This window comes from Eucalyptus grandis, chromosome 4 (assembly GCF_016545825.1).
Source record: "Eucalyptus grandis isolate ANBG69807.140 chromosome 4, ASM1654582v1, whole genome shotgun sequence".
Lineage (NCBI taxonomy): Eukaryota > Viridiplantae > Streptophyta > Magnoliopsida > Myrtales > Myrtaceae > Eucalyptus > Eucalyptus grandis.
This window is the reverse complement of record NC_052615.1, coordinates 24,352,279-24,413,226: the sequence shown is the minus strand read 5'-3', so window position 1 is coordinate 24,413,226 and position 60,948 is coordinate 24,352,279. Positions and strand designations below refer to the sequence as shown.

Sequence of the window (60,948 nt, the reverse complement as noted above, 5' to 3'; positions counted from 1 at the left end):
AATTATTCCAACAATAGCCGCACACATAACAATTCAAAATCTGTTCAGCTTCACTCTTTCCAATAGACTGCACTTCCCAATTAACAAATTCGAACAAAACACTAATACATCTAATGAACCCTTGACTCAGTACAACTAAGACTTGTTTAGAAGCTTTCCGCAGTTCTCTCTTTTTAAAAGAACTGAGTAATTGGTTTTCTCTTTTATATCTAATGAACCCTTGAATCCTGCATCATACTGCGACTGGATGTGAAGAGACCAACAGAACTATGCAAAAGCAGAGGAAGAAAGAGGGAACCACAACACTGAAAATATTCCAAGCAGATCCCTTTTTTTTCTTCATATCTATGCGAAAGGGAATATGATTAGATGTTGGGAAGCAACCCTCAACAATATAAAAAGAAATTGTCCAACTTTAATGTGACCATCATGTCTGAAACTTATCTTTAAATTTTCTTCTCCGAGATTAAAGAAAATCAAGAAAATAAAATCCATTCATCTGTTATTCTTGCAATTCCTCCACGACCATAATATGCTACAAGTTATCTATATGATGTTGGCTTTGATTAGGCTCCCCCGGCTCAGCATAGCACAGGTAGCAGCTGAGTCTGTGCAGCAGATGACAATATCCTACTGCTATTTTTGGCTACAAGACCCTTCAACCATTCGAATATTTTCAAAGATAATCAATCAAGGCAATATATATATACAATAATTTTAGCTGTTAAGTATAACATTTGTTTCACAAGTGACATGTACATAACTACAATATCATGCAGTATATTGTAGATGTAGATATCCAATACCAACGTATTAAACTATTGCAAATATTAAACCTCCTGGATTGACTTCTGGAACAGCATAACTGCCATGGTCACAAGCGATGCATAAACTGAATTTGGTAACTTTTGCACCAATTTACCAATTACTGGAACACCCTCAGTAGTTTTCTTTGTTGCCATTGCAACAGTCGGTGCCACAACCAATGTAAGAATCAATCCCTGACTGACGACTATAAATGTGTCAGATGTTAGCCGCTGGATGAACCTCACAAATTCTTCATGATCAATTTCTCCATCCAGGTTGACATCGGCTTCCTGTGCACGAGGCAATGAATATGCTTTCATTAATTTCAAGCACAATCACCATCAGATGTATGCATCAGTTAATTTGTACAAATATTCATTCCACAATTTTCTCCTCCTCCCAAACCAATGTATCATTGAGGATCCTTTCAACAATTCTAAATAAAACACATTTGAGACATCTACAGAGAGAAATACATTCTAGTTTGAGTTAGTCAGACATCTTGAGTTCAACTAATGATCCCAAATATCCTATAACCATTGAAAAGCAACAAGTTCTATCTCTTACACAATGTGATCATCCATATCTTCCATGTCAACATCAACTCAGATGATCTATAAATCAGCCATGAATGTGATTGGATGGACCACTGATTACTATAATCATTTGCACAGCCTAACACACCTTCTTGGAAGTTCAGAGTCAGCATCTGAATGGCATACCAAAACTTGACAGACCACACCAACAAGTACCTAATAGAAATATAAAGCGGTAGTACAACACTTCTTCAAAGAAATCCATACTCTAAAGTCCAAAATCCCCACATGGCAAGCGCCGTGGAAGGAGGCTTGCATTGCAAACAAGAAGAAGAACAAAATGTAGACGAATAAACTCCATTACACAGCATAATGCACTTTGGGCGTACCATTAAGAGTACAAGAGAATTACCTCTATCATCATTCGAACTTGGTCTTTTGAGGGTGGATCAAAATGAGGACCAGGCAGATGCTTATTTATATCACTACAAGAGAGAGAAAAAAAAACTTCATCCTACTTGCCGGGCAAATAAGTATAAAGAGGCGTTCGCCAGAGATTCTTACTTGAACACAAGCAGAACAGCAATATATAGATCTTCAAAATTCAGGTTAGCTCTTTCAAGATTGTTTGTCACGCGATCGAAAACCTTATCGGTAATCTTCCTGATTTGCTTTTCCCTCCATTCCTTGCCTGAACAGTATGTCAAAACTGTCAAGCGCATCTAAAAAGTTCACTAACAAATGCTTTATCTTGGGTACCATGTTGCGAAATCGAAACACCACAAACGCACTCGCGCCTAAGATGCACCAAAAATGCGATTTTTAAGCATACATATAATCTGACAAGCAATATAAAGGACGCATTCAGATCCCCCAACACCAACAATTACTTTTCTCGCAATAGAAAACGGAGAACTCCACTAGAACTCAACCAACACCATATACAGGATCAACAGCAGAACGCCCCGCATCAGACAGCAACCAGGGCGCCGCTAGACGAAAACCCAACAGTTATCCACCATACCCAGCCACGAATTCAGTCACCGCGAGACACGAACCGAGACTCTCGCGAGCCGAAAGGACCCGAGAGCCATCGGCAGCACGGATAGAACAGTAGTGACCTCCAGGCTCTCGATCCAAAACATTCACGCAGCAGATAAAAAAGGCGACGACTTGTTCGCGACCCATCGAGCGGTACGTACGTAGCACCACAACCCACATCTCGATTCGACACCAAGATGCATCGCCACGCCACAAGTCTCGGGAGATCCCCCCGAATCGTCCTGTTCGGAGAGGCCCGATAGCCGGGAACGACGACGAATCGGACAGCGAGCGAGCAAGAGAGAGAAAGAGAGGAAGGGGGAGAGAGATGGCGGGTGGGTTTACCTTGGAGCTTGTCGAAAATCTGCCCCATGGCGTCGTCGTCGTCGTCGCGAGGTGCGAAGCTCGAAGTCGAATCTCTCTGTGTCTCTCTCTCTCTCTCTAGAAATGACAAGGTGGGAGGTCGATACGACGTAAGGGAGAGGGGATCCTCTGCGCGCGGCTCCAACGCCGAGGGGAGATGCGCCGGGCCCGCGTGCCGACGTGGAGCGCTCCGATTGGTCAGGGTGTCCCTCTGTTGCGATGAGTTCTACGGGTTCCCGAAATATCCCCCGCGGGGGCGGCCGACACGTGTCGCCCTCGTTGTCCGGAGCTGAAGAGCGGGTGGGCCCCCACTCATCTGGGGGTTCCGCTGTTCGGAGGAAGCCACGTGTGCGGTTTGTAGGATTTCTTGTCAGTTCTCGTGAGCACGAGCTTCTTCGATCCACTCAAAATTTATATGAGGATAATGGCACAAATAATTTTAATATGCAATGTGAATTTTGAGTTTTAATTTATTTGATATAATTCCTCAAAATATTTGTATATATTCATTGAAAATGATCTAGAAGATTTTTCTTCCTTCTATTTGCCAAATTTGATGGCACCAGTGCCACATTTCTTTTTGACGAATTCGAAGATGCTTGTTATTTTAGTGCAGCTTTTTATAGTTGGTAATCCAGGTTTTGGGTAGGAGCTTAGCCAACTTTTCTCTTGGGATTTGTCTGGGAACATGATGCTTGATCATTCTACATAGAGATACAAACAAGAAATACATTTGAGCATTGATGATTTAGCTTGTTCTGACCAGAAACTAAAGATCAAATGCTCCAAATGGGACCACTGCTCGTAGCGGCAAAGATGGCTTTGGGTTCTCTCCCCCTCACGAAAGGGGAGAAGTTCGAACCCCAGCGTTGTTATTAGGGATTCTTAAGTGTGATGCTGTGGTGGTAGGTCCACTAGCGTCACCAGGGTTTAAGTCGTGGTTGTCGGCTGGCTGATTCAGCCAGGTCAAAAAAAAAAAAAAAAAAGCTCCAAATGGGACTGAAATGGTTCTTGTGAAAATATTCAATATTATTATTCTATTAATTCAAATTCAAGGATAACATATAATTCATGAATTAAATTGAACGTATATCAAAATTTTAAGGATCATATTGAACAATTTAAAAATTTCAAGACTATATTAAATTAATTAAAAGTTTTGGGGATTACATTATGTTGAATCAAAATTCATAATATTTGCATCATTTTCTCAATTTGTAAATATCCTCGTTATAATTCCCCAATCTTTTTGGGAGTAATGTTTTACTTACATCGCATCCAAAAAATTCTATTTATCCATAAACGTCTTTGTGGTGATAGATCTTCCTTAGTTTGATGCACTCATTTGATTTGAAACGAATTTATTTGGACTGTTCGGCCCTTCTCTCCTAAGCAATCAAGAATACCTTCTAGTTACTAGAGACATTGGCACAAATCGAAATTAAATCTCCGATTCATGGACATTCTTGTTGCAGTTATACTGCCGACCGGTACCAACACTGCAGGATAGATTGGCAGAGGGAATAGAAATTGCGGTCAAGAGGCACCCGTAAACTACAAGTCTAGGCATTGTCGAACTGAAGAGTGAAGTTGCCTCGATTGCTAAACTACAAACGTAGGCACATCATGATGCTCTTGGGAAACTGCTTAGACCGAAATGGGAGGCTTCTTATATATGAGTACATGCCTAACAAGAGCGTAGATGAAGTTCTCTTTGGTTAGCCCCATAGGCATAGACCATAGGCTTCGACATTCATTATGGGGTTTAATTTCATGTTTCGAGCAACATCGTGCGAGTTCAGTTGCAAAATGAAGGTACTTGCCAATAAGAGTAAGTTTATAATAATATAGGTCATGTTAACCGTTACCAGGGGAAGCATATTGGATAATCAAATGTTTGATTTTTAAAGCATTGGCATTGAAACTATAAACTTTCTTTGAATGTTGACTTTATAATAAGTTCTCTAACCTATCAAATAAATGCTAACACACATGTATAGATGTAGATTTAGAAATAATTTTCGCATGGATTTTTTTTTTCATTCGTTTATTAATATCAGGAAAATTCAAATAAAGATTTAAAATGAGGCTATTTTTTCGAAAGAGTCCAAAGTTGATATCATTTCAAATGAATCTTGAAGTAACCAATTCAATTTCATATAAAACTTCCAACTTACCGAGCGGTCAAATCTTTGAGAGTCGGAGAGCATGTACATTTCACTTGTCACTTTCTTGTGCATAGCACATGAGATGCACATTCTGAAGGGCCAACATAGATTTGGCCCGCCGACAAACTTGGGACCTTAATGACACTAGGTTGGCTATTTGGGGTTCTTGTTAAAATATTATCTATTCTTAGCTCTCTTTTTAGAAAACAACCACACCCTATACCCTTAATCAAAAAATTTCCGTAACATTAACTAGTGCTTCAAAAGACTTTCAGGGACTTTAGACCGATGATAAGCCCTGAATAGTGAGATTTTCAGATTGACACGTGACAGCAATCAAGAAACAGGCACCAGCCTATGCAATTTACATATAAAGATGTGTCCCTATTATCCATATACAGTGACTGCAAGACAGGTAGCTACAACAGCGATATGGTTTTCTAAACAACTAAAAGCACATTGTATGAGCTAATGTTTCATAACGTTAAGAGTTAACACAATAAATTACAAGGAATCTCCCCGTATAAATCTCTGCGAGTCCAGTTCACTCCTTACTTTCTTCTGTGTTGTCAGAAACTGGAATTTCTTCGGTGGCTTTCTCTCCCAACTCATCGTTTGCATCAGCAGAAGGTGGAGGTGGGTTCTTTTCTGACGAGTCATCAGGCACAGGCACAGTTCCATCAGCAAGCATCTCGTCATTTGCATCGGCAGAAGATGCAGGTGGGTTCTTTTCAGACGAGTTGTCGGGCACAGGCACAGTTCGATCGGCAAGTGACTCGTTTGCATCAGCAGAGTATGGAGGTGGGTTCTCTTCTGACGAGTCTCCAGGCCTAGGTACAGCCTTATCAGCAGCCGACTCACCGTTTGCACAGGTAGAAGATGGAGGTGGGTTATTTTCTGACAAGTCTTCAGGCACAGGCACAGTTCCATCAGCAGCCGACTCATCGTCTTCATTAGCAGAAGATGGAGGTGGGTTCTTTTCTGATGAGTCGTCAGGCAAAGTTCCAACATCCTGAAAATGATCCAACCTTTCTGATGCAATTTTAGGAGCAGTCCCACCGACATCAATTCCATCACCAACTTTATCTTCAAGAATTTCCATCTTCTCCAAAGACAAATCCTCCACCTTTTCTTCGCCATCCACCTGGAAAGATGCATTCTCGGGTTCCAGCAACGATGCAGCAACCTGTGACTGACCTCCAGTCTGAACATTTTCCTGCACAACCCCAGTAAGCTGAGAAGAACCCCTTCCATCATCAGTTTCACACATTTCCATTCTCACCTCAGAAGGGTCCTCAACATTATCTTCATTCTCCTCAGACTGATCGATTGTGGAAACATTTTCTGGTACAAGACTAGCAGACTGAAATTCATCCACACGGGGCACCTCTTCAAGCACAGTCCCACAAGCCGCATCCTTCCCATCACCAACTTCAGTATCTAGTTTCACCTCAGCAGGATCCTTCCCATCACCAACTTCAGTATCTAGTTTCATCTCAGCAGGGTCCTCAACTTTCTCTTCACTCTTCCCCAGGAGAGGGGGCTGATCAATTGTGGAAACACCTTTAGGTTCAACACTAGCAGACTGAGATTCATCCACACTTGGCACCTCTTCAAGCATAGCCCCACCAACCAGAGAAGCATCATTCCCATCACCAACTTCAGTACCTAGTCTCACCTCGGCAGGGTCCTCAACTTTCTCTTGATTCTTCCCTAGGAAAGGGGACTGATCAATTGCAGAAACATCTTCAGGTTCAATACAAGCAGACTGAGATTCATCCACAATTGGCGCCTCTTCAAGCACAGCCCCACCAACTGGAGAAGTATCATTCCCATCACCAACCTCAGTACATAGTCTCTCCTCGGCAGGGTCTTCAACTTTCTCTTGATTCTTTCCTAGGAGAGAGGACTGATCAATTGCAGAAACATCTTCAGGTTCAATACAAGCAGACTGAGATTCATCCACAATTGGCACCTCTTCAAGCACAGCCCCACCAACTGGAGAAGTATTGTTCCCATCACCAACATCAGTACATAGTCTCTCCTCGGCAGGGTCCTCAACTTTCTCTCGATTCTTTCCTAGGAGAGAGGACTGATCAATTGTGGATACATCTTCAGGTTCAATACTAACAGACTGAGATTCATCCACGCTTGGCACCTCTTCAAGCACAGCCCCACCAACTGGAGAAACATCATTCCCATCACCAACTTCAGTATCTAGCCTCACCTCAGCAGGGTCCTCAACTTTCTCTTGATTCTTCTCTAGGAGAGAGGACTGATCAATTGTGGAAATATCTTCAGGTTCAATATTAGCAGACTGAGATTCATCCACACTAGGCTCCTCTTCAAGTACAGCCCTACCCATCGGAGAAGAATCCTTCCCATCACCAGCTTCGGTATCCAGTCTCACCTCAGCAGGTTCCTCGACTTTTTCTTCATTCTTCACTTGGAGAGGGGACTGATCAATAGTGGAAACATCTTCAGGTATGATACTAGCAGACTGAAATTCATCTACACTTGGCACCATTCCAAGCCCGGCCCCAACAGCCAGAGAGGCATCCATCCCATCACCAAACTCAGCATCATACTGTTCCTCATTTCTCTCCGATGAGATTCCAACCTTCTCCTCATCCTCTGTTGGCAAGGATGAAGAGTTATTTTCCTCTAATACATCTTCCAAAGTAACTGCCGCAACCTGAGAGGGGTCCCTGCTTTCTGATATATTCGCAAGCCCCTCCTCAATTGGAAGTGCAATGCCCCCATTGCCTTGTACAATTTCATTAACTTCCGCTTTCCCCTCCAAGGAATCCTCAACCTTCTCTTTGTTTTGCAATTGGAAAGACAGTGGTCCATCTCTCTCAGATGTATCCACAGGATCAACATCCATGCTCTCAGATGGATACTCATGCACAGAACCACCCAACTTAGCAGCATCAATTCCCTCACAAATTGCAGTTCCATGCTCTGCTGGTCTCTCCTCAGAGGAAGGCTGAACAGATTCTTCTTCTGTTGATTGCAAAGATAAACGTTCATTTCTTTCAGATGCATTCTCAAGCTCAACTATCTGAGAAGGGTCCATGCTTTTCAATGTCGTCATGCATGACTGTGTCCACCGGAGAATTATCTATTCCATCACAAATTGAAGTACCATGTCCTTCTGGTTTCTGCTCAAAGGACTCCTGAACCGTTTCTGTGACTATCATTTGTGAAGATAAAGGCTCAATTCTTTCAGATGTATATTCAGTCTCAACAAGCTCAGTAGGATCCATGTTAGATCCATTATCAGGCACAAACCCAGGCTGAGAAGGATCTCTCCCATTAATAATTTCATACCCGTCGGCTCTCTTCGTGGAGGAGTCCTTGACCAATTCTTCCTGAGAGCAGTCCATCCTTTCTGATAGGTTTACAGGCACATTCCCACCAACTTGAGGAGCATCAATGCCATCACAAATTTCATCTGATTTCTCCTCATAGTCATCCTGAATTTTTTCGACACTTGTCCTTTGCATTGGTAATGGTTTATTTCTGTCAGAAGAATCTTCAGGAAGAATCTCAGCAATCTGCGAAGTATCCTTGCCGTCACCAATATCAGTTTCATGTATTCCTGGTTTCATCTCAGACAACTCAAGGTATGTCACTGGGGAAGAATCGTGTCCTTCATATACCACTCTGGGCTCAAGCTGATTTACTTGACAAGATTCTATGCTTCTTGATGCTAGGTCAGGCACACTTTCACTCCCTTGTGAAGCATTTTCCCTATCATTGATGTCCTTGATACACCCTTGTACTTTCTCAAATGATGAACTCTCAACAGGACATTTGACCGGTGAATAGTTACTTTTTCCCTCATGTAGGTTTACAGGTACATTCCCATCAACACAAGGAGCATCAATTCCATCACACTCATCTGCTTTCTCCTCATAGTCATCCCGAATTTTTTCTATACTTGTCCTTTGCATTGGTAATGGTTCATTTCTGTCAGAAGCATCTTCAGGAAGCACCTCAGCAATCTGAGAAGTATCCTTGCCATCACCAATATCAGTTTCATGTACTCCTGGTTTCATCTCAGACGGCTCGATGTTTGTCACTGGGGAAGAAACGTGTCTTTCAGATACCACTTGGGGTTCAAGCTGATTTACTTGAGAAGATTCCATGCTTCCTGATGCAAGTTCAGGCACAATCTCACTCCCCTGTGATGCAATTTCCCCATCATTGATTTCCTTAATATCCCCTTGTACTTTCTTGTACAAGGCTGAACTCTCAACAGGACACTTGACCGGGGAATTGTCACTTTTCCCTTCATGTGTTATCATGGAAGATGAAGGCAGACATGCTTCTCCTAATTGATTCTCTGAACCATTCCCTAAAACCGGAGAAGCATCCACCTCAGCTTCAAGTTTTTCTCCACTCAGTGTTTCAACATCAATTGAAGACATGACATTTGAGTCCCCTATAGGTCCTTCACCTGTACAGATGTTTGAAGGGTTATGTGTTTCTTCTAATATACATGTTGGCAAAGCCCCATCAACTATAGACACATTGGTCTCATCCACAACACTATTGTTTTCCCCTTCTCTTTCTATATTCACAACTGAGCTGCTAATGTCAGTATCCATAGGGATTGAGCTTTCTGTACTTTCTTCATTGGTTTTTACAAGTATATCTGCATTTCTTGATGAATTACCTAATAAACTGTCAGCATTCTCAGAAACTTCCATTGTTTCAGAAGTCTGAGCTACGTCAACTTTTGCTTCCTGTGTAGAAACTCCACTGGTCATCAGATTCTCTGAGGGGGCTGCAGTTTTATCTTCTTTCATTACCGAAGCGAGCATCACATCCATGCTCCTTGGCATGCTTCCTGAGATAATTTCACTAACCTGAGGGACAGCATCACAAACAGCAGTCTCCTTGTCCCCAGTTGCTTCAAAGCCTTCAAGAGGACCCTTTTCAAATGCACTGATGCTCTGTCCTTCCTCTGTCATCAAAGATAGTGAAGGAAGAGCCTTTTCTTTTGAGATATTTTCTGAGCTAGCTCGAACAGCCTGGGAATTATTTATTTGGTCATCTCCAGCCAAATAACTTCCGAGGGGCACCAATTGAACTGAATGCTCTGAAAGCGAAGTTTTAACCACTTCATCATTATCACTGACAGCATCAATTTTCATTGACCTTCCAAAGCCCTCAAAGTTGCTGCCATGGGGCGAATTCAGATGCTCCTCTAATGGAGGCTCAGTTTTTTGCTCAGCAGCACTGTCCTGTAAGGCAGTAGAATCGGGTACAGCAGAATGGCCTTGACTCTCCAGGATTGCTGTCTCTACTTCACAACCACCAGAATCACTGCCAACTATTGTCTCTGAGGAGGGACCCATAGGATTGGCAACATCAAGAAAAGACTTCCCAGAGTCTCTACAAGAGATATCTGCTTCAGAGCCAAAACTATTCACACCAGTGACCGTCAGCTCTGCTTTGCCTAAAGAAGCCGAAGGCACCCCCATGCAGCATGCACGATCATCAACTGAAGCAGATGGCCTCTCAGAAAGATTTTCAGTCGATTCTATAGCATCTGCAGAAGCTTTCTCAATGGACTTGAATTTATTCTCATTGTCCGAAGCACAATCAGCTTGTCTCTGAAAAAGATTTTCAGTCGATTCTACTGCATCTGCAGCAGCTTTCTCAATGGATTTGACTTTATTTTCATCGTCAGAAGCACATTGTCTAGCATTGTCTTCTTCTCCAAGATTCAAATCTGCTTGTATAACTTCTGCAGCAACATCCTTCACAAAATCCTCTCCATCAGGCAGTGTTACACCAGTACCTGTTTCAACAGACCCAACAGTGGTGAGGGATGGACATTTATGGATACAAGAGCTTGAATCATGAGCCTCATTTGAAACAGAATCCACTCTCTTCATAGAGTTGCTGTCACTATCTGTAGTCACATTTTTTGATGAAATAGCTGACTCTGTTACACATTTGGAAGTTTGGTTTACAGCTACCTCAGCGGACATCTCACTTGCAGCTGATGGAAGTGCACTCACAACTACATTTTGTCCAATAATATTCATTTTGCTGGCTGCAATGTCAAATTTCTCAAAACCAGGAGGAATAGCAGGCATTTCATCCAAGCTTTCAGAGGTAACTTGCCCCTTGACAGGAGTGTCTAAAGAGCCAGTGGCTACCTTACTTTCAAGGGCACAGACTACAGGTTTTAAAACAATTGGCAACTTCTTCTCTTCTACTGCTCCAGTACCTTCTCGCTCATGCTGATTACTCTGAGTTTGAAGATCAACCCCAGGAGTATCCATTTCTGCAATTGATCCACCTGAACAAGTTGTGGCCATTACACTCTGTTCTTTGTTCACCTCAACAGACGCATCACCTGGACTTTGCAAGATTGAAGTAGACAAACTCTCTCCATGTGACCGTTCACCAATTTTAGTTTTGGACAAGCGGTTTTCAGACAAAATTTCCTTCATCATAGAAGCAACATAACGAACATCAGCATTGTTCTTTTGTCCAAAATTGAGGCCTGCAAAAGATCAAAAGTCCAAAATTGAGGCATATGTTATAAGTCTAGAAAGAGGAAAAAGGAGTGAGGTTGATTTTTACTCTGAGGTCTGGAGGAAGTGTCCTGGCCACCTGTTGAGGTGGCAGGTGATTTGAATTTAGAAGGAGAATCAGTTTGGCATGTTGACTTTGGATCCTTGGTAACATCTATCAGCTGCTGACCATCAGTATCTTGTTTGCCTATCATAAGAATTGCTTTACTTCCAAATGATTCTGCAAGTTTGACATGTGACTGAAAAAGAAAAGATTTTGTATGCTGACCTGATGAGACATCTGGAACCTGAGTTGAAACAGAAGCTGACTTCCTGCCCCTCCGTCTGGGTGTCTCAGCTCTGCCCTGGTTTTTACGAGTTTGCCTTGTACCTTGCACAGACCCAGGTGGGCAAGTTGAGACTGAAACAGAGCTATGAGCATTCTTCACGTCCTGAGAGTGCACAGTTCTACTGCTACTTTCTGAAGGTGTAGAACAATCAAGGCTAATGGATGGTGCAGACTTCGATGTTGACAAAGCCACATGTGCTCCTTCCGAAAAAGAACTTGTTAGTGCAGGTGACGGCAATGTACCTCCACCCTCACTTCCCAATGGCCCGCCACTTTTTGAAGATGCAGTTGCAACATCAGCTAAACCAGAACTTTGAATTTGACCTAAGGAACCTGCATAAATTCCATGCTTAGTAATCTCTCTGCAAAAACTTATCTTGTTTTAAGAAATTGACATTTCATTTTATCAGCCATGCATCTGCAGGTACTCACTTGAGACGTCATGGCCACCACCTTGAACTGTTGATGAACCCACTGACAGTTTGCTTTGAACAGAGTTTAAATTCTTCGTGTCCAAAACAGATCCACCTGTGGGTATACAGGCCTCACCAGCTCTTGCAGTTCCAACATTAACAATTTCAGAACTAGAGACCTCTTGCTTATTCATCTCATTAACACTTAATGTGCCCGTTTGGTCTGCTTTTGAACTCAATTTCACATCCTGACCGATAGGGACATCAGATGAAGTATGAGATATGGAAGTCTTTCTCCTTCGCCCACGCCTTGGTGCTTCACCGGCACTTTGACTTTTTTGACTATGCCCTCTACTCTCCAAAACCATGGAAGGGCTAGAACTTATCAATGGAGTACCTACGACAGAAGAAGAAAGCGGTGAAGGGCCTGACGGCTGCATGGAGTTCAAAGCACTTCCTACAACAGAAATCGATGTTCCACTCAAATCTACTCCAACTAATGCTGCAGAAGTAGATTCAGGACCTTGGGTTGCAGGAGAAATGGAAGCGCCTTCACTTGGAGCAATGGTCTTAATCATAGTTGAATCAGCAGATTTACTCTGAAATTGCTCCTTTGCTGTTGCATCCAGAACAGGAAAGTGATCTGGAGCCGTGTGAACCCCTACAGCCCTTTTTCTTCCCCTGCCTCTTGGTGCTTCTGCTCGACTTGGAGCCTTCCGTCCAGGTTCTTTTGCCTCTGGCGGAGCAGAATGACTTCCAGCAGTAGTTTGAGGACCGACAGAAGGAGGCAAAGGACTTGCCTGGGATGTAGGTGTGAACCCGCCAGCAGAATGAGGCATGACCGTGACATCAGTTTTCAAAGGAGTTGATATTTGAGATTGGTCAAGAGTGGGGGAAGCTGCGTGGCTAGAAAGAACTCCTTGTGAGTCTCCATGAACTTTAACAGCTTCAGTAGGGGCTATAACAACAGGTACCATCGGAGAAGTATTTGCAACCACTCTTTTTGGTCTTCCTCGTCCTCGTTTAGCTGGAGGCGTTACCTCGTTCTTTAAGCTCACGGGTAATGGTTGTATAGAGGGAGATGATGCAGGCAGAGGAAGTGGAGCAGAAGGCTGTGTAACAACAGCCTGCCCTTTGGGCTCTACTTTGGGCTCTACTTTGGGCTCTACTTTGGGCTCTACTTTGGGCTCCACTTTGGGCTCTACAGGTAATTTTTTTTTTGCCTCTTCATCCTTCAACTTAGGAGAATCAGGAGATTCAACTTGACACATTTTTTCAAATTCCTCTTCAGTCATTTGTTCTTCGTACGACCGCACCTGAGTAAGTAATCATAGAAAGAAAAGGTAAGGGATCCTTCACGGTGAGCACATGCCATAGAAGATCATTATAGTCAATCAGGAGATTTTAAAAAGCAGACAAAATAAACAAACCTCTCTTGCACGCTTGCCCCGTCCATATTGTTCGGTATCAAGGCTGCCTGCATACCCAGATTTCCTCTTTGCTCCATTTGCCGACGTCATCCCACTGGTTGACACTTCGTACGCCTTCATTGCTTCATAGAATTCTTTCAAGTCATTATCAGTCACTAGGCGAGGAGGCAATGGAGGCAGAAGTTTCGAATCATCTTTCTCCCATCCATGTACCAATTTTGCCCATGTGGCCTGCATTATTGAAGCATCAAAATCCACGTCAATTATCAGCAGGCAACAACTGTCCAGAAAATACATTACACTAATCATCCTACAAAGCATACCGTCTCCTCTTCATGTCTCTGTTTGTCAATTGACTCGAACACATCAATCTCTGACTCGCTGCAAGTAGTTATACCACATATGCATACAGAAATGAGAATGCAATCCATGAAAACAAAACTTGAAGCTAAGAAGTAAAGAAAACTACCAATCCTGAATAAAGGGGGAAGAGGACCTGGCAGATAGATGATGAGTTCTATGTCATGGTAAATTGCAGCTCATAAGGTGGATCCAACAAAGGGAGCAAAATATGGTGATGTGCAATCATGCAGTTTTAATGTGGGATTCTGGCTAGACAATTGATTGACACCAACAAGAGAAGGAAAACCGAGGAAAAAAAAAAAGTGCGTGGGTCTAAATGGAGGTTGCCTTCCATTTAATAACACAAGCACGATTATTCAAGAACATCATTGTCAACCAAAAAAATGAAAGATGCAACTGATTCCGATGGTTATGTTAATCAATTTTGACTTGCCACCGAGCTAGAGTGCAAAACAAAAATGAAAGACACCAAACTACTTAGAGGTCCACAAGTACACTAAATGCAGAAGGGAAACCCTTATATTTTTTAACTTAAGCTTAAGTTACCTCCGGGCTAAAATGTCATTTAGACCATCATCATCCAGGACAGGAGCAGCTTCCTCCTTCTTGGACTCTCTAAGCAGAGACTCTAGGTATTCTCTTCGATCCTCGGGACTGTGAAACGAAACAAACACATCATATGTTAATTCTAAGAGACCTTTTGACTTCTACTCCACTGAGAACTGAATTGTCACTTGTCAGCAGGAACTACTGGCTTAAGAAGATCACTTTACCTGGTGTCATTATCAAAAAAGCCAGCAGTGATACTCTGATTGGCAACTCCAAGCTTGTGCTCTGCTGATCTTCTGACTTGTTCTTCTACAGTATGAACCTTAGAACAATAATTAGATAGAGAGAGTTTAGCAAATTCACATTCCAAACAACAGTAACTTGTGTGTTATACCCAACAGACATGGGGAATATTTTAGAACAAGGCAAGCAACATAACAAATGCACACTGGAAGGACTTCTTGATAAAGTGGACAAAAGTTGTTTATTTCATTCTTTCAAGATATGATATACCTAAGTAGAAATTGTTTTTATTTCATTTTCTTTTAGTTGGTTATTGAATATTTGTGCTGAAATTTTGTATTACTAGAAGAAAATCACCTTGGTTTGTCTAGCTTCATGAGCGTTATGTTCACTTAAAACGGGAAAATGACCATGCAAGTCCTAAAACATGTCAACTTAATGCACTCGAGTACTATTAAGTCCTAAAACTTGTCAACTTCATGCACTTTAGTCCTTCCATCTAAATCCAGTATTAAATGGACGGAAATGCACACACGGTACCATTCCCAACCCTACGGTGTCTTCCTATTTTTATATTTTTGGTTTTTCTTTCAATTTCCAGACTTGATTTTTATTGCAGTTTTTTCTTTTCATTTTCTGATGTGGAGTCACAAAAGGGCATCTTTTTGCGTTCAACTATTGAAAAGTATTAAAAAAATCATGTAGAATTAAAGAACGCGATAAGAAACCCACGCATGCATTTCCGTCCAACTGAAACTAATGGATTCAACGGAAGGACTGAAGTGGACGACAATTACAAGTTTTAGGACTAAAATGTACAAAATTATCCCTACTTCAGAGACCTGCTTCTGCACATGATATCAGAGTAAAGGGAAGAAAAGAAAATATTCATATAAAAAAGCGACAATCCACATAATGAACAGACGTGGATGGCATTCACAGTTTCACCAAACATGTACCAAATAGCGAACATTTTCACAAGACTCATTGGAAACCCATTTTGGTTTAGTACCCATATATTCACTTAAGCACACTCATCTCCACTAGTCACATTATGCACATATTGGTGCACAACTGCCTAGCATCCAATGTCATATACCCACTCCGACCCCACTGCCAGAACATGTGGAATGTGTTGCAATCCTAGTTCGACAAATAAGGTTGGAACGAGGGCAACAGAAAGTATCCAGAAGAAGACGACCTGTCTCATGGAATACTAAGTCTTATCTTAATATTTAAAGACACCACAAACATACTAACCGTCTCAAATCGAAGAACCAGTACATCCTTTTTCTGGCCAATCCTATGAGCTCTAGCCTGCGCTTGGAGATCGACCTGAGAAGCACCAAGTAAAAGAGAAGCTTTTTAAGTAACAGACAATCTTTACATGTGATAGCTAAATAATAAGAAGGAAGGATCTCATATATTGCCTGTGGATTCCAGTCAGTGTCAAATAAGATCACTGTATCAGCTGCCTGAAGGTTTACTCCAACACCACCAGCACGAATGCTAACATAGAAAAAGCTTTATCACCAATACGGAACAAAACTAAGCTAACTACAAGACTCATCAACAAAACTAGTAAACAATCGGGGCTCAAATTTTTTCTGCAAGTGGTACATCAGCATCATAGAACAGAACAAGCAATATCCTATCAGAAGCAGCGCCCAAAAGTCGGCCCAGTATCATCCAAGTAGCCATCCTAGCTCCTACATTGTTTGAGCTAGATGGCAAAGAAAAAACCAATTTCAACACATTAATAACTTCCAACATTCAGGACATTGCACGATATTACCTCAGTAAAAATATAAAATACGGCGAATCAGGATGGTTGAATTTCTCAATAAGAGCACCACGGTCACCCCCAGAGGTGTGCCCATCCAAACGAAGATAACGATACTGTTTCATGCCAAGATATTCCTCCATTACATCAAGCAACCTCGTCATTGTGGAAAAGAACAGAACCTGATGAAAAAGAAAAGTTCATTTTCTCCCTAACAAGAATATTTTAGAAAAGAAACCAGCCCATTCATAGGGTACAAAAGAGAGTACGATGACTAACCAAAAAATGCCAAGTTTTTCCAAGAAAAACCATGTAGATATAGACAAAGACCATAAATGAAACATTCCTCTAAATCATAAGACAAATTGATGCACGATATGAAAATCATATTTTCTGATGTCACTCTAAAGAGACATAGTAAAATTGACTTTCGTCGATATTTTCGTCGATATAATGCAGTAATCTAATTATACCGACTGATGGAAGAGTCTCAATAATGAAAATGTTTACTTTACATGGATATGATAGATGATATTCATACATAAAGTGTGGGTGATATGAGTATACACACGATGCTCTTACACGATGATCCGTAGCTTTCAGTTTCGGCAGCAACCGATCTAACATCTCAAGCTTCCCGCAGAGTCTGATGATTGGAGGCAGATAATGCTTGGGGATTAAACCATCAACCTAGTAAAGATACAACTCAATTAATTCAGTCTTAAGTGATGAAAGTACACAAGCATAAAAAGGCTGTATGCAAGAATTTCAGAGTCAAAGGTGCTTTAACTTTTGGAGTTGTTTATCTTCAAAAAGAATTTCGAAGAATACCTCCTAAGCTTGCAAATCCATATGTCATGGAGAATGAAACACATTATGAATGAAGAGAATACCTCATCTGTATGAAGCTGGCTGAGATAAGGATGATTGCATATATTCCTAAGCTCAATTACAGAGTTCTGCACTGCCCGTGACTGGCAAAGAGGCAGCCAAACGGAAAGAAATAGTTTAATAATGGTGAAAAACTTGCAGTTGGTGAAAAATTTACAAAATTATTCCATAAGAGAGCAAAATTCCAAAAAAGTAAACCTTCAAATTTCCCAGAGACCCTAGATTATCGTCCACTCTCTTCATCAGTAGTTTTTGATATGCAGATGCTTCACATCTTACTAGCCTCTCAACCTTTTCCGGCAGCTGATTTTCAACCTACCAGAAGAGCGTGGAACATTGCAATCGATTAGCAACGTTAAGATGACAAAGAAACCACATTCAGCATCCCTAGCTGATGTCTTCATGTCAACGATCAAATTAGCAGATGACAGATAATGGTAATTTGCATATGCATCTGCAAGGTGATCGATAAGAGAACCAAATCTGCCCAGCATAAAGATGCCTTATACTCAAAATGGAAGCCAACTGCTCAACTTACCAGAATAGCAAGTTACCTAATTTGATTAGAAAGGCCCACTCAGAAAACTTTCTATCAGAAATGAGTTTGTACATGATAGATATTCAGCAAGTATGTATTCTGTCAGTAATAACTTTATCTAGATCAAGCTATACTAACTAAAGTATCTTAACCCATTAAATGGGTTTTGAGTCCAGTCGCCTGAGCTAGATATAGCAAGAAAAAAGGATTTCAACTTGATGGCACTGCCAATATAACCAGAAAAGACAAACTGACAAGTCTTCTAGAGATTGCCTAAATTACACAAAATACGAAGAATCAATCTATTAGAGCACGTCTCATGTGACACATCTGGTTGAAATAAGTTTGAGAGGGCAGACCTTCGAAAGAGAATATTACATTGCTCAGGCATCTTTTTTGGACCATGTAACTTAGATACAGCAAGGAGAAAAATATTTTGTTTCAAGCATGGATCTCCTGGGTGGTTCTGAGTAGTAGTTCGAGGTCATATTAGTGTACTGACCTTGACTTTCTTATTGCATGAATGTGGTGAAAAGATGAATCCAACCGAAACTGTCAACTTTCTGGAGTACTTAATATGTGTACCACAAACTCCAATGGCAATAAGTATTCTAACAGAAAAAGGTGCTGTAATCAAGTTGGCTTATTATTATTAAAAAAAAAAAAAAAAAAAAAACCTATTGCAAAATCCATAAGTATTCAATATCTCACCCAACCGGCTTAAATCAGCAAATCGGAATGCCACTATTAGACAATTTCCCAGATAGCTTTACGCATATTTGACAATGGAACAGCACTAAAAGAGATACAAAAAGATAGAACATAGCCTACATAATATAGAATGGGAATAATGCACCTTCTTATATAAAGAGTTAGTGACAAATTTCCGTTTCTTCTCCAAGGAATGGGATAACATTTCATGAGCCAGGCTTGTACCTTTTCTTAAATACACGTGTAACCGAGTTCCAGGGACGACATACTCCACTATATAGGGACAATACTTAATCAAAGCACAAAATCCAGAGCCAACAAAACAGCCAAAGAGGAAATGTAATGATTTAAACCAAATTCTGGTCCAGCATGATATTTACAGTATCACATGACGCCAGATATTCCAGTATACCTTCCCATGAATAAGACAACAAAATAACTATATTTACCATAATTATAGGTACCAAGACAAATGCACAACTGGTTGCAATCTTAAGAAGGGACATCAGATGCATTCCATCGATTAAACACCATATACCTTGTGTTTCAGCCTTCGAAGCACAAATGGTCGAAGAACTTGGTGAAGCCGGTTGATAATCAAAAGATTCTCCTCCTCAGACAACAGCGCCTGAATGACCCAAAGACACATTAATGTGGGATTTTGCTGCATACCAATATCTGTGTTACCCTAAATATCAAAAGTTTAGGAAGAACTAACTTCATCAGGTGAATTATCACCATTGCTCTCGAATGGTTTGTTGAACCACTGAGAAAAATCCTCTGATGAGTTGAAAATATTTGGCAGTAAGAAGTTAAGTAGTGCCCACAGCTCCTCAAGGTTGTTCTGGACAAATTTAGATTAGCACTTCTGTCAATATATTGCCCCAACACCCAATAACAAGATAAAGACCAAAGAATCTCCTATATAATGCACCTGTAATGGTGTCCCAGTCAAAAGCAATCTGTGGGAGCTCTGATAGTGTTTCAAATCAGCATTTAACTTGCAAGAAGCATTCTTAATTCTGTGACCTTCATCAATTATAATGTAGCGCCAGTGTATTTTGCATAGTTTTGGTCTGTCGTGCTTGTTCATAAGATACTCATAAGTTGTCAGAAGGACATTGAACTTCTGATGAACAATTTTTTCCCTGGAAAACATCACACAAAGCATCATGTTTTGAAGCAAAACGAATCCCATGACTTCTACTGTCAAAGTCAAAAGATTCACTTGGACAAGGGTGCATATAACTTTTTGGTCACAGAAAAAATCAAAGAGAAACTGACAATAATAAGCCATCAAAAAATAGACAAGGATAAAAAGAAAATGTAGGTGCACAGCATCAACTGGAGATTTGAGTAATATAGGCGGTATCTACACCAAAAAACGTGGAAAAGGAACATCCAGCTTGCTCAACTTGTAAATTTTGTGTCGATTATATAAAGGGATCACTACAAGCCAGTTTCCATAAAGGATTGGAGGAAATCGGGAAAGAGAGAGCTGCCACTTCTCTAGCCCAGCCATTGAGGAGGGGAAGGAAGGGGACAGAAGAGAGGTTAACCTTTCCTTAAGCAGACACCAGATACCAATTATATGCAGATGGAGTTACCAATTAACTATTCCTACTGAAGGGAGACTAAAGTGAACTAATTCAGGATGCATGAAGGTGAAAACCCATCGACAATGAAGCTGAAAGCAGCCAAGCTTCACAATCAAGGGCAGGTATCTAGGTGCAGAGAGCACCATTTACAATCTACTTTCCTACCTTCTAATCAATTTATTTGAAGGTTGAATGACAGATCTGAAAGGGTACTGATTGCAGAAAAGAAAAAACAGAGCCAAACTTTAAAATATCGAATCTACAGTCACAAGTCATGAACATCTTCAGGTATATATTTGGACAATTACTACTTTGTGTAAATCAACACTCAAACAAACATATTTACAGTTGGTGACTGATGAATTTGAGTGCCACTGATTGTCTGATAATCAGTCATTCAACCTGAGCGCTACTCAGATGAACCCTTCACTTTTGTAAACTGCACATGCTACTGAGATGCCTATCACAGTGGTAACCTCTAACCGGAGAATAGGAGCAGCCACCATGGCCTACCAAGGCCAAGAAAGTATGATTTCCAGAATACTGACAAATTTCTAACTCAGATGAAGCTGCTCCCCACCCCCCCCCAAAAAAAAAAAAACAAAAAACAAAAAAAGCAAAACTTAAAATAAACAAATAAATTAAATTAGGGAGAGATGATCCACTTACTTGAATAACCTACGTCTTTCTTCCGGAGGCCCAGCATAGACTATCTTTTGCACGCCAGGGGCCCAGAAATTGATTTCCGACTCCCAACCAGATAAAACCGAAGAAGGTACAACAACTAGAAAAGGCCCTCGGTCATTTTTTGTTTCCATCAGATAACAAATTAAGGAAATAACCTAAAACAAATAGTATCAGAAAATCAGTAGCATGCAAAGAAAACTCTGAATACCAAAAGCAAAAGATAAGGCCACTGCAGAATAATAATAATGGATCTATAGGGTACCAACCTGAACAGTTTTACCAAGGCCCATTTCATCAGCAAGTATTCCGTTCAAATGATTGTTGTACAGAGAGACCAACCATCTTAGACCATTTAATTGGTACCTGAAGGCAAAACACTATGTTGTTAAAGATTGGGCCAGGTCAAAATAAAACTCCATCAATTATCAGAGCAGGTGATAAGGTTAAACATGAGGCTTTGGAAAGGAAAAGGAAGTCGCAGGGAAAAAAAGAGGAGGGGCGGGGGGAAGAGACATACTCCCTCAACTTTCCGCCTTTTAGTGTGTTTGGCTGCTCTGCTATGCTCTCTTTTATGCTGCAGAAAATTATTCTTTCTCAATCAGTACATGAAGTACAAGCAATCCCAGTAAAAGTAGGAGTTGCATGCATATAAATATCCAGAATGACATGACAGTGGCCATCAGCACATCGTAGTGTAAATCTTCAGCAGCTACACATTGTTATAATGAGAGCTGGAACAGTACCTGTGCGCCATCATGTAGTATTTTTCATTGCTCTCTTTGTAGTGCTGCAGAACACATTCAGAAATACAATGAGTAATACAAGTATAAACTAAGGAGAGTTCAGAAGCGACATACTTGTTTACCAAACAGAAAAGCCAACATACCTTTGCCTGGTCACCATCATCTTCATTCTCAAAAGCAGATTCACTCTTGTCTAACACATTTAAAGATTGATCTTCATCAATATCATTTTCACAGCGTTTTGCCACTGCCTTCGCTTCTCGTAGTTTGGAACCAAGCTTCTGAAGGTACTTCTCAGTTTCTTTGAGCAACTGCTTAACACGATCTGATTTCGTATCCTGCAACAATGTTAAAATTCCATGTCAAAAGGATAAAAATAAATGATAGGAAGAATCAAGAGTGTCCAAATGAATCAAAATCCTACCTGCACCATGCGCAGGTATCCCTCAACATCATTGATCTTAAGTAGAGTGAGCTTTTCACGCTGGATTCTGTCATTCTTCTCACGATGTATTCGCTCCTTCCTCTTGTGAAATTCCTTCACATACTTGTTAAAACCCTTCAATCGTTCTCTCTTAATCTTAAACACATCATCGAGTCGTTCTCTGAAGTTCAAGAATCGATTGAGTCATACTAAGCAGTTAGAGCACTACAAGGGACAGGTAGTTATAATAGAAAACATACAACATGAAACTACACAAAACTAAAGCCAGAAGCACATAGTTACTCATACTTGTGAACTTCTAGATCACCAAAGAACTCCTTCTGCCGCTCACGAATTCTCTTCTGACGTTCTTCCTTCATTTTCTGTTCATATCTTTCTATCTGTCTTGCCCTACGACCATGCTTATGTTTCTTGAATAATCGCAAGTGATCCATTTCAGCCATTACTGGTTTAAAGAAATCATTCACAAAATCACTGCCCAAAACAATGCAGACTGCATCAGAACTTTAAGGACAAATAGCATATGCCACAAATAAGAAAAGTATTCTCCATTAAAATAAATGAAAGTCCGAATGGACAACAATACCTCCGCAGACGCTGTTGAAGCGCCAATAGCTGCAGCTTTTTCAATTCGATGACACTTTTGGTTTTTGTGGACAAATCCTCAGAAGAACTCACAGATTTCTGCCAGACATCAAAAAGTTAGCAGAGCCCACCATCAAAATGTACCTTTCATACACAGGGATTTAATTAAAAGCAGTTTAGTAAGGATTACAATAATGTCCTTAACTCATGTTTGTTGTTCCTTGTCCCGCAGATCCAGCATCAGTTTAATGAAAATTCATGTCATCCACAAAACTATATCTTCAATGTGATTATCATGGGCTCAACTGAATTTTACTTAAAGGCCTTATGAAGAAAGCAGAAGTCATTGCCTAAATTCGGACATAAAGCTAAATGTTCCATAGCTTCATTTGTCCCATAAACCTAGAAAAATGTAAGTTAAAGAAATAGCCTAAATTCCTTTTCCACCAGAAGCGATACTTGCTTGTCCAAACATGCTACAAATAGAAAGAATTTCTTACATATACAGCAAAAACAAAAAAATTTAGCTCCAGACATCAGGAGGGTAGGGTGGAAAAGTATAAATATGGACGTACAGCACAACAAAATAAAAAGAGTAAGTGACAAGCACATTTTCCTAGACAGACCTTTAACCTGTCAAAGGATGTGGCAATTCTTTGCCGGGCTTTCTGCCGCTTTTGAGACCAGTTCTGTTCATCGGAGAATTTTATTCTCTGCCGATGCATAACCCATTTCTCCAACATCGTGTACTTTGGAGGCGGCAGCCCAGAAGAGGGTGAGTTATCTTCTTCTTCCTCTTCTGCTCCCATTGCTGACACTTCTAGAATAAAGAAAAACAGCTATTAAAAGCAAATTGATGAAGTGAAGACTTATTGCCTCCATCAAGAGACCCATATCTAAATATATTTACCGCCAAAATAATCACTTCAAATATATCAAGTTCTTACCACGAGATACATTTCTTGGCATCCCATTTGCATCATCCATCAGCATCAAATTCTGATGTTCATCGATAAAAGCTCTTCTATCCTTCTCGACATTTTCAACCTGACCGCTAACTCCCAACTCCATGGTACTTGATACTATTGGCTGGTGGGTATCGCAACGATACTGTGAATCAGTTTGAATTTGCATCTCAGGCTCCAGAGTTTTATTAGCCATAAGGCGTCTCCTTTCTTCTTCATGAGCATTATGGTCTAGAGATGATTTGCCACTAATCTCCAACAGTTTTGCCTGGTTGGCTTCTTTCAAAAAATGGGAACCCAAAAGATTTCCAGCTGCCAAAGCTGGGTAGTTTCTCTCAGTTTCCCCAACCCTATTCAGTCTCCCAAGTGGATTTGCCAGATTAGGAACTTTTGAGGGCTCATTAGATGATTGTGCAACTTCTTTAGAAGCAACTAGCTCAGGCCGATGTCCATCCATAGAACCACCTGTTATTTTATCATTAACTTACAAAGATGCGAAGGGATTAGAACTAGAATGTTCTATTAAATTGTTGCATACCTTCTTTCTGATGCATATTCCCGAGAGCTATCTCAAGGTGCAAAGGCTTTGGTGCCATACCATTCCTGTAGGAGCAACCAAAAGTTTGATAAGAAATACGTCTACCCAAATAGGTTCATAAAGGGCTTATTACCTGAAGGCTAAGAAAACAAGGCACTGAGCTCTGAGTTGTTTTAACTGTTGTTCCTTAAACAGCATGCCAGGGACAGCAAGGCGTTTCCCTGTCTCTTTGAAAGTCGAACTTCTAGACAACATCGCTTCGGAGACACTATTCTGCCCAGGATCCTGCACAAGCAAACAAGCATTGGTTCCCAATATACATGTCAGCAGGTGGTGTCAATCTCCATTCCAGAACTCAGCATGTTTAAGCACAGGAACCTATTAGAGGACAAAACCCAGAAGGGACTGAATGCTAACTCCAGTAAAATTAGTGGGACAACCTAAAGAAGAGCACCTTAGCAAGCTTGACAAGGACCTTCAAGCAGATCTCAGAGAGTATGAACACAATATGTCACATGAAGAGATATCTCACAATGTCTCAGAAGAAAGGTTCTTTCATTTGCCATAGCTTGAAGAATCGACAATGGAGTTGAAAACAATAAATCAAGGCTCTGACACTAAAATGTAATATCAAACCAGGAGTCGATGACTACATCAAGCCATATTTGTCACCTCAACATCGTTAATATTACAAATACCTGTATAACAATATACGGCTCGTAAATTGAATTAAGACTTAGAGATTACAATTTGGTGGCTCAGGAAATGCTCAAGTAATTAAATCACAAATCTTAAATTGAGTTAAGACTTAGAGAATACAGTTTGGTGGCTCCGGTCCCAATAATTAGATTTCTTTTTCTCAACATCTTGAGGCTCGCCACACATAATTTCTTTTCCATGTTGTCCTGTATATTCCAAGCACTCCACAGCTAATGTCCGTCTCCGTTACTTCTTCAAAAGACTCGTATTGCATAGATGCATTCACAGTTATAAATCACGAACCCTTCATTATCCTTCAACAAACACCTTTTGAATTTCATGCCAAACTAACATTGAAGTACAAATTTGCAGCCAACCACATGTGGAGTGAAATTCAGATCTGCCATTTAGATCTTCAACAGATATTCAGGCATCATGAAAACCATTTTGTTTGTTTCGTGAAAATATTCAGGCCGAAAAGGGGACCAATATGCAGCTACCATAAGCTCAGAGGTGAAAATAGATAAGTCCATTAAACCAAAGCAAAAATGATGGAGGAAAGAGGGGAGAGAGGCAGAGAGATGTTACTATCAAACCAGACAAAAGTTTTCCTTTTATCTCGAAGACTTCTTTCTGGAACTTCTGTGCCCCCATCTTATGGTCAGGTATCATTAGAACTTCTACCTAATCCTTTCACAATGATGTAACAGCTTATTGTGATACTCTATATTTACAGTTAATTAGTACACCGTTGATAAAACTCAAGGTCTCCAATAATTATAGGGAGGCTGAATATCTTTGTCATATTTGTCATATCTTAACATTGATTTTGACATGGAAAACTGTAAGAATAGCGAGAAAATTAAATCAACGAACCACCTCATTCTTGTGTCAAGATGGTTGAGACTCATCGAGTATAAAGAAACAGATGAAAAAGCACAATGCAAGTCAATCAAAATTTGTTTTCTCTAATCCAGTTACATTTGCAGTAATTAGTCAAGGCTACCAAAAAACTATTGGCCTCATTTGGGTCATGGGCTTTACTGAGCTAACCAGTTTTAAGCCAATCAAGTTCACCTCTATTTTGGCCAAACATGATAAATTACTCTATTTCTTTGATAAATGGCCCTAATACTCACTATAGTAAGAGCCTCCACAAATCCTAATTGGAGATAGTAGTCCAGACTGGCTAGTGTGCCTAAAGTCTGTTTCCGTGCTAAAATAAGCCCATGTCCTTTCTTTGGTGAATGGCCCTAAATCTCACTATTCTAAGAGCCCTTACAAATTCTAAAAGGTGATATTAGTCCAGCCCAGCAAGTTTGCCTAGCCCCTTTCCAGGTTGAAAGAAGCCCACATCTTTCAAGCAGTGTCTCCTGTCCAAGACAACCCTCTTTTTCTGCATAACTCTCTTAACAGGCACTGATGGGAAAAGAAAAAACAATAAATAGATAAGATCAGCTTGATGGAAGGCTGTTAAAGTACTTGAAAGAGTTTATGGAAGGGTCCGACAGTATAATATCAACTGTAGCTACCAGAAATGCACTACTACAGCAGCTACTGCCACCTCTAGCCATAATGCAGCAGTCTGAGTGGCCACTTCAACTAGCTACTGGTAAAAGTTTTGTGTCTAATTGCTAATTCAGCCTCTTAAAATATCACCCACTGCCTGATACTGTACAGGGCAAACTTTTAATTATTACTCTACGTCAGCCCGTAACAGCATTGCTGCTTATAGATATTGTTGTATTTTGGCTGCAATACCTACTTCTTAAATCCTCGGTGCTAATGACCAAGTTTTCCCCCTTTTCTCATAAGGGGCCTCCTAGAAAGAGAAGTGAACTCAAAAGATCATGAGAACAAGGTGTGTTGAATAACCAGGCAACAACAGCACTAACAAAGTAGTGTGGACAGCATCGTCCATGGTAGCAACAGTTAGGATAGAAAATGGAATCTCCTCCATTAGACACAATTTGCAGGCCAGTATCTAATTTATTAACAAAATGCATTCATGTTAGATTGTAACATATAAAATTAAACACACGTCTGCAAGTGGATTTCAATTCCATGGACATTACACCTCAGCAAAAGACCTAATCTCAGAAACATAAGGAAATTAGCGGTTGGAAGGAAGTGATCTGTAAAGTTTACTACCAAACTGAATAAAAGCCCCATCATAAGACATCATCACACATTCAAACTTCAAGTAAAAAAATTGAATACCTGAATGTTCCTTCTGGCATGGTCTAGAACACTTGACTTTCCTCTATCATGTTCCAAGAGATTTCCAGAGCCAAGAGCAGTAGAAACATCATCCCTTCGAGCAGAGGATATGAACTGGGAGGCACTTTTGTTCATGCTCTGTTCAATCTCGGTAGAACTTGCAACAGGAAGGACTTCCATGCTTCTTTCACCATGCACCTTATGAGCAAAACCATGACCCCCGTGAGAAGAGCCACCCACCTGCATTTGATCTTCCAGCCTGGATCTTGAAACTGATTTCACAGTACCAGGTAAAGATGAGATCGATCCATCAAATAGGCATCACAAAGGGTAATAAAGAGTTTAAATGCTCACCTCCAACTATTGAACTCCCCAGTGGTTCAACCTTGTTCACTTTTCCCTTCCTTTGATGGACCAAAGAGTTAGATGAATCAACTTTCTGGAAATTCTCAGCATTTGATTCAGCACCTGATGAATCTCCTCTTTTTCTCTTAGTGTCGAGCTTTCTACCCTCTGGCTGTCTTCCCCAATTTGCCTGATCATGCCTTTCTTGCGATTGTAAACTAGCAGACCTTGGGTCAAAACTAGATAAACCTTCGTTTTCAAGTGAATGACCACTTCTATGCACTGCAGGTTCATGAAAATAAACAGGTCCAACATTTGGACCAACTGGTTGCCTATTTGAAGAAAATGGATCGCTCTTAGACATCTCATTTTCAGCCAGGCCTGCTGTGGTAGGTAGGCTTGCCTGTGAAGATCCTGAAATATCATATTCCATTCAGCAAGCAGCAAAAAGCAAAAAGTGACACACTGCCAGTGACAAATTTTTCCAACGTGAGGATAATGAATTTTTATAGGAGATTTTACCAGCATGTGTAGATGCAATGGATTCTCCCGCTTGATTTCCCCCTGATAAAGGAAGGCGCGAGGACTTCAAGGCCTCAATATCGAGACCATGTTGATTAATCACAGTCTCCATAGCCCTTAAGGAGAAACCGGGACAAAAGAAGAAGTTATGTGAGAGAAATCAGATAAAGAAGAAAGAATTGGCAAAGATGTAATTCAGACATATTCAATAGCCTCCCGCTTAGATCTGCCACTATAAAGATGCCATAAGATACATATTACAAAACCAAAGAAAACCATCATTAGGCTATTTGCACAGTAGAGAGTAGCAATCATCATGCAGCTAGTAAATAAAACATTTCCCTCTCCATAAGCCGAAAAAGAAAACCTCATATTTGAGCATAAAAAGCATCAATTGATCATTGTAACAGGAGATGCTGCAGGTCAAGATATGTGAAAACACACTTAAATATCTATTGGCCTACATTCTTCACACCAAATCCCCGGCAGTCAAGTAAGACGTGAAGCCAAAGAAACATGTCGATAAAGACATTTAGCATTCACAGTCAGCATATCCACACACCATAGAGGTAATTCTACCCCACAAGCAAGTCTAGAACATTTCAAATCTAGCTATTTGAAGAATCCTCCACATATGCTGATTAAAACAAGAGTAAAACCGAACAGGAGGCGGGTGTCACCTTGATATCACTTGATACGGCATCGAGTGTTCTTTCCCGCTCGATTTCATGTGTTGCAGTATCTGAGCAATTAATTGCGGTCAATAAGTACCAACCGAGAGGGAAGATTAAAGCACTTTCGACGGAACAACAGAAACGGCGAATCGATAAAGAACAAAGCACGCACCACGTAGAGTTTCGTAGCGAGCTTGGCGGGCTCGTCTTTCGACTCTTGAATGAGCTTCTGCAGGAACTTCGCCGCCTCCAACTCGACATTGTGCGACGACGACGACGCCATCCTGGCCCGATCACACCACGGCAAAACCCCCCCGCCGAAATGAAGCTTCCACAGACAAGAAAGACTGACACCAAAAGCACGCCAAAATTCAGGCCATCCGCACACGATCACCACACCTACTCAGTCAATCGAAGGGAGAGAAGAAATCGAAAGAGAGAAAAGGACTGTCCACTGTGAACTCCTACATGATCTGCACGGCCGATCAAAACCCTCGGAACGCCTAGAAAACCTTCAGCGAAATTCCGCCGCGGCAAACCTCGGCGAGGTCAGCCCCCGAGCCGCGGTCGCTCGAGGTCCATGTGGCCACGACGGCGCCGGGAAAAGGGAGCGACGCCGGTGGCGAAGGTTGCCGGCGCCGGCGGTGGGCCGAGGATCGTCAGGTGGTGGCGCGGCGGGGGTCAGCCCTTCCCGCTCCGGCGCTTCATTTCGCCGATCGAGGGGATCGATTCCGAGACCTGGAGCTCGGCGACTTCTCCTGCTTTTCTCGATTTTCCTTGATTTCTCTCCTGCTCTCTCTCTCTCTCTCTCTCTCTCTCTAGCTGTTGCTCTGGTCTGGTCTTTCTTCTGAGCAGGTCGAGGGAGGTGGGGTTTGCTTAATTCGAAGGTTTTTGGAGATGGGCTTTTGGAGAAGGTGTCGGGGGTTGTTGTGGGCTTTGGTTTTTGGCCCATGGGCCCGCTTTTGGTGGTGGTTTTGAAGGTACATTTGGTTTAGCATTTTGAAAATTCATTAGGAAAATACAAAATAATTTAGTCCAAAGGATTTTAGGTAAATACAAAACCCGTTTGATAAATTATTCTTTGAGAAGCAATTTTGAAAAAAATGTTGTTAAGTAGAAAACATATTTCAAAAGCTCTTTGGGTGATTAATGTTGGTTTTTCTTAATTTTATTTGTTTAAAGTTAAAAAAAATAATGTATGCAACTTTTTAAATATAAATTTTGACAATAATACTAAAAAAATTAAATACATAATATATGCATTTTTAAAAAGGACCAAACCCTTCATTGGAATTTTTATTTTTTATTTGCTTAAAATTGAGAAAAAAAAAAGATGTATGCAATTAAATATAAATTTTCAAAATAATGCTAAAAAAATCAAATACATATATATATTTAAAAAAGACCTAATCCGTCATGGAATTTTTTTAAAATTTTTTATATTTTTAAAATTGAAAAAATAATGTATACAACTTTTTAATTATAAATTTGAAAATAATGCTAAAAAATCAAAAATATATATATATATATATATATATATATATATAAAGACCAAACCCTTCATCGAATTGTTTAATTTTTATTTTTTTTAAATTGAAAAAAATAATGTATGTAACTTTTTAAATATAAATTCTAACAATAACACTAAAAAAATCAACTACATATATATTTTTAAAAAAAAGACCAAATTCTTTGTTGAAATTTTTTATTTTTTATTTTTTTAAATTGAAAAAATAATATATGCGACTTTTTAAATATAAATTTGAAAATAATGCTAAGAAATCAAATACATATATATATTTAAAAAGACAAAACCTTTCGTCGATTTTTTTTTTTAACTTTTATTTGTTTAAAATTGAAAAAAAAAAAATGTATGCAACTTATTAAATATAAATTTTGACAATAATGCTAAAAAAATCAAATATATAAAAATATATTTGATTTTTTTAGCATTTTTTGGTATTTAAAAAAATAATAACGATGACAAAATCAAAAATTTGAAGAATGAGTGAGGATAGTTTTGGAAGAAAAAAATAAGTTTCAGCATTTGGGCAAATGCTGAAAGCTCAAAACTAGTCCCTACTAGTATTGGGCTTTCAGCTTTCCCAATGCTAACTTTCACTTAAAAGCTACTTTAAAATTATTGTCAAACAGTTTAACATTCCCCCAAGAGGCTTTGAAGGCTGAAAGTTTATTGGGAATGCTGAACCAAACGCACCCTCAGTAGATCTGTTAAAACGGGTTCGATGGCCAAGGTTTTATATTTATTAGTTATATTTAACATGATCAGAGACGAATGTAGACCAACTATCGATATTAAATGGATTTACAGCTCATTTTGACATTAACTCACCTCTATGACTCTTTTTTGCCCTTACTTAATATCGCGCTCTCTAACTCCATACTTACACCGTAGTTCGGGTGCAATTTTTCCTTAACTTAGTAAAATATGAAGGCATTTTAGCATTATAAGTCGGTTTAGGTATGGGTTAGGTTGGGTTGAGGTTGGTGTAGGTTGTGTTTGGACCAAATCGGGTATAGGTCACTAGATTTGTATTGCATGAAAATGGCTCGAAACGAGTTTAATTGGTTAATTTGGGTCGGACTATTTTCCAACCCGACCAACCCATTTAACAAATCTAGTAGTGTGTGAGGCAAGTCTTATAATATTTAAACACTATTTTGGTCTTTTTTTCTTTTATTTCATTATTTCTTATATATCTTTTATTTTTTTTGGTATATTTATATATCTTTTGTTAAAAAAATAAATATTTGTTTTTATTTTGCTTTTGTCATTTTGTTTTTGTAATAACCATTTGTCCTTCTATGTGGATGAAATTTATGATTTCACATGAAGGGTTCAATATATTCTACTGCTCCCAAGAAGATGCAAGCAACATTTGTGACCAATGACATGTTGATACCATGTAAATATTCTAGGATCTTCATACTTAATTTGGTCTTTTTGCCAATACTAAGACATTTAATTGGAGAGCCAAATGAAGTTTGGAAAGATTCAAATTTAGGAACTCCAGCTCTAAAACCATATAAATATTCTAGTATTTTTCAAGAGAGAGAGAGAGAGATTCAGTAAAAAATGATGTAACTAGTACATAACACCTGGAGAGAGATAAATTGGTGATTGAATAAAATCTTAACAATTTAGAGTAGAATAGAGCAAGTCAAGATAAAAGTATGAATAATAGTCAAATTCAAGTACATAGTTCAGAATATGTTAAGTAGTAGAACAAACTCTAAGGGCGTCAACGAGTGTGCAATAGACTATAATAATAAATAATAATAAAATATTAAAGTAAAGAAAAATGCACACAAAGTTAGTGATTCGACTTAAGTTAAGCCCACGTCTACCTTTTACGATATTAACGTACTAACTAGAGTCCACTATATGATTAATAAAATATTACAACTTTAAATACAAACACTCAACAGTAGATCATACTATCTCACTCAGTTACTCATTTTGGATTTCTCTCACAATCACAAACATTTCAATTCACGAAAGACAAGCGTATGATCAAATAACGATTAGACTTTGGAATTTCATATTCTAAGCCTTGTCTCTATCTTGCTCCTTGGCATCTTGGTCTCCTTATATACTCCACTTCCAAACTAACCTTTGGACAATCTTCAAAGGAACATCTTCTAATCTACCATTGGACAAATTTATATCAAGAAGATTAAGTAGCCATTGAATAATAGAAACAAAATCTCCACTTTGATTATGTCTATACAACCAAAGTCTTGGTTTCCATAAATATAGTTTCTCCATTTGTAAAGAGCTTATGTTCGGGATTGATTTTCCAATCAAGGAAATTGAGTCAATCAAATCTATCTTAATGTGAAATCCAAATCAAATAACAAGCCATTATGTATCTCAAACATGGTCTTATTCTAGACTAGTCTTGCAACGTTTCGATCATGCCATGTTTTGAACCTCGTATCCTTCTTAACTTTCCACATTGTGAACTAACATCAAGATGGGATGGGAGTAATTCTCTCTATCTTTGTCTCTTAGAAAGATAAATTGAATGAAAGTCTAATTAAGTACGCATGAAGTAGACATTATAAAATTTCACTCCAAGATGTTTTCTTAGATCAATACACTTCAAGGTAACCATTGGAACTTATGGAGAGTTTTGTTAATATCAAAATCTATTAGGAATTTTCTCAACAAAGACTACATCTTTACTCAATTGGCTTGGATTTGCAAGTTATTAGAGAATGGCGTTTATACTTAAACATATGAAAGGAAATTAGCTATCGCAAAGAATCACGAAATATGAAATAATATCCATGATATAATATCTCTAATGATATTGTCTAACAAGCAAATCTTGAATCTCCATGAGTATACTTCATCACTCTCCCTCAAATTGAGCCAGATCGTCTAGCTTATGTATGATTCATGCAACTTTTTTGAAAGTCTATGTCATGTAAGCCGAACCTTACACTAAACGAATAGGATTTGACAAGTGCTAAAGCAAAACATGCTTTGAAAATTAACATGTCTTTCTCATACAACATCGATAGAATTGTGTGGAAACTCAACTTGAATTGCGGAAAACTAAACCGCATCACCCCATAGTGCTCATCTTTGGCTACATGATGAAGTGTGTTCAATTGTGGCACTCACAACTAGGGGTGAGCGCGGTTCCCGGTTCTTAAAAGACCGGTTTCGATTCTCGGTTCTTAAATGACCGATTCTGGTTCCCAATTCCTTTTTTTCAAGAACCGGCAATTCGGGTTCCGGTTACAGAATTGGAACGGGAACCAGTTAAGGCTCCAAAAGGAGCCCCCCCTCCCCCGCTTGGCGCTCCCTATTAAGATTTCAGACCTGGAACTCACGCCGCCGAACGCCGCTCTAAGTCTCACCGCTTGCCCTCAAGGCCGTTGCCACCGGACGCCACAAGATACCAATCACCGACGTCGCTCGCACGAACCCTCACCGCTTGACGCTTGTCGCTGCCGTGCTCTGCCTCTGCCCGTCGCCAACGTCGCTTTGAGTCTCGTTGCCGGATGCCGCTCGCCCTCAAGGCTGCCGCCACCGGACGCCGCTAGACACTAGTTGCCGACGTTGCTCGCGCGAACCCTCGCCGCTCGACGCCAGTCACTGCCGTGCTCTACCTCTGCCCATCGCCGACGCCGCTCTGAGTCTTGCCGCTAGACGCCACTCGCCTTCAAGGCCGCCACTGCCAGACACCGCTAGACGCTAGTCGCCGAGGCCACTCGCTCGAACTCTCATCGCTCGACGTCAGTCTCTCCCATGCTCTACCTGTCGCTGAGGCCACTCTGCTCGCTGTCGACGTCGCTCGCCCTAGAAGCCGCCGGACACCGCAAGCCACACCGCCGCCACTCGACACCAGTCGCAGGACTCATTTATCGCGAAGCCTGAGAGTGCCTGTTCTAGAAACATCTCGCAATTTGCCTTTTCTTGAATTCGGCATTTGTCGCCGAACCCTCATCGCTCGACATCAATCTCTCCCATGCTCTGCCTGTCGCTGAGGCCGCTCTGCTCGCTATCGACGCCGCTCGACCTAGAGGCCACTGCCAGACACCGCAAGCCACGCCGCCGCCACTCGACGCCAGTCGCTGGACTCATTTATTGTGAAGCCTGAGAGTGCATATTCTAGAAACATCGCGCGATTTGCCTTTTCTTGAATTCGGCATTTGCCGGGATTGATCAAGGTATGGTTCTCATCTAATCTCACTTTCCGTTGATCGCTTTGCGCGTTTGACAATGATTGTGAATTACCTAGAACGTCTCATTGCCTGTAGTGCGACAATGTTGTTCTTAGCACACGTCTCATTGCTTGTAGTGCGACGATGTTGTTCTTAACACGATGTTTTTAACGTGCATTGATGTTGTTCCTCTTGTTGATGATAACGGAGGCGTGCTGAGGATGAATGCTCTGTTCTCAGTGAATGTGATATGGGTGCTTTGTGTGCATGGTGCTTTGTGATCTAGGTGAATTTAGTCAACATAGAATGTGGTGCTTTATGTGCACGGTGAATGCTTTGTTCTCTTATACAAAGTGGCTCTTCATGATTACTGGTCTTTAATTGTAGAGATAATATAGGAGAAAGATAACAATGTGCCACATAATTGATATATGCATGATCAAATTGGATCCCTTTTAGCTTGTGTCATTTGCGCACGAGTTATCATTTATCAAAATACACAGATTATTAGCATCTAGTAAAAGCTAATTGTCTACAATACTTGAGAGCAATTCTTTGAGGGAAAGTTGTGTATTGATTTGATTTTTAGCAACTGCCTGCATATTCTGTAACTCAATTCATATTATGTTTTGAAATTTATAATTATATTATATTATTGTTGTGTAATGCGAAGTTAATATATCAAGATAACACGACAATGGAGGTAGAGGGACGTGAGGAGATGACTCCGATTATGGAATTGGGATTTTATGGTAATGAAATTGAAGAAGAGACACCCCTTATCTTGAGTGCCACAAATAAGGCATTTTGGTTCTCATCTTCCTCATGATAAAAATATACATCCGAATACTGAAATCATTATTCGAGAATCAGTGGTAAGGATGAAAAAATATATCAAGTGAAGTGTATTCATTGTGGGTTCATGCTTAAGTATTGTGTTGCTAACAGTAATTCTGTAATGAGGAAATACTTGACCATATGCAAGAGGTTTCCCCATAATGTAGATTAGAGGCAGAAATTCTTTGCACCACGTAATGTCAACATGGATGGCAAGGCAGGATGAGATTCTAGTATTGGTAGCGTCTTATTGACATAGTTATTTAATCAAGAATGTTATAGGCACATGCTTGCTCGTTTCATCATCCTTGATGAGCAACATTTTTCTTTGGTTGAGCGTGTTGGATTTCATGAATATGTAACTGAGTTACGATATCTCTTCAAACATGTATCACGTTTCATGGTGGCAAAAGATTGTATAAAGTTGTTTTTATGTAAAAGAACTTCTTTGAATAATTATTTTGGAAAGATTAATTCTAGGATTGCACTCACGACTGATACATGGACTTCCAATCAAAATCTGAATTACTTGTGTCTCACTGCACATTTTATTGATGAAAATTGGAAATTACATAAAAGAATAATTAACTTTGTGGTAATGCATAGTCACATGGGTAGAAAGATTGGGAAAATTATGAAGAAATGCATAGAGGAGTGGGAAATAGAAAAAAAAAATGTGTCCACAATTACCGTGGATAATACTAGCTAGAATGATGTTGCAATTACTTATTTGAAGGAAAAACTTTCGAAATAAAGGTCGTTGATATTAGATAGTAGTGTTTTGCACATGAGGTGTACAAGTCATATATTAAATTTGATTGTGAGAGATGGTTTGATTACGATACGTGACTCCATTGCACGTATCCAAAATGTGGTTAGGTATGTAAGGAATTCTCCCATGAGAGTCAAAAGATTTCAATTTTACATTGAAAGAGAACATATCACTTATAAGGGTTTGGTAGTTCTTGACGTTGCCACTAAATAGAACTCTGCTTACCTAATGTTAAACATCGACAAAAGTTCAGAAAAGCTTTCGAAATGATGGAAGAAGACGATCCATCTTTTATAAGTGAGCTTCATTGTGAAACTCCTAGTAATGATGATTGGGAAAACGTTATTATTCTTTTGAAATTTCTAAAAATATTCTATGATGTCACCAATTAGATATATGAGAGTTTATATGTTACTTCAAATGATTATTTTGAAGGGATAACTCTTTTGTGTAGATATTTGAAAGATGCGATCAATGCTTCGGATCCTAAGCTTCAAGCTATGAGTGTGAAAATGAAAGAAAAATTTGACAAATATTATGGAAACTTGGATAAAGTGAATATGATTGTATTGATTACGGTTGTGTTAGATCCTAGAGCGAAGTTAAATTATGTGAGTTTCTTGTATGGACAAATTTATGATGATGAATCGAAAATTAAAGAGATACATTACAAGGTGAATGATACATTTGAGTGTTTGCATGAATTTTATAAGCAATATTCTCTTATTCCAAGTAATCAAAAGGGTTAATACCTTGAAAAACCCCAAAGTGGTACACTTATGACAAATTTATCCCAAACTATTTTTTTGATCACCAAAAACCTCAAACTGGTATACGTTTGACAAATTTACCCCAAACTGGTACATTTGTGACAAATTTACCATCTGCTAGTTTTCGTTAAATTTTATTATCAAATTATTAAGTTAAATGACACGTGACAATTGACTAGTATACCAATTTGGGATTTTATGATCCATTTGTCAGAGTTTACAATTTTTATGATTTTTTTTATGATATTAATCAAATTTAGGGAAGGGTATATTTGTCACAAATTTATCAATTGGGGGTTTTTTGCGGTCGAATAAATTAGTTTGGGGTAAATTTGTCATAAATGTACAAATATAGGGTTTTTTATGGTCAGTCGGGGTAAATTTGTCACAGGTGTACCAGTTTGGGAATTTTCATGGTAAAAAAATAGTTTGGGATAAATTTGTCATAAGTGTACCAGTATGGGGTTTTTCAGGGTATTAACCCTAATCAAAATGTTGATGGCTATAATTTGGGTGCAAGTAGTAGTAGTTTCAATACATATACGGGTGGTAATGAAGAAATAAAGAAGTATGACGGCCAAGCTTGGAAGAAAATGTTTTTATACTCAAATGAACAAGGGTGCGATGACAATAAATTCGAGCTTGATGAGTATTTTCAAAAAAATGAAAATGATCTTGATCTTGAAATTTTGATTTGGTGGAAGACTAATGGCTCAAAATATAATATCATTTTTTTTATGGCTCAAGATATTATGTGCATTCATGTAATTATCGTTGCTTTAGAGTCAACTTTTAGTATATCGGGTCGTGTGCTTGATAGTTTTCGAAATTCTTTAACTCCCAAAATAATGGAAGCTTTGATTTGCACTTAAGATTGATTAAGAACCATTCGTATACCGCTTAATGTTGAAGAGTGCATCGAGAACGCAGAACAATTTGAGTTAGATAAGTAATGTTTATATCTTTATATATTGTAATTTTAAGTGAATATTTTATTTAATATATTCTTCTTCTTCTTTTCAGATATGGTTGGTTTTAATGCGGAAATTATCGTCGATAAATAGAATTGGTAGTGTCGCATCTACAATGGGTCTAGCGATTGAGAAGTCAAATAAGGTTTTTTGTTGGCTTTGTGTTACTTTAACTGTGCGGAAGTTGATTGATGAGCAATTTTATTTATCGTAATCTTAATGCAAGCTCATCTTATGTATATTGAATTTTTGAACTATGTTGTTAAAGAATTTAGAGCATTTAGATGGGCAAAATGGCATGCTTCATGGAGTATTATTGATATTGATTTTTTTTTTTTTTTTGTCTTTATTTAGGATTTTGACTAATTTTTAATCATGTCTTTGCAGGGTTTTGCTGTGTCAAAGGAATCACAAGAAAATGTCGCAGAGTTCACACTATGGAGTAGATGAAAATTTGATATTTTGTTGGCTCTTCTAGTTTTTCATCTTCTTAGTATATTTAACCTTTAATGCACATATATTGACATATGTTGGCACAATAATTATATAATCAAGTATCTCATTTCCTCTTTGGAAATTTCTTATTATTTTTTATTATGTACGTCCAAAATTTCTGGCAATTGGCACTGGTATGTTTGCTAAGATGTGGGAAATTACCGTGCAGTATTTGTGTACGAAGTATATTATAGTTCAAATCTGAAAATGAAAAAAAAAAGAAAAAAAAAAAAAAAGAAGAACATGTTGGAACCTGAAACCTGTGACGGGGTAAGTTCCAAGTTCCTTATTCTGACAAGTAGGCTTCAGGTTCCAGATGGAACCAAATCGAAACTTGGAACCACTCACCCCTACTCACAACTACTTAGATAATTGATGACATCACCCCTACATTACTCATCTTTGGCTATCCTATGAAAATGTGATTGACTTTGATACTCACAACTATCAAGATATTTGATGGCGACTTCGCTCAGCGATGTTGCTCGCAACTAAAGAGAGTGCAATGTCGAATAATTGTCTATAGTAGCATTGTTGAGTGCCAATAAAATCGGGAAGTTACTAAAGATGAGACAGTTAAAGATAGCATAAAGGAAGAAAAAGCTAAGGTTTGATTTAATTCTTTGTCTCTTGGTGGCTCTCATACCAAGTTAAATTTTATAGAACCACTACCAACATAGAAACTTGACTGATTTGAAGGGGATTTGTTCCTGGTCATCCATCGATGATTGTGGTTAGACGTAAATAGGTATACAAAATAGAGCTACATGCAAATTGTTCACTTGACCAATTGAAAGCCTGGCTTATTGCAAAAGGCTTTCATCAAAACAAGACGTTGACTTCCTAGAAACTTTTAGTCTGCAATTTAACAATTCGCATTGTCCTATCTATTATTACTATTTTGAATTGGGAAATTCGCTAATCAGATGTGAAGAACACATTCTTACACTGTGATCTTGTTGTTCCCGTCTATATAGAACAATCACCAGGCTTTCATATTCATTTTATCCTAACCTTATCTGTTTACTTCGACATAAGCTATATGGCCTCAAACAAACTCTTAGAGCATGGTTTAACAAGTACAGTAATTTTCTTTTTGAGTATGGGTTCTTCTACAGTACTATCGATCCATCATTATCTATTTATCATCATCATGGTCATACTATTATTTTAATACTTTATGTGGATGATATAATCCTCACTAGTAATTTTCCGACATTACTGAACCATCTTGTATAGGTACTTGATCAATTGTTTTATATGGAATATCTTAGTACTCTTCAATAGATCTTTTAAGTCTAGCATCAATTGTGCAATGTAAGCCAATCGCTACTCTAATGGCTACCAAGTAACCACCCCTCAAATATGGTGGTAAGCTCTGGGCTAATCAATCCCATTTTTGAAGAATTGTAAGCGTTGTTAAGTACTCGACCCTCACTTGTCTAGATCTCTCGCTTGCAATCAACATAATTTGCCAACATTTACATGCCCCAACTATTGCTCATTATTAGATTGTAAAACATATATGGTGATATGTTCGCGGTACTTTACAGCTTGAGTTTCGCATTTTGTCTCGCAATTCTCACCATTTATTTGGCTTTGCCGATGTAGATTGGGTTGGGTGCAAAGTCACCAGACGTTCTACCATAAGTTATTGTTCTTTTTCTTATATCAAATTGTATTTTATGGTGTGCCAAGAAATAAGTTACTATGGCCTACTCCATAGTTGAAGCCAAATACCGAGCTCTTACTTCCGCAACTGTTGAACTCACTTAAATTTCATACAATTATGTGACATTGAGATCTATCAATGTCAACATTTGTTACTTTTCTCCGACAACACATTAGCATTGCATCTCACAACTAATTTAGTTTATAATGCTTGGACAAAGCACATCGAGATTGATAATCATTTTGTTTGGGAAAACGTGGCACTTGGTTCTATTGTAGCTCACTATGTTCCATCTTTCTCACAAGTTATTGATATTTTCACTAAACCATTTACTTGAGATAGGTTTGTTGGTTTACGAATCAAATTGGGTCTTTAGTCCTCCTCATTAACCGGTTTGAATATTAAAGTATAAAAAAAAGAGTAAAAGATCACACGAGTTGCAGTGCAAAATCTTTTATAAATCAGTTTAAAGATAACATATTAAGCAGAGTATCCATGAGTCGATCACTTGCACATCTTTTATGAATTGTTTTTTTATTCAATTCTATGTACATCAAATTGTTATATTTTATCATTATTTATCACCATAAATATAGATGGTGATATGTCTATTTATACTATACAACATATCAATGAAAATGCAATGCTTTATCAACTTAATTATCTATTTTCTTTAGTTTTGAAACTTGTGAGGAAAAAAAGAAAGAAAAGATTTTGTTAATCAGGCTCAATTTGTTTCTAAAAAATTGAATGATTTGGAAAATATTTTCTTATAAATGATTGCTTATATCATTTACAAAAATGAATGAACTTACTTGCATCGTTTATAAAAATAAATGAATAAAAATATTTTCATTTTCAATTTTCGGAAAATATTTTTCAAATCATTTATTTTCTAAAAAACTAACTCTCCCATATTACTAAAATCCATTTTGTAGATTTGATTGAAATACTACTAAAATTGATTGAATTAAGGACCCGTTTGGTAACACTTCTAGGAACAACCGATTTTATTTTTTTGTTCCCTTGAAAAGAAAAATCCTTTGGTAAATTTTCTATTATGGGGAATAAAAATCCATTTTTTTGTTCTCGAAGATAAATTTTGAATAAAATTAAGAAGTAGAAAAAAATTACTTTTTGTTTTCAGGAATTTCTAAAATCAAATCTATTTTTTTTTCTCCTTCTCTCTTCTTCTTCTTCCTCCCAATTGGTCACTGACGATTGCCACCACCACCACCTCCGCCATCACCGATGGTCACTGGCAATTAGCTAAACGAGGTCCAGCCACAAAGAAGGAGGAAGAAGAAGAAGAAGAAGAGAAAAGGAGATAGAAAAATGTGACAGTCTGATTTTTTACTTCTATTTTCAATTGAATAAATCAGCATTTTTATTTTACCAAAAAAAAAAATCGGGCTTTTTATCAATGTGTTTATGGTGCTATTCTCTGAGATGATCACTCATGAGATAACTAGACTAGTTGGATGAGTCATTAAGGGATTTAATGCAATAGGCTTGAGAATTCGACCGGGAATCGATTGCTAAACCATGTTAGTTTGCAAGGGTCATTGCAGCATAGTCGAAAATCTATTAAAGAACGGAAATAAGTCGATTCGATAGAGATATATAATTAGGCATTGGTGATTCCATCTAATTACAAAATTCTCATCGGTCGGCACTAAACCAATTTTTCTATCATTTTGATAACATATTCCTGTAATTAAAATTTAGAGATTTTCACGACAATCGAGAGTCGTCAATGAGTTGAAGATGTACATGGTGGCTTGAGACAATCGGCCACGAGTCAATTGCACCGAAAGTTCCAAAAATTACTTCATAGTTTAGGTCACACTAAAACCACATCTGACTGAATTTAATTGCGAAAATTATTCAAATTTCAGAAATTGAGAACTTTCATTTGTCGCGACTAATTCTAGGAATGTCGTTGTATCTTTTCAAGAATTATGGACAAATAAGAATTGTGGTGGATAATGCAAAATCCAACAAATTAAAGAAATGTGAGAAAAGCCATATCTCAAAGTGAATTTTAGTCCTTGATATAGAACAAATTGAGATAGGTATAATAAGGGTTTAAGTGGGCTTAATCCTTGTTAGCTAAGGTTATAAATAGATAAAGTGAAAAAAAGAGAAAAGTTGATGGAATGGCTGTAAAATTTGGATGGATGCCCATCAAGAGGGATTTCATCAACGTTTGCATTTCATTTAAGTAAGATAAAGTTGCATAAGATTGGTGGGCCACTTGAAAGTGATATGGTTTAAACTTCCATGGAAAAAGGACCATAAGACCTGGAAAATGGAGAGAGGGGCCCTCCATGAATTGCTTTTCTTCTCCTCTCTCCCCGTCATGCGTCTCTTTTCCCATCTCTTTTTCTTTGGAGCCGTGCGACACTTATCCCCCTCCTTTCTCTTTCTTTTCTTTTTCTTTCCTTTTCTTAGCTGTAAAACCTTTTGTCATCTTCTTCTTTAAGCTATTGTATCCGGCTTTCCTTGCTCCCTCTTAGACGACAAATCAACAACCAAGAAAATAGAGGAAAACTCTATTTTGACATTACAAATTTTTTGGACCCACAAAGCTTTGACCCAACTACCTCTATATTTCGTTTATCTTTGATGTGTCATTTATTTGCTGAGCAACCATCTTCACCAGTAAGCCCACGGCTCTCTAAAATCAACACCACAATTTCCTTTATTCTCCGAGAACTCTTCAACTTAGTTTACGGCTGTTGTCGCAACACCTTAACTCATCCCTCCTCTATTTCGACTCATCCCCACCGTCAAATGACCCAAAATCTTACTCTGTGTTGTTGTCCAGCCACCAGCAAACAAGCCAGTGCCGCAGTGTCACAGCCGCACCCTTGCGATTGCAAATCCTTCACCGCTCGGCTCCCACCGGCCGAGAGCCAACCTTCTCAACTGTGAGCCGAGGGCTTCCCAGCCCTATTCCAGGCCAACCGGAGCTACTCCGGCGTCCCTGGAGGTTGCAGCTTAGCTGCTGCCACTCATTAATAAGTGCAATCTTGAGTTTTCTTAATCAGGTAAATTGTTATTCCTAAATCTTGATTATGGGATGTGTACCTCTGTTTATGAATTTAAGTAAGTTAAGAAAGGGTTAGATGATATTAAATATAATTTAGTGTTAATTTAGAAAGGTTAGATTAGATATGGAAGAGTTTAGTTTAGTTTAAATAGCAAGTCTAGTGCTTTAGATGACAGTTTAGCCAAAGATAGGGCTGCTCTCCGTAACTGATTTTTAGACACGTACGATTTGCTATTTTTGTAGGCGAGATGTGTTACGATTTTGAAGTGATTTCTTTCTGAATAAATATTTTAGACCTCTTCAGCATAACATATATTTTTCATAGGATTTTGGGAATTTAAAAGAAGAAAATTTTAACTTCGTTATCTTTAAACAAAAAGTCGGACTATACAGAAATCCTAACCTATTGGGATTCTAAGGGTTGTTACTGACCCTTAAGGTTTGAATTTCCATACGATTTCTTCATAAAAATTATTTTTTTTATATCTTTTAATTTAACATACTCGAATTTTAGACCAAACGGATTTATTTCAAACCCCAAACTAAGTTAATTTCATAAAACAGACCATCTGGAAACGGATCTGGTTTTTGTGCTGAATTGAATGAATTACTGGGCCAAATCTAGAAGAATCTGGGTCTTGGTGTCTTCATGAAAAATGTCTCTTCAAGTGTCCTTTACAACATACTCAAGTTTGAGAATTTTTCGAACTCATTTGACTTGGTTTTTTATTTTAAACTCAAAAGTGCGTAAATGAACAGTTTCTGTCAATTTCGGTCAGTAGTAAGTTGTAACTGTTCTTAAGGTACTTATTGCTAGAAATTTACTTAATTGATATTGTGAATGAAATATGTAAGTGATCATTGAATTGTGGTATTGAGTAAATGCATACATGACATAAGAATCCGTTATGAGCTTTTGGGGCCGAACAATGCTCCTTCGAGAATGCCCCAAGTCAACGGATGTCCGTCGCAATGAAGGCTGGACCGATGCTTCTAGTCAGAATACCGTCTAGATGTGGACATTACCGTGCTCGATGGTGTGAGACGATGCCCGGTCATACTGGAAGACCGCTATCTATTGTTTTGGCTGGGGTCAATGTATTGAAATCATTTGAGACGTGTGAATAATTGAAAGGGAGGGACCTAATTAGGAGACGGAAATGTATGGTGTGATATAGGACGTGCCATAACAATTTAGTCTAGTAATTAGGAGCCTATATAATTGTTTTGATATTTATATCCTTACATATACACATGTTAAAGTGTTCATATGATATATGATCTATATTATTACGTACAATTTGATTTACACTAACATGTAGGGAAATACTGGTGTTGAGGGAGTTGTGGGGAAGGTGATTAGATTGCATTTAGAGTGTATTCTTCTCCTATTTGAGGTTTGTTGGGGGGGGGCACTCGGCGAGGTGTGATCTCACCCCGTAATTGGCTAAATTTTGCAGGTCCCTAGATGGAGGGTGGACGAATAAAGAGCAGATGACTACAAGCAAATGAGTATGGATGTCTCAGTAGCTTTTGTCAGATACTGACGAGTCTACCGTCTGATTTGGATGGTGGGTGACCACTCACCCTAGTCTATCAAAGAGCCTGGCAAGGTCATAGGTAGAGACTTGACCCCATGGATGAGGAGCTCGGAGTGTAGATAGCCTAGAGGCTCTTCATTTTGAAATATACCATGCCATGTTAGACTCTTCTGTATATAAATGTTATTGTAAAAATATGTGTGGTTTATAAAAATATAAGCTTATGTTTGCTATCCCATTTTTATATTGTTTGGAGTTTATGATTTCGCTTTCGCATGCTTGATAAAATCAATGGGTTGGCAACAGTTTTTGGAATGTTGCAAATTTGTATTGACCACAAAGGGATGCGCATGCGCTCAAGATTCGGGTCGTGACAAAAATATAAAAATATGTAAAATATAGTAAAAGTATTAAACAATTAAAAGAAACGAAAAATTTAAAAATCTTACTAAAAGCATTTTTATCCCATGAATAAAAATTTTAGACAGTTTCCAAGCGCATTCAAAAACTTAGAAATTGTTCTTGGGAACAAAATAAAAAAAAAATCATTTCTAAGCAAAAATTGTTTTTGAAAACAAAATGTTTACCAAACGTGTCATGATACAACCATTTTTAAGATATAATAAAGTTAGGGTTATCTATTCCTAAACGATATAAAGGCATAAATGACACTTGAACTAATCCGTTTTTAAGGTAATCAATCAAAGAAGGTTTATGAGAAGATATCATAATTAGGGAAGGATCGAAAAGCTTCCTCGGCCAAAGTAAAAATGGGTATGATGCCAATTGGCAAAATGCCAATTGTTTAATCGAAAATTATAAAATGGATGAAGTAATTGAAAATATCTATTGAAAATGCTTTGATAGCCATGATGAAAATCAAGCATATGCAAGAGAATTTAGTGTAAATCTTGGATTAAACTTATAGGTAGAACTTCTTGTAGGGAAATTATAGATGATATATTAATGGAAATTACAAAGGAGATGAAGAAGACTAATAAATTGAATGAGAGTCATCGATAAATATTACAAAGATTCTCCAAATTTTTTAAGAAAGTTAAAAGATAGAAGCTAGGTTGGTGATGGCAAGAAGCCCTTTTTCATGGTGTTCCTTCCCATTATAGAGCCTCACGATCGATTTTTTTTTTTTTTTGGTCATAAGCCTTATGATTGATTTTAAAATGCGTGTTTTACTCCTTTTTTGGCGGCTACTGTAGAACGTGAAATAGGGTACTTTGACTTTTCGAGGCGTTTAGTAAGAGTCTTATAGCTGCGGCACCCTTGCAGCTGAAGCACTTTCTTTGCTACTCCCACAAAGCAACCTTGAGGACCAGCCGTTTTGACGTCCAGTAACTTGGAAAAATTTCGGAGGTTATTTTTGGACAAAATACAAACAAAACCCCACTTTATTCTCTTATCATCAAATACATTTCCTGAACATTAAAATGAACTTTGATTTAGGCTCTATTTATTTCGTGAAAATGATGAAATTTTTTTTATTGGCTATTTATTTCAAGCAATTCAAATGACCATTTTAAGGAAAAAAATTTCTATTTTATTTATTTTTCATGAAATAAATGGAGCTCTAGGCAGTGCAAACATAATTAAAACAATTTGCTAGAGATCAAACAGTTCAACATCAATTCTTAGCAATAAGATGATTCAGGAGCAGGGGATTTTAAATGGTGCATCAAAGCCCTTCAACAAGCCCCAGAAAGCCATTATCTCATAAGCGTACAGAAGAAACAGAAGAAGTTGGCCCAAGCAAATACAAATCTAAATGAAGTTGACTACCGTGGCATTGAATTATGACTCCCAAGGCCAGTTTCTTTGCATTTATTCAATTATTTTTTACAAAATCTTTCGGTCGAATTTATTAACTAAATTTAATAAAGCTATTATTTATATATATATATATATTTTTAAAAAATAGTATTGCTAAAATAGTTTTATACAACATAAATTTAATGGATAATTTTTATAATTTTTAAAATAATTATTTTAAAAAATTGAATTTTAATTATTTTTATTTTTTAGATATAATTTTCATTTTTCTTTTTTTCTCTTTTCTTTTTATTCTTTTTCTCTTCTTTCTTCTTCTTCTTCTTTGGCCGGCGACCGGCCACAGGCAAAGCCTTGCCCGACGCCGGCGAGCTCGAGCTCGCCCGACGCCAACGGGCTTGAGGCTCGCCGAGATCCAGCCGAGCTCGAGCTCGCCCGATGCCGGCGGGCTCGAGGCTCGCTAGATCGACAAGGTTCGAGCCTCGCCCGACATCGGCGAGCTCGCGTCCCGCCAGATCCGGCGAGCTCGAGCTCGCCGACGCCGGTGAGCTTGAGGCTCGCCCGGCCGATCGTCGGTCATCGCCGTGCCGGCGACCGGAAGGAGGAAGGAGAAAGAAAAAAAAAGAAAGAAAAAAAGGAAAGAAAAATAAAAAATAAAATAAAAAATTATAATTTCGATTTTTATAAAAAAATATTTTTTGGAAAGTTAAAGAGAAAAGAAAGAAATTATAAGGTTTTGGTTAAAAATGGGTTCTTAATCCAACCCATTTAAGACCCACTTAAGACCCATTTAAGACCTACATATCTTAAGCCTTTAGTTATGAAACCCATTTAATTACTATTATCTAAAAACAAGTGACCCATATATGACCCATTTATGATTTAAATTGATCATATATGGGTTTTTGACCCATTTTAACACCTATACTCCCAAGGCCAGTTTCTCTGCATTTATTCAATTTTTTTTTTTTCTTTCGGTCGAATTTATTCAAAAGTTTCAGTTATTTCATCTATTTATATTCTTCAGTCCAACCATTGTCCATCAACTACCATTTTGTCAATTGGCATCATATACTTTTGGAATTGATTTACGGGATACATATCCTTATTGATCTAGACAGTTCATTTTGTTGGAGAAAGACAAAACTATTGGACAGTGCAATAGGTCATCAACATGTTACATTAGCCTAGAAATTTGAGGAACCGGAAGTTAAATAGAAAATTATAACTAAATATATTAAATTGTAATTCTAATTTACTTTATAAAAGAGAGATCTTCTTTTTCGAAAGGGAATTGTACCAATTGCTTTGTTTTTTTTTTTTTTGTCAGTTCTACTCTATTCTTACTTTACACTCACTCTCAGACTTTTGCCCTACCTCTTGCAGGGTGTGAGAGTCGAAACCCACTCCTGAAACTTACGCGTCCCCATCCCATCCCATCCCCGAGAAATTTATTATATACAACAGCTTATTTTGATTAAGGATTTGATTGCAATTACAGAATTTCGAGTTTGAAGGAAACCAAAAATATAGTTTTTTTTAAACAGTAGCTAGACAACAGGTGGGTTAAATTCACAAAACTAGATATGGAACTGTTAGAATAGTCTAATTACAATTGTATTTTTCCTATGTGCTGTTTCTCAAGTTCATCATTGATCAATTACCATGTAATTTCTATTAATTCAGTCCTTCAACATGTACAATTTTCGTAATGAAATTTCTTTAAAGGTCCTCCATTTTCGGGTTTTAATTTATCTATCATCATTTAATTAGCACCCATCTCACATTTTTTGGTATCTGGAATAAATTTTCCATTTATGTGCATTTATCAATTTGGATACTTTGAAATATCGGGAAAATAAGCGGGAACACGCGTAGTGTACTTGCGACCATTAAAAAAAAAAATGCAATCAGACAGATTATGCTCACGACCTCTCCAAAAATTGATATCATATATCTTTATACGTTTTTAATTGAACTATTATCAGACAAATTACAAAAAAAGTACAAAGATATTCGTAAGCGTTTCACTTATATTGAATCTAACAATATAATCACGCTCCACATCCATGATCCATATTATGATTAACCGCCACGGCACTGATTGAATTTGGTGCATCCACGATCGTGCTCATTCGCCGGAGTGGGAGGGGCTTGCGGGTTGGCGTGGCAACCGGGTGGCGGGTTGGGGCCTTTGCATGGGTCGAGTACACCAGCCGAGATCGGCGTCGCCACCGCGCCGTGGTGGATCACCACCATGCCAATAATGGCTAAGCAAAGGATCCACGGCCTCATTATCCGGACTCTCTCTTTGTTTTCCCCTCCCCTGTCTTGCTAATTCAGTGGAGGTTATGGAGAAGTTTGAAGATTTCTTTTGGGAGTTGTTGTTATATATAGTGATGGTGGATGAATGATCAACCGTTGTGCTCCAATTATGGAAATAGGCAACCCAAGTTTCGCTTGCCTATTTTTCCATTTTTTTCTGTTTGGTAAGTCGATTGCCTATTTTTAAATATTTTTTGCTATGGTTGTCTTTTCTTTTCCCAAATTAGAACCTCTTGAAAAACAAAATATGGTTAGGTACTTCTCGAACTCTCTCTCATATTAAATTTGTCATTACCAGATTACTCCCGATTTAGATTTGCCAAGTCATCTCATCTCAATTACTAAATCTCACACTTTGATTTCTCAAACCGTACAATAAGATAAATACGTGATTTTCAATAAAATCTCCATCTCCCGCCTCTTTATTAAATTTATGGAAAATACTCGATTTCTTTGGAGTATAGCGAATTATATGCGTAAAGAGTAAGTCATATTATACTCGAACAAAAGTACTTCTATTTTTGGACTTATTATATATTATTTAATTAGTCAATTAATTTGTTTACACACCAAAAATGTGTTAATATCTTATCATTTCATACTTTTACAAAAAAAAAATGTTCTTTTGATTCCTAATTAGCTATTATGAAGTAGTTACAAAACTCAATCATAAAATGTGAATTTATTCATTAGATATTGTACTCTAAATGATTCCGACCTTTTAAAGTACTCAAATAATGCACTTGCGAAAAATGCAATGTACTCATGCATTTGGATATGAAATTAATAAGCGTCGATATCAATTAATCAATTATCTATTTATTGCATAGACGGAAATGAGTTCCTACCTTTTTAGAATTTGGAGGATATGTGTTTAGCCTTTGCATTATTTTTCACAAAAGGTTTATGCGAAAAATGCAATGTACTCATGCATGTGGATGTGAAATTAAGCGTTCATATCAATTTACCAATTATCTCTTTATTATATAGACGGAAATGAGTTCCTATCTTTTAGAATTTCGAGGATATTTATTGAGCCATTGCATTATTTTTCACAAAAGTTTTATGCAATTATTCATGTTCATGAAAGAATTAAACGATGGGTTAACCAATGGACTCTCTTCCAATAAAAGAAAATGATTTTTTGGCAAAGATAAAAACGGAAGCGACAATGTAAACAAATAAGTACCCTCAAAATCCACATATTTCCATACATTCTTTCAATTCAACTATTATAACGCGAACATGAACAGACTCCAGTATTTTACTTTTGCTAAGATATCGAAATTATCAATTAAATTAGACACTCCACACCTATGACCTATACTCATGGTTGGCCGCCAAGGCAACAATTGATTTTGACGCATCCACAATCGCGCTTAATAGCTGGAGTGAAGTTTTTTTTTTTTTTTTTTTGGGTCGAAAGCTGAGCATATCTTTCACAAAGTGAAAATGTCACAAACCTCAGACAGGGCATCATTACAAAAGGGCATCATTACAAAGTAGATTCAAGAGAGTTGTGGGGAGCAAAAGCCTAATTCGGACATAGAGATCCTCGGCCTTGGGCCTTGGCGGCCCAGTCGGTAGAGAAATTTGCTTCACGCCTACAGTGCTGAAAATGTAGATTAGGGTAGCTTTGAAGTAGGGTGATAGCGTTCTCGAGCAAAGGTCTACAATACAGCGATGGCGGCCGTCGATGATTCACGGTCTCCACCAGCTCTAGATAGACCGATTCGAGGGCTGGAGTGAAGTTGTTAAGCATGGTACTTGTAATTTTCCCCTAAAAAAATTGATTTATTGAGTTTCAAAAAGACTATCGTTGAAACTCAAAAACCCATCTAAGAAAAGAGGCTTGTTACACTCTCTTCCCTTTTCATTTCAGCTGTCATAGCATAGATCGGGGCTTGCCCAGGCCGAGCATAAACTAAAAGTCCGCCTCTGCAATCTTTTACCGATTGATATTGCATCAATGGCATCACGAATCTTCCTATTTTTATCAAATCTTACAAGATATTCAGAATTGTCAGCTTTTCTGAAGCTAAGTCATAACATAAATAAAAAAATACGATGCCAATTCAAATCTCCCCATCACTTTCTCGATCAATCATGCCATCTTGTGATGATCTATCCTCCACGGCATCGATTGAATTTGACACATCCACGATTGTAATTATTCGCCGGAGCACGACGGGCGTGCGGGTTGGCATGGCAACCGGGTGGTGGGTTGGGCCTTTTGCACGGGTCGAGTACTCCAGGCTTGATTGGCGCGGCCACCGCACCGTGGTGGATCAACACCATGCCGATGATGGCTAAGCAAAGGATCCACGGCCTCATCATGCGGACTCTCTCTTTGCTTTTCCCCTCCTTTGTCTTTGCCGAATTAGTAGAGGTTATGGAGAAGTTTGATGCATTCTCTTGGGAATCGTTGCTTTATATAGTGATGGGGTAAAGAAAGATCAACCGTAGGTAATCCTCAGAATATGGATACATGCAAACTAAAGTTTCGCTTGCCAATTTTTTTTTTTTTTTTAAAAGTCGGTTTAACTATGGTTATCTTATCTTTTCCCAAATTAGACACTCTTGAAAAACAAATTATGGTTATCTACTTCTCGAACTACTTGTCATAATAGAGTTGTCATTACCAGATTACACCCCGTTTACTAGGTCATCATCCCCTCGGTTGCTAAGTGCGTGATTACCTCCGTCTCTCGCACGCTTTCTAAATTTAAGGAAAATACTAGATTTCTTTGGAGTACAACGAATGATACACATAAAGAGTACAAGTCATGATATAATCGAATAAAAGTACTTCGATTTTTGGACTTATTTCATATTCTTTTAATTAGTTAATTTATATGTTTACACACCCATTCTTGCACTTTTAAAAATAATGTTATTTTGATTTCTAATTAGATAGTATGAAGTAGTTATGAAACTCAATTATAAAAAATGTGAATTTATTCATAAGATGTTGCACTCTAAATGGGCCTAATTTATATGCGAGGTTTTTTCCGTGAATAATGCAATTGATGTAAACTAAATGGTAGCATCATTTAATATTCTATTTCCTCCTCTATTCCATTGACAGAGCCACATTGTCCGTTAATTAGCTCCCATCTCACATTTTCAGTACCTAGAATAAATTATCTATTTATATAAATTTATCGATCTGAATGCTTCAAAAGATTAGGAAAATAATCGGGCACGCACATAGCGCAACTACAAACTTTTAAAGTACTCGAATAACACACATGTCAAAAATGCAATATACTCGTACATCTGGATATGAAATTAATAAGCATTGATATAAATCAATCAATTATCTCTTTATTGTAAATAGAAATGAAAGTGAGTTCCTATCTTTTAGAATTTGGAGGATATATGTTGAGCCTTTACATTATTTTTCACAAAAGGTTTATGCAATTATTCACGTTCTAGAAAGAATTTTTACAATGGGTTGGCCAATGGGCTCTCTTCCAATTAAAGAAATTGATTCTCTGGCAAAGATATAAATAGGAGCAATAATGTAAACGAATAAATAAGTGCCTTCAAATCCACATATTTCTTTACATTCTTCCAATTGAGCTATTATCACACCAAAATGAACAGACTACAGTATTTTACTTTTTGCTATGTTTCATATTGAAGCTATCAATTAAATCAGACGATCCACACGTATGAACTATACTTATGGTTGGCCGCCACGGCAACGGTCGATTTTGCTGCATCCTCGGTCGTGCTCATTAGCCGGGGTGCGAGAGGCTTATGCATGGGTTTGTGTGGCTTTCTTTTTCTTCTCACTGATTTTCTATTTTAGTTCCTCATGCCTGTTTTATCTTCCCATTCTGCATGTAATTCCGGATAGTGAATCCATCCTACTTCTATATTGGCTTCCTATCAGAAGGGGATTTTAAGTCTTAACCTTCTCTATTTTAATTAAAATCCTGCTTGGTTTGCAACATTGGTTAAGGAATTGTGATTAAGTACCATTGTAAGAAAGTGCTTTGTGACTTAACCATTTAAATACTATATATTGAAATAGGGAATAATGCTAGATCAAATACATTACATCTCCTGAGCTTCTTGCCTTCTTCATTTTTAGTTCCTTCCCATTGTCTTTTATCTCTTGTGCGTGTGCACGTGCACGCAGCTCTTTTTATCTTTTTTCTTTTTCTTTTCTTTTTTTTTTCAAAATTTGGGTCTAGGACATCTGGATCACACCCTTGGCGCCCATGAACAATTTTCTTTCCTAACAGAAGCTAGGAAGTTTAGGTTCTAGCAGTAGGTAGAATAGGTAGAAAATGCCAAATGCATTCTTTAAGTTGTGAATTATGACATAAGAATATAAATATTTGTGCATTTGTGGGAGTTATAAATGCCAAATTGCAATTATTTGTAATTTGAGCTTCTTATTCTTAATCCCAGAAAATCATTAAAAAAGCCGTAGTAGTAAGTAGGAAGTACCTTAACAAGCTCTTAGTTTGCATGCAATTTGTCATTCAGCTAATATTGTTTCACTTTATATGGTTGGTCAGGCCGACAATCATTCCTCAATACTTCCAAATGGATTGAGGAGGTCCGCACTGAAAGGGAAGCGATGTTATCATTGTACTTATTTGGAAACAAAACCGATCTAGTGGATAAGAGGTAAGTTTGCTCTATTTTATACTTTGGAATGAATTAAAGCTGTTTATCATGGGAATAAGAGTTACTGGTTTGCTTTTGAAGTTAAATTTCATTCTCTGCTACCTTTGAATTCTTGCAAGACTGCATTTCTCAACATTTGTGTGCTCTTTGACTCTAATGTCATTAATAACAATAAAATATTTTCTTTGAGTGTGGGAGATTACATTCTTCCTGTGGTCAATCTTTTAGACGTTACCTTCACCTCATGTTTTGCTTCTTTATATTGGCCAGGCAAGTGTCGATAGAAGAGGGAGAAGCCAAAGCTCGTGAGTTGAATGTGATGTTCATTGAAACTAGTGCAAAAGCTGGGTTCAACATGAGTAATCACCAAATGACTTGAAACTACTTGTTCCTGGCATTAAACAGCAAGCATGCTTTTTTTCTGTACAGAAAGAGTTTCTATTTACAACTGTCAATCTACTAGCATATCCATACGGTAATGTTATGAGAGAGATCATCTGACAGGAAATTCAAGCATTGTTTTTATGATACTAAAAGTTTAGAGTCCATGTAATAGGTTATAGCCCAAAAGAAGTCTTATATAGTTAACCTTCTGAATACACTTTCTTACCATTCCCAAAGTTCCTATTATCTCCAGGCAATAATAAAATGGATCTAGTGGATGACTCTACTCTCAAATACATCATTGTTTGTTATTCGTTTCCATGCTAAATGAAAAAACGACGGCAGTAATATGGGACACTTGATGATAGTTAACCAGTGGTCAGATCGCTTATTATTAATCGCGTGACAACCATATGTTTAGAAACTGCTCTCTTTCATTCACTTTCTTATAGTGAAGTGTCAATGTATCATACAGGATGGTAAAGCATACCCTGATCTTCAGTTGATCTGTCATTTAAGCTACTTTCCCTTCTACTTGTGTCGATTAGTTCATGTTCATGCTCACTTTTAATGTAAATGTATTTTGTTGCAAGTCGATCACTGGGCAAAATGTAAATTATCTTTTCGAACTTGTTTGTCTAGGCTTTGTTCCGTAAGATTGCAGCCGCCTTGCCAGGAATGGAGACACTTTCTTCAACGAAGCAAGAAGACATGGTTGACGTCAATCTTAAGTCTACCAACCCAAATGCGTCTCAGTCACAACAGCAGTCTGGAGGATGTGCCTGTTGATAGATTCACGCCTGAGCATGTCATCTTTGCTGAACATCGTCTCGATATATGCTTCCTTTGTCATTTTGAAGTGTCTTGTAAGTTTATATTCTCATTTCCTTTTCATAGCATGGAGATTTTGGTCGGTTTTGTTTTTGCTTGTCCTCATACATAGGATTCGTCTGATTAGCCTTTAGGTACTGATGTTTTAAACCTGGAATGACTCAGACTAGTACTAGTATTGTGATATAATTGAAGTCTGTTTCCATTCTCGAAGTGGAAGAAAGGACCTTTGCCGATAGAGTCGGGATTTCTTGGGTCTTTGCATTTATGTTGAGAATATAGAGAGCTGCAATGCTATTGAATTACATACCCGTGTGAATATTTTCATGCTGGAAATACAAATTGCAATAGTTTCAATGGAGGGTTGGCTGGTCATCTCTTCGTGGTCTCCCTCTTTACTTTCTTTGTTTCTGTGTCCCTCGAAATCCTCGATGAGTCGCTGAAAGTTGATGAGAAGAAATGAGATGAGTTACATCATAAAGTGTGGCCTGAACACAATTCATAGCCATGCGTGGCTGGGCAGAATTTCACAGCGTCCTCGCCTGCCGTCAATGTTTGTCATTAGCTTTTATCTACTTTTAGTTGGAGCGATGAGGAAACTTACATCTTAGTTTTTACTACTCTACTAGTCGTTCGATCTGCGCTTTGCGCAACATTTCGTTCTAACAGATCTCGCGGAGTTGGTTTATAGGAATACAAGGATGAAACAACGGATAACTGATTAAATAGATCTTAATGGACAAAAATCTAATATCAAACCAAGTAGATATTAGAAATTAATTGTGATTCATTTTATGCTAAACACTTCTTCGGGATGGAATTTTTTAGCCATATAACTCAACATAAATACTTCATTTAAGTAAGCAAAGAGTGATTGTTCAAAGCATAAAATAGTCCGTGGAGCCGAAGGGATGGATGGGCTTCAGTTGCACGGAAGGCTCTTCTTCTAAGCGAGAGAGAGAGAGAGAATTTGTTATGCTTGTTAAATTTAGGATTTCTTTGGCTTATCTGAACTATAATTACTTCTATTCAAGGCATAAAATTTGCAGTAGTCAATCCTCAACACTTGCAATCCAAAAATTCGAAGTTAGTGAGCTCATCATCCCAACCTTTTCAAGAAGTGATAGAAAGTTAATATACATGAGCTGCGAAATATTTAGATTGAGCCAAGGCTACTTTGCATCATTCACAATCCAAAGGCATGAGGTTGGCAAGCGATAGGGGTGAGCAAGATCCGAGTGAGCAGTTCCCACTTTGAAACTAAGAACTAATCACTAAGGATCGGTTCCAAAAAAGTGAAATTGAAAACCATTTGTTGGTTCCATGAATCCACTCATGAGCCGGACTGCCGATCCAATCTGGTTCATGGGTGGGTCCATGGAACCAGCCCTAGCAAGCATCACGCACTCAGTGCAACATTTTCCTATAAGCCAAAGTAAAGAAATAACAAAGAACTTCCCTATTCTTGATTGCAATATTAATAAAATGATTAAACTCATATGGAAAGTTGAAAGTTGAGGTCGTGAGTTAATAAATGTTGAGCTTAAGAGTTGAAATCGTTAGTGAGAGATGGAGAGACAACTTAGACAAAATGAGAATGAGACGAGATGAGCACTTAATCAATGGGTGTTAGGTGTTGAGTTTCATGGATTTTAGGGGTTTCTTTTCTTAAATTTTTTTGTTGGAAACTCTTCTTTAAAATTATAGATATATACATTTTTTAATGGTGAATGGTTCCATGCTTACCCACCAATTTTAATAAAGTAGAATCGGGAACCGAATTGATTCCCTTGGGAACCATCGGTTCCGGTCCAGTCCAGTCTAATTCTAGGCGGTCCGGGCGGTTCTCAGTTCCTTTACACACCCCTAGCAGGTAGGGGTGTGCATGGTCCGGGCGGGCGGTTCCCGACCTAGGCAGAACCGCCCGCTAAGGACCAGTTAAAATCAGGCAGAACCGCCGCTAAGGACCGGTTAGAAAAATCAGGCAGGATCCACCCGTTTGTTGGGTGGATCCATGGAACCCATTTTGACGCCAAAAATAAGCAACTTGTAACTCAATTCAAGAGACCCCAAAATCGCACGACCCTCAAATTTGCTACGTGGATCTAAAGTTCTAAACACAACCAAACTCTCACTTTTTTAGAACGACGGGGAATTGACAAATTGACGGAATAACGGAACGCCACGCACGAACTTGTTTGTACCTTTGGTTTGGTGGTGAGGAAAGCAAGAACTCAGAGGGTTTATGGCGAGGGGGCGGCGGCGAGGCGGAGGAGCAACGGGCTGTGGTGAGTGGCGACCGCGCGAGGCGGGCGGTGGCGGAGGCGGAGGCGGCGGCGTGAATGCTTGGTGAGGAATCGAAGACGAGGAGAAGAGATTGAGGAAGAACGGAGAGATAATCAAAACGAGGAAGAAATCTAAGAGAATCAAGAGATGAGAAGCAAATTAAGCGCTTCTTACCTTGTTGAGTGACGGAAAAGGGGCTCGCCGGCTCGGTCAAGAGTTCTTGCGGGCGGAGGAGCCGGCGGTTGGCGGCGCGAGTGGTGACCGGCGCGAGGGGCGGACGGTGGAAGGAGGAGCACGGCGGCGGCGTGGATACTCGGGGTGGGACCAGTGGAACCGTGGAATCGAAGACGAAGAGAAGGAAAGGAACAGAGAGTCGGAGGTTGAAGAAGAAACGCGATTAGGGCTTCGCGAATTAGGGGCAGGGGGCTTCGTTAGCGACTTTTTTTTTTTTTTTTAATTATAAATAGTACCGGTCCGGTCCGGGTGGGCGGGCGGGCGGATCCGCCCACGGGCGGAACCGGACCCGGTTCCCACCCGGTTCTCAACAATTGGACCAGGGGAACCAGACCCGGTTCCCTCAAGAACCGCCGGTTCGGGCGGTTCGGTCGATTCCGGCGGTCCGGGCAGTCCCGGGTCCAATGCACACCCCTACTAGCAGGCGCCTTGTCATTACCCCTGCAAGACGTTAGTGGCTGCAAGGTTGCTCCTTACAAATTCCGTCACAGTTAGGCAACGCAATAAAAGTTGTTCAGAGATCCACTTGCTACAGAATAGAACTGATGACTTTGTGAAACATACGCAACTCATTTAACATCATGCCAATTAACTTTACAAAAGGAGGAGAACCTATATAATAATACAAGAATCAATCACAACATCGCACTTGGAATGCCATCATATTCTATTACATCTCAAGGAACATCCCATTATAAGAAGAGCTTGCGGACAAAAAAGGACAGCCCTACAATGCACAAACAGCCGGGAGACCGTGTACAACGATGCCCCCAAGGTCGGCCACCTACGTTTTTAACTCGACGCGAGGCCTCTCTTGCGGTTCTTTTGCCCTTTTCGACCCAATTTTTGCCTTTGTTTAAGGACAATCCCTCCGCCTTGAGAAGTGCATCGAACGCGTCCAAAAGAGCTCCTCGGTCTTCCAGGTTGTCCTGTTAACCGGCAAATTATGGGCACGATGCAGAAAAAGACAGCCTCCAGGTGACAAAGAAAAGGGGAGAATTGATGCCTTCCCCGAGAGATACAGGACAGTAATGACACGACTTTTGATTTTCCATTCCATATCGCTCTTAATGTTCTTAATTTGCCCTCGTCTATATGTTATTATAAGATTGAAATGTGATTTAGTCATAAGAAGATGCTTAACTTACCAAAGAAAAAGGACAAATTGGCAAAAGCGAGAAGTTACTAATCCGTTTTTTTTGTACTGAAAAGTGCGCCTAATGAAATTCTTTGATCGTCCTCTCGGTACAACAACCAACGCCATCTCCACCAAACCAACCCCCCTCTCTCTCTCTCTCTCTTTCTTTTTCTAGATTTTCGAACAAATGCGTTTTGAAATTATTGAAAGAAATATCAAAATATTTTTTGGGTCGAAAAAATGTTAAATACAAAATGTTCATTTAGTGTTATTTTGTATAGTAATAAATAAAAGAAAACAATGTCAAGTATTTTGTTGTGTCATTCAATTAAAGCTATTAAATTATTATTACTTCGTCATGACATTGCATAAGGAAAGAAAACCAATTGCCTGTGAAAACCGGCATTTGAAAAAGTGAAGCAAGTTCGAAACCATCTTATAGTTACATCTCACAATGCTCCTTGGTTGCATCTCGTTGGACTACAATGGTTGAACATCAATTCACAAAAATACCGTATTCTAATACATTTTCGCATAATCCCTTTATAAAATAGTGTGTCACCGCACGAACAATTCGAAAGGTTTTTAGCAAACGACCAAGATCTGTTCTCTTGTGACCCTACTGGGTCCAACCATCGAGGATTGGATCTTCATGGATTTTGTAGAAATGCCTCCCATGCTCATAGTCATGTGGAAACGTTCTCTCTTCGTGCCAAGTAGCTGGTGGATCCATTAGCATTTTGGCTGTGTACAATAGCGACAATTTTGCAGAACATGGATCGGCCTAAACATCGGCGAGCTGTCTTGGCCGGAAGGATGACAGCTTGTCCTAAAAATTTGCCCAAACCACGACATTCCCCTTTTAATAAGGACTTATAAACACCTTACATCCACGTGTGATTTTACTTTATATAAACATTTTTTGAGATCCTGCCATGTGGGATCATAACAAATACAATAATAATCTCAATTGCTTAGCCAATGCAATTTCTTCCTTTTCTCGCGGTTACCTCAAGAGCAATCTAAATGTAATCTTCCATCCAAATGCCACTGTTTATCACATTTAGGGACAATGTACCTGGCTTTTCATTTTCCATACACTTTATTTTCGTCCGACCTGATATTAGCTTTTAATAATACTCGTCCGGAATCGTTGACGCTGACGCCCAAAAACTGCCCAAGTCTTTGAGTGTTTACCTGGGGCCGAGAATACAATGGCTGAGTTTTTCCGGTTAGCAATAATGAGACTGCATTCATGTGACGAGAGCGATTTCCATGGGCCAATACGATAAGCTACGACAGAGGACTTATGATCTGACAATATCTAGCGACGAATCAAGAGACATCTCTTCGAACGCCTCGTGCGTATCTACGAGCCGTGACTCGTGCTTTTCTTTTCCACCATATTAATTTTCAAGTGACTCGATGTTTGTCCGCATGCATAAAGCAATGCAGTCGTGGGGGATTGAATTAACAACGGCAACGTCTATCCGAACCGGTTCTCACATGCGTTAGTTTGTCAATATGACGATAACAACATAACCCCACACATAAAAGTTGATAACTTTGACCAGAAAATTACTGGAGGTCCGCCCTTTTTTCACTAGGGTTTCAAGGAAATTTCGCGTCTCGTTCCTAACCCTCTCCTCCTGGATCCATCAGGACAATTTCGAAAATCCCAAACCGAACACGGATGCTCATGAGATCGTCCATGGCGACGGTGGTAACGTTTTGAGTTCCCCCAGCTGAGTCAAAGTCGACCAAACCTACGATGGATCCAAGAAGCAGTACGAGACATCATCGTTCTCCGTGAGATCCAAAGACCGAAGAGTCAGTCGGCCTCATTAATGTAGTTCCCGATTCAAAAAGTCTTCTATGGACCTTTCCCTCCGCCTGTTTTGACCGGCACCGGCTCGAAGTGTTTTTTCCGCGCACTTGCCCAAAACTTGTATACTTGTTGCACTACAAGACTTCCGTTAGGTGTGTTTGTGTTTTGCTGGACAGAAAATCTTATTTGAGTATTTTTAAGTTTATGGTTGTTTTAGGCTCCGTTTGTCTCACGAAAAAGAAATTATTAAAAAAATATTTCCTAAAAAATAATCACTTATATCATCTGAAATAATAAGTTGACGAAAGATGTTGGGATATTTTCATGGATAATAAAAATATTATTCAATAGTTTATTTTTGTAAACAACACGAGCAATCATTTCTAGCAAAATATATCCTAAATAATTAATTTTGATTAAATTGCCATATACAAATCCCTCCTGTCCATAAAAAACGTGCAGACCTAACCAAATGATTAAAATGCCATTCGGGAACACATCGTGGTACCGAACCGCAAGAACAAAAGAAGTTTTAAGGACTGAATTAGCAAACCAGCGCAAACTTTAGAAACTCCTAATGCTATCATCCCGTGCCTCTTTTATCGCCATTTTACATAATTTCTAATACTTTTTTCTTTTTTGTCGGGTTACATAATTTTGGACTCAAACGGACATCCTGCAATGCTCCACCTTTATTACTCCCTTGGCGTGAGGTAAGATGATCTATTGGATCGGTTTTCGCATATCAAACTAAATTTACCTTTTCAATCCAGTCCCATCCACGTCAAGAATTAGATATAAAGCCCCACAATTTTTGCGCAAGATCCGATATGAGAGATAATTTTCCATGAGGAGGAGCTCCATTTTGATATGTGAATAAATTCATCCCCAGTAAAACATGCTCCGCCTTTCTTAAATAGGACGACATTCTTTTG

General features: G+C 38.7%; 3 protein-coding genes across 4 annotated transcripts; all 3 read right to left on the bottom strand.

The window, feature by feature from the left end:
- Positions 1-657: 657 nt before the first annotated feature.
- Positions 658-2,885, bottom strand: LOC104444535. The gene is made up of 4 exons (XM_010058228.3): positions 2,730-2,885; positions 1,908-2,034; positions 1,756-1,828; positions 658-1,097 (listed from the first exon to the last, which is right to left on the bottom strand). The coding sequence occupies exons 1-4, from the start codon at positions 2,755-2,757 to the stop codon at positions 831-833; spliced, it is 495 nt and encodes a 164-aa protein (XP_010056530.2). The 5' UTR covers positions 2,758-2,885; the 3' UTR covers positions 658-830.
- A 2,574-nt stretch (positions 2,886-5,459) lies between these two features.
- Positions 5,460-7,802, bottom strand: LOC120292566. The gene has a single exon (XM_039310824.1). It carries the CDS (start codon positions 7,800-7,802, stop codon positions 5,460-5,462), a length of 2,343 nt encoding a protein of 780 aa, XP_039166758.1.
- LOC104444534 (chromatin structure-remodeling complex protein SYD) lies at positions 7,759-29,581 on the bottom strand. 2 transcript variants are annotated; one of them, XM_010058226.3, is made up of 36 exons: positions 29,214-29,581; positions 28,918-29,092; positions 28,752-28,813; positions 28,072-28,187; positions 27,559-27,963; positions 27,205-27,476; positions 24,419-24,570; positions 24,286-24,350; positions 23,730-24,212; positions 23,409-23,602; positions 22,784-22,881; positions 22,486-22,671; positions 22,177-22,357; positions 21,896-22,090; positions 21,753-21,796; positions 21,527-21,583; positions 21,276-21,372; positions 20,992-21,164; positions 19,659-19,872; positions 19,443-19,568; positions 19,263-19,352; positions 17,674-17,790; positions 17,478-17,558; positions 17,167-17,274; positions 16,597-16,766; positions 16,232-16,310; positions 16,062-16,136; positions 14,783-14,880; positions 14,556-14,663; positions 13,970-14,027; positions 13,647-13,877; positions 12,740-13,532; positions 12,236-12,613; positions 11,744-12,136; positions 11,525-11,662; positions 7,759-11,444 (listed from the first exon to the last, which is right to left on the bottom strand). In XM_010058226.3, the coding sequence occupies exons 2-36, from the start codon at positions 29,026-29,028 to the stop codon at positions 7,972-7,974; spliced, it is 9,621 nt and encodes a 3,206-aa protein (XP_010056528.2). In that variant the 5' UTR covers positions 29,029-29,092; positions 29,214-29,581; the 3' UTR covers positions 7,759-7,971. The 2 variants fall into 2 exon arrangements, with proteins under 2 accessions (XP_010056528.2, XP_010056527.2); XM_010058225.3 differs by having other exon boundaries at positions 12,236-13,532.
- Positions 29,582-60,948: the final 31,367 nt, after the last annotated feature.

What these genes read in the sequence shown, in the direction of transcription:
- LOC104444535 (XM_010058228.3), bottom strand. Translation starts at nt 2,757, where the DNA reads ATGGGGCAGATTTTCGACAAGCTCCAAG. An exon ending in GCTGTTCTGCTTGTGTTCAA is followed by an intron (nt 1,829 to 1,907) that starts GTAAGAATCTCT and finishes TCTCTCTTGTAG; the next exon opens with TGATATAAATAAGCATCTGC. An exon ending in AAGTTCGAATGATGATAGAG is followed by an intron (nt 1,098 to 1,755) that starts GTAATTCTCTTG and finishes CCTCGTGCACAG; the next exon opens with GAAGCCGATGTCAACCTGGA.
- LOC104444534 (XM_010058225.3), bottom strand. Translation starts at nt 29,028, where the DNA reads ATGGCGTCGTCGTCGTCGCACAATGTCGAGTTGGAGGCGGCGAAGTTC. An exon ending in AATGACATTTTAGCCCGGAG is followed by an intron (nt 14,028 to 14,555) that starts GTAACTTAAGCT and finishes AACTACTTGCAG; the next exon opens with CGAGTCAGAGATTGATGTGT. An exon ending in TGGTGGCCATGACGTCTCAA is followed by an intron (nt 12,137 to 12,235) that starts GTGAGTACCTGC and finishes GAATTTATGCAG; the next exon opens with GTTCCTTAGGTCAAATTCAA.
- LOC120292566 (XM_039310824.1), bottom strand. Translation starts at nt 7,802, where the DNA reads ATGGATGTTGATCCTGTGGATACATCTGAGAGAGATGGACCACTGTCT.